The following is a 72,089-nucleotide window of genomic DNA, read 5'->3' as shown; positions in this document are numbered from 1 at the left end:
CTATATACGTCAGCTATAATCATCTATAATCTAAAATGGATTATGATAACTGCTGTGATTGAGTTGCAACCCAGAGAGCAGCCAAGGCTTTGCTGCCCCTTGAGATCTAGAGAAGATCGACTTAAATCCCCGTGTTTGTCCTGTAACTCATAACACCTTCAGCCTCCATGTTCTGCTCGGCCACCTTATTTTTTACTGTCTTCTAAGTGTCTTCTTTATTTCTACCATTTTCAAACCAAATGTGCCTCCCCAAAACAAATGAAATAAAATGAAGCCTACATCCACGAGGCTTTTATTTTTTTAAAGATTTTATTTATTTGACAGAGACACAGCGAGAGAGGGAACATAAGCAGGGGGAGTGGGAGAGGGAGAATCAGGTTTCCCGTGGAGCAGGGAGCCCGATGCAGGGCTCGATCCCAGGACCCCGGGATCATGACCTGAGCCACCCAGGCGCCCCTCCATGAGGCTTTTAAATGTGTGGTGTACTTCACTGAAATCTTTAGCAATACATTGTAATGATACAACATCCTAAAATGGAGTATCAAAGTCCCTGTCTTAACCCTTTAGGATACTCTGCCATGTTGCTCAGCCGTTTCCCCCAATCCCACCCCCTACTCTCTGCACTCGCATATTCCTGCTCATGTCTCATGCACAGCTGTTGGGCAACTTATTTTATTGCCAGATCTTTCTCTCTCCTTTTACCCGTTGGGAGGATTATTAAGACCTTATCCTAAACAAAAGCAATTTCTTCCCTAAAAAGAATACTCTTAGGGCACCTGGGTGGCTCAGGCAGTTGAGCATCTGCCTTCGGCTCAGGTCATGATCCCAGGGTCCTAGGATCAAGCCCCATGGGTTCCCTGCTCACAGAGAGCCTGTTTCTCCCTCTTCTCCCTGCTCATGCTCTCTCTCGCTATCTCTCTCTCTCTCAAATAAATAAAATCAAAAAAAAAAAAAAGAATACTGTCAGCTGTTAACAGGATTTTTTAAAATCTCCACAACAGACTATTAATGAAGTACTTTGGAAAAACAAAAAGGAGACAGTCATTTGGAGAAGACTTAAGTGAGGAGGTGACATTTAGTTGGTTTTAAAGGATCAGCAAGTTTCCTCAGGCCAAAAATGATATGAAGGACATCCTACGTTGAGGATATCACATGAGAAAGGACAGACATATGTAAGAATGCACAGTTGGTTCCAGGAGCCTTAGGTGATATCCCGGGTACTCATAAGGAAAACTCCAGGTCAGATTGAAAAGGTGCCTCGTGAGGAAGAGAGAGGATCACAAAAGATGGTCTGTGGAAGTAAGGCTTTATTATAGCTCCCCAAAAGCTTTCTCTCTTCATGACATGAGTAATCTGTGTTTCAAGATACCAGCTCTAGAAATGAGTTTGTACCAGTTCAACAACAGTTATTAGGTACTCGGTATGTGATAGACACATGGCTAAGAATTGGTGATACAAGACGACTAAATGCTTAAATTGCTAACACACTGAGAATTTAGTGCAGAGCTTCCTATGCCGTGTATCAGGACAGACACACCATCTGCATCTGCAGTGCATCAGAACATTGATCTCTTTTTTTAAATTTTAATTCCAGCATAGTTAACATACAGTGTTATATTAGCGTCAGGTGTACAATGTAGTGATTCAACACTTTTATACATTATTCAGTGCGCATCATGATGAGTTCACCTATTTTGCCCGTCTCCCCACCCACCTCCCTTCTGGTAACCATCAGTTTGTTCTCTATAGTTGAGAGTCTATTTTTTGGTTTGTCTTTTTTCCTTTGTTTTTGTTTCTTAAATTCCACATATGAGTGAAATCATATGGTATTCATCTTTTTTTTACTGGCTCATTTCACTTTGCTTTATACTCTCTAGCTCCACCCATATTGTTGCAAATGGCAAGATTTCATTCTTTTTTATGTCTGAGTAATATTCCTCTGTGTGTGTGTGTGTGTGTGTGTGTGTGTGTGTGTGTGTGTATACATCCTCCTTATCCATTCATCTATCGATATTTGCACTACTTCCATAATTTGGCTATTGTAAATAATGTTGCAATAAATATAGGGATGCATGTATCCTTCTGAGTTAGTGTTTTTGTATTCTTTGGATTAACACCCAATAGTATAATTACTGAATCATATAGTAGTTCTATTTTTAATTTTTTTGAGGAACATCTATACTGTTTAATACAGTGGCTGCATCAGTTTGCATTCCCAGCAACAGTACATGAGGGCTCCTTTATTCTCCACATCCTTCCCAACACTTGCTGTTTTCTGTGTTTTTGATTTTAGCCATTCTCACAGGTGTGAGGTGATATCTCATTGTAGTTTTGATTTGCATTTCTCTGATGATGAGTGATGTTGAACATCTTTTCACTTGTCTGTTAGCCATCTGGATGCCTTCTTTGGAGAAATATTTGTTCATATCTTCTGCCCATTTTTTAATTGGATTATTTGGCTTTTTTGGTCTTGAGTTGTATAAGTTCTTTATATATTTTGGATACTAACCCTTTGCTGGATATGTTGTTTGCAAATATCTTCTCCCATTTAGTAGGTTGTCTTTTACTTTTGCTGATTGTTTCCTTTGCTGTGTGGAAGCTTTTTATTTCGATGTAGTCCCAATATTTTATTTTTGCTTTTATTCCCTTTGCCTAGGAGACTTAGCTAGGAAAATGTTGCTATAGTCAATGTCAGAGAAATTACTGCCTGTGCTCTCTTCTAGGAGTTTTATGGTTTCAGGTCTCACATTTAGGTCCTTAATCCATTTTGAGTTTATTTCTGTGTATGGTATAAGAAAGTAGCCCAGTTTATTTCTTTTGCATGTAGCTGTCCTGCTTTCCCAACACCATTTGTTGAAGAGACTGTCTTTTTCCCACTGCATATTCTTTCCTCTTTTGCAAAGATTAATCGACCATATAATTGTGCATTTGTTTCTGGCTCTCTATTCTGATCTATGTGTCTGTTTTTATGCCAGTACCATACTGTTTTGATTACTACAGCTTTGTAGTGTATCTTGAAATCTGGGATCGTGATACCTCCAATTTTGTTCCTTTTCAAGATTGCTTTGGCTATTCAGGGTCTTTTGTGGTTCCATACAAATTTTAGTATTATTCATTCTAGTTCTGTGAAAAATGCTATTGGTATTTGGGTAGGGATTGCATTAAAGCTATAGATAACTCTGGGTAGTATGGAAATTTTTAACAATATTAATTCTTCCAATCCATGAGTTTGGAATATCTTTCCATTTGTGTCATCTTCAATTTCTTTTATCACTGTTTTATAGTTTTCAGAATATAGGTCTTTCACCTTCTTGGTTAAGCTTATTCCTAAGTATTTTATTATTTTTGGTGCAATTGTAAATGGGATTGTTGTCTTAATTTCTCTTTCTGCTACTTCATTATTAGTATATAGAAATGCTACAGATTCCTCTATATTGATTTTGTATCCTGTGACCTTACTGAATTCATTTATCATTTCTAGTAGTTTTTTGGTGGACTCTTTAGGTTTTTTTATATATAGTATCATGTGATCTGCAAATAGTGAAAGTTTTACTTCTTCCTTACCAATTTGGATGCCTTTTATTCCTTTCTTTTGTCTGATTGCTGTGGCTAGGACTTGCAGTACTATGTTGAATAAAAATGGTGGGAGTAGACATCCTTGTCTTGTTCCTGAATTTAGAGGAAAATTTCTCAGTTTTTCCCCATTGAGGATGATGTTAGCTGTGGGTTTTTCATATATGGCCTTTATTATGTTGAGGTATGTTCCCTCTAAACCTACTTTGTTAAAGGTTGTTATGAATGGATGTTGTATTTTGTCAAATGCTTTTTCTGCATCCATTAAAATGATCATATAGTTTTAATCTTTTTTCTTGTAGATGTGATGTATCATCTTGATTAATTTGCAACTATTGTACCGCCCTTGCATCCTGAGAATAAATCCCATTTGATTGTGGTTGAATGGTTTTTTTAATGTATTGTTGGATTCAGTTTTCTAATATTTTGTTGAGGATTTTTACATTTATGTTAGTCAGAGATATTGACCTATAGTTCTCTTTTTTGTAGTGTCCTTCTCTGGGTTTAGTATCAGGGTAATGCTGGCCTCATAGAATAACTTTGGAAGTTTTCCTTCCTCTTCTTTTTTTTGGAATAGTTTGAGAAGAATAGGTTTTACCTCTTCTTTAAATGTTTGGTAGAACATTTGTGAAGCCATCTCATCCTGGATTTTTGTTTATTGGGAGTTTTTTGATTACTGATTCAGTTTCATTGCCATAATTATTCTGTTCAAATCAAAATATTAATCTCTTCAGTCTTGGGAGCAACTAGGAGGAAACTGGGTTAGCCAGAATATCTGTCCAATTGTCTCCAGCCATAAGCAAACTTCTCCCTTAATATTAGTGTTCTGTGGGTCCCGTTCTGTGGCAATGGTGTGAAGTGCTGGCAGCAATAAAACCATGTTGACTTAGGTTGTCTAGTCTTATTGTCATAGATGGTCTGAGTTATCATTCCCAACTTTCTAAACTTTCTTTTACATGTATGTGTCACTAGAATGAAATTTAGCCACTGACTTTTCTAGAATTACCAGAGCCTCCCTATCCATCTACAACAAGAAATCCCTCAGGCAAATCCTGAGTAACCACACCCCCCTCTACCTGGCTGTGGAAGGGGACAGGAATTTTTGCAGCAAGGCAATGGATAGAAATGATGAATGCTTTGGATGTGACTGTGCAGATTGAGAATGCCAAGGAAATTAAAGGCAGCATGTTGTGATGCTTGGTAGATTTAAATGCTAGATTTAGACTGCTGGAGAATGTCATGTAACATAGACTGCAAAGTTCCCAACAGCACCAGAGCCCTCAAAAGTACCTGGAATCCTTTGACATTTTCTTAATAAGCTTTATTTCTCATTTTCCACGAAGGGAATTTCAAGCATTCTCTATTTTCCTCAGACCTCCAAACCTACTATTCCTTTTCACTCTCAGCAGATGACCTGGTTCCTACTTCAAAGATGAGAAAGGACCAAGCAGATTTTGACTCCAGTCTACTTACCGCCATCTTAAATGAAAGCTTACATGTATTTGCATCTATCCTTTACTTCTTCTCTCATATTGAATTGGAGGAGCTAGCATACCTCGTCCTCGGTCTGAAGCTCACTTCTCATTTCCTCAAGTACATTGTTCTATTAATTATTCCCACTCTTCTATATTTTCTCTGTCCCTCTTAATTGGATCCTTCCTTCTTAATACTTTGTCTTCTAGTTTTCTTCCTGCCTATTGGGCTACTTCTTTCCATTTCTTTTTTCAGCCACCTAATTTTCTATTTCTTAAATGGTGGTGATTCTCATGGTTCTAAGAGTGTCTTTTCTTCTTGCTCTCTATACCTTCCTCTCACAACCTTTTCTACATGTATGCTTCCAACTATTATCTAAGACTCTCAGTTTTATGTCACCTGTACATAAAATTTCTCTCTCTCTAGAGGTCTAATCACATAAATTTGAGCATACATTTTCACTTGGCTATTATACTCTCATATGAAACCTAATATGCCCAAGATGGAACTAAAGACTTTTCCCTTGGAATCTGCTCCTCTTCATATCTTTGAGAATGGTGCTGCCATTCAGGTTGCTGCAACCACATTGTACCACGTTGTACCTGCCCTCCTCTTCCCTTACTGCCCACATTCAATCATTCATGAAGTCCTAAATTCCATGGATTTTGCCTTCCAGTATATCCTGTATCATCTACAACTCACCATTTCTCTCCATCTTCCCCTAGTTTAAGCCTCTGTTACATGGTTGTTGCAAGAGCCTTTCTTTATCCATCCTCGTCCTTTCTAATCTATTCCATGCATGGTAGTTCTGTGTATAATTCTTAATATCTCCCTGTTTCTCTTTGGGTAAAGTACAGAAGATATGAAAACAACCTAAGTGTCCATCAATGGATGAATGAAGATGTGGTACACATATACAATTGAATATTATTTAGCCATGAGAAAGAAGGAAATCCTGTAGCTTCCGACAATGTGGATGGACCTTGAGGGCATTTTGCTAAGTGACATAAGACAGAGAAAGAAAAATACTTCATGGTTTCACTTATATGTGGAATCTAAATAAAAAGTCATAGATGGCTCTTCTCTCTGATAAAATCCTCTGACCTTAAAGGAAATCTAGAACAGACTTATTCCCTGAAAGAAGTTACAGTTCTTTCATCCTAAAATAAGTCTTCCGTATTGGTATCTCAACTCAAAGAGCTCTCTGTAGAAAGATCTGGTTGATTTCCCTGATACCAACGTTTAACTCAAGGCATGATCTAGCTTCTGTCTGTTCTCATTTCTGTCTCTGTCATCCCTCGGTAGTTTCTCATCTATTTTTTTTTTCATCCTCCTGGTGTTTGTGTATTTTAATTTTACATTAATAAAAATTAAAAATGGGGCGCCTGGGTGGCTCAGACGGTTAAGCATCTGCCTTCGGCTCAGGTCATGATCCCAGGGTCCTGGGATCGAGTCCCGCATCGGGCTCCCTGCTCCTTGGGAGCCTGCTTCTCCCTCTGCTTCTCTCTCTCTCTCTGTCTCTCATGAATAAATAAATAAAATCAAAAAATAAATAAATAAAATAAATAAAAGTTAAAAATGTATATGGTTTCAGTAGTGAAATAGTTTTACAAAACTTGTTATGAGAAACAATAATCCCCTAGCCTCCCAACCTACGTTCCACTCTCCAGGAGCAAATACTTTCAAAATTTTGGCTTTCTAAATAGCACACTTGTATGGCTGCTTTTTGATATTTTACTTTTAACCATTAAATATTGATTTCTTACCATAGAAAAGGTAAGCACAACTCTTGTGTGCGCACACACACACACCATTGCACACCTGTATACTTCCTTTCCCTCTCTTTCCCAATACTCAGAGTTTACATAAGTTCTTTCCATGACTGAGTAATGTAGTAGGCTCTGATAACTTTTCCTTCCCTGAATATTTTTTGTGTTGGTGGAATTAATAGTTTTCTAGTTTTTATATTTGTTTGGTTTCTTATATATCACGAGTTCAACACCAAACTCTCCATCAGTTATCCAAATCTCCTTTCTATACCTTGCAATAGATATTATTTCAATTTTGTGTATTTGAAGAAATTTCTCTTGGACTTTTCCTACTTGCTCCATCATAGATGGGTTGTACTCTATCTCAGTGTAGAACTTTTGATTCGGAATCCCTTCTTTATCACCATGGGGATTCCCTTCCTGTCTCTTGTTTCTTCTATGTCTACCTTGGGTGTACATAAAAATCATCTGCAGAACTGTAAGAAATCCTGATGCCTGGGTGTTGTCTAAGACCAATTAACTCAGAACTTTAGGAGGTGGGACCCAAAAATCAGTATTTCTTTCTTTTTTGGTTTTTTTTTTAATATTTTATTTATTTATTTCAGACAGACAGAGAGTGAGTGAGAGAGCATGAGCGGGGGGGGCAGGGGCAGAGGGAGAAGCAGACTCCCTGCTGAGCAGGGAGCCCAACATGGGGCCCCGGGATCGTGACCTGAGCGAAGGCAGATGCTTAACTGACTGAGCCACCCAGTCACCCCAAAAAATCAGTATTTCTTAAAGCATTCAGTTGATTCCAATGGGAAGCCAAGAATGAGAACAACTACTCTATCTGTAGTTTTCTTTGTTTGCTTCCTAATTTTGGTGGCACACATCCTCAAGAAACTCTGGAAAAGAGTACTTAAAAGATAAAATTTTGAGACTTTACTTATCTGAACATGCTTATATTCTGCTGTCCATTTGACTTATAACTTGCCTAATGAAGAATTCATACTGAGAAATATTTTTTTCTCCAAATTTTTTAAGGCGCTGTTCCACTATCTTCTAGCTCTCAGTGTTGTTTTTTGAGAAGTCTAAAAGTGTTCTGATTCCTAGTCTTTCATACATGATCTGTATTTTTCCCTCTACATTTTTATGGGGCCTTCCTTTTGCCTTTGGTATTCTAAAATTTGTTGATAATTGTCTTGGTATTGATTTATTTTCATCCATTTTCTTGCTTTTAATCTTGCAACTTGGGTCTTACATTTTTCTTAAATTTCTTCATTAGTGAATTAATCACTTTGCTTTCTCTTCTGTTCTTTTATTCTGGAGCTCATGTTTTTCAAGTATTGGATCTTCTCTCCCAGTTCTCTACCATTCTTTACTTTTCTCTCCAGTTTTCAATTTCTAAGTCTTTTTGGTCTGTGTTATGGGCTGGATTGTGTTTCCCAAATATTCATATGTTGAAGTCCTCCTGGCCAGTACCTCAGAATGTGACTGCATTTGGAGACAGGGTCTTTAAAGAGATAATTAAGTTAAAATGAGTCATTAGGGTGGGCTTTAATCCAATGTGGCTGGTATTTATAAGAAAAGGAAATTTGGATACAGGCACACCTAGCGGGAGAATGCCATGTGAACATGAAGGTGGTTATCTGCAAGCTGAGGAAAGAGGCCGCAATAGAAACCAATTCCGCTGATACCTTGATCTTCAACCTCTGGACTCCAGAAGTGTGAGAAAATAAATTTCTGTTGTTTAAGCCACCCAGACTGTGGTACTTTCTTATGGCAGCCCTAGAAAACAAATAGTCTGCTTTATAGGAGCTTTTCTCTACTTTATAGCATTAATCTTAAAATTTTCTTATATCTGCTATAGTATTTTTTAATTTCTTTTTTTTAAGATTTTATTTATTTATTTGTCAGAGAGAGGGAGCACAAGCAGGGGGAATGGCAGGCAGAAGGAGAAACAGGCTCCTTGCTGAGCAGGGAGCGCGATGCAGGACTCAATCCCAGAACCCTGGGATCAAGATCTGAGCCAAAGGCAGCAGCTTAACTGACTGAGCCACCCAGGTGTCCCAGTATTTTTTAATTTCTAAGAGTTGGGCTTTTTAATGTTCCATTTATAATAGCATCTTGCTCATGCTTCAAAGATGCAATAACTTTTCTTATCTCTCTAAGTCTAGTAATGGTAGTTTTCCTTTCTCTGTTCTCATGTTTATGCATGATTTTGGTTTCCTCAAGTTGTCTATTTTTTGTGTGTTTTCTAGCCTTTGTCTTTTATGCTAAGTTTCCTCAGATACCTGATTATCTGTTCGTCTTTTAAGAAAAAGGCAATAAAAAAGCTGAGTTGAAGCTCTGAGTGGTGGATGGGATTTGTTGACTGTGGGCTCATGCCCTTTGATCTTTAACCCAAAGATTGAAAACTAGCAATCCTCAGGCTGAATCTGAAACAAATGTGCCTGTGTTTTGTTTTGTCTTTCAATTAGATTTGCATCCTTCAACTGGCAATGCAACTTTTAACTACTTGCAAATCCCACTACTCCTTGTTGAGTGAAGCTACTTTTAAGCTTGAAATTCCTACCTACTACTCTCTACTTGTCAAAATCTTGCTTATCCTTTAACACCAACTCAGATGTCTCTTCCTCTGTGACATTTCTAAAAACCTCAGGCCAACTTAAACTTTGCCCACTCTGGGTTCTACCAAGTTTCATTTCTCCATCGGAGATTTTGCCACGGTCCTCTTTCATATGATAGATATTTGATGTGTGTGCAGGATACTCCAGGTTACTGTACATCTGTGGAGGTAGGAACTCCATTTCAGGCATGTTGTTATCTCATCTAGTAGCTTTGGTACAGGTATGAGGAAAGGTTACTTGAAAACCTTTATTCTCAATGGAGCAGGGGTGGATGGGAAGGAAAGAGAACAGGAGAGCATAGTTTGATCTTCCGCCTGAAAGATCAAATTTGATACTCATCCCTGAGTATTTGATTAAGATCATGAACTATAATACCCTCTCACACCCCCCAAAGTAAGGAACGTGCCATGCAAAGCTGCAATGTGGCTTTAATATTCTTTCAGATGATTTCACAGAGCATAATCTGTTTCACATGATAGAATATTTCTCAAGCTGTAACAACAGAAAGAAGGAAAAACAAAACCCCAACATATCCAAATGAAAGAAGGAACTTCTCTGCATTTGAAGAGGTAATTTATCCTCATTTGTGATCATGTGCCCTTTCAGAATTCAAATCAGATAAAGCATAAATCCTGGCACATCTGCAAAGATCCCCATGTATGATAAGTCTTAGTTTTGGCAAATACTTCGAAAACAGTTTTCAGATATCCAAGGCTTTAACATTTCTGCTGCTTTTATTTCACCATGGCCTCAGATGTAAAGTATCCTTGATGTTCTTACATGGCATGGGTTTTTGCCATGCGTCCCATCCATTTCCATTTAAAGCTTTAGGAATACAATCCGTATTCCCGTCCATGTAACATCCCATCCATAACTGAACTAGTCTTTCTCTTTTTTATTCAGCCTCTCAGGCTTGCCCAATTAAAAAACATCAGCTAACTCTTTGTTCCTATTAATCTTTTCTTCCCAGGACAGTTTGAACATTGTGGTTTTAAATTATTGAGAGTGCCCCAGGAGTTACCAAATATAGATTCATTCATGTGAACAGTAAGCAAAGTATGTTTGGATTCATACAAATTTATGGCTCTGCAAGGATCTTGAAGAACCAGATGGGTTTTAAGAATGGTATCTCCAAGTACTCTTAGACTGGACATGTGGTTAAGGGATAGAATGTGGTGCAAACTGCCTGAGTTCCCATCAGACCATTGCTTTGAACAAAGTAGGTGGCCTCAGGAACTTCTTAGCCGCTCTATAAGCCCCAATCCCCATCTGTAGAAATGGGCAAAATAATCACATCTATTTCAGATGTTTATAAACATCAAATGAAATGATGTGCTTGGCACACACTCTGCAAATATTAGTTGCTATATTTCTTATTAACAAGAACACCAAGGCTAAAACATGGTGTCATACAAAGAAATTGCAAGAACGGCTATCCATAGTTTTAGAAACTGATTAGACCTCTATACCTGCCAAGTGCAAAGCTGGAATAAACTGGCTGAATAAAGCCAAAAACATTCAGAAGTTAATGTTTGAACAAATCATTTTTAATATAGCATTTGGAACAAGGATTATAAAGGAGTTGGAAGCATATGGCTTTTTAAAATTATTTTAAAGAATTTTTTAATTATTATAATTAAATTATTTTAAAGAAAACTTTAGGAGGAAAACAATAAACTGCCAGGTCAAAACTAGTTTTTTGTTTGTTTGTTTTTTAAAGAATCTTGTGCTTTAATTAGAAACCTACATTTGATGGGCCCCCAAATTCAAATCCTCCCTCCTTCCAGTGTACGTCATGCCCCACATGCAGAAACCAGCTCACTTGCAGTAAGGAGGGCCTAGCTGATAATGACAAAGCCACTGGCAACCCAAACTAAACAGAAGAATAAGTCTTTGCCTAAGAGAGAATTAGCTTAACCACTTTTATTTGCCTTTCTGAGTCAAAACACACCAAAAAACCCACAATGTTTTTAAAGGCAGGAGCATTTAATAAAGCGTGCTTTGCTTTGCTTTCCATGTGTTTATTTTTTTTTCTGGCATAAGTTTATAGTAAGCTGACATACAATATGCAGTAGCTAATGTGTTTCCTAAATATTTGGATAAATTGGTTGATTTAAAATTAATCTAAGTTAGCATTTCCCTAACCATCATGCACAGAACATTGTTCCTGGAATGTTGATAAACATGCTAGGAGAAAAGTGTCCTGGCACAAATAAGTTTGAAATAGAGGCATTCATTATACATATTTAGCACCATGTCAAGTGAAAATTAGCATATAAAAAACTCTAAGATGTCCTGTGGTGGATAAATCTGTTTTTTCTGTAATCTACATTTTCCCCAAATTATTTGAGCCTGGAATCCATTTTTCCCAGCTTTTCTTTTGGATCCTACAGAACACAGTTTGCAGAATTCCAGTTTGGGGATGCACTGATTGCATTTGGGCAGGGCTTATCTTGCAATTCATCTAAAGGCTAACACATGGAAAATTCATGATAATTCTAATAGGTGCCACTTACTGATCACTTACTAAATCTTAGAGAAAGTGCTCCTTCCCTATTCTTTACCTTTTTTCCTTGAAGAGGATTTCCCCTCAATATCCCAGGCTTCTTGTCCCACCCTTGGCTCTTCTTGGAGGTGGCGTACTCTCATTAGCTGACAGCCATTGGTCAATGTTTCTCAGTTAGATAGATCTAATACACCAGACGTGGGATCCAACAAAGACACCAAGCCTCTTTTTCCTCTGCATCTGGACCAAGGGCAGTTAGTACCCTGGGTTAAGTGTCTGTTCCTCTGAAAGCAAAATTTCTCTCTGGTAGATTGTTTCAAGGCCAACGGTGCGAGGTAGGTAGTTAGCAAGCTCATTTCATTGGTCAAGGTAACGTGACTTGCAACTTAGCCCTTACCATTGATAATGGTAATATTTAAGTCTCCATGGAATAACTTTATGATATTTCAACTGGTTCAGATCTCAAGCAATGAAGAGGGGTGTTGTTTTGGACCCCCCTCATGACCTCTTATATCATTAATTCTGCAAGTTATTTTATATGCATTATCTCATTTCGTCCTCACAACAACTTATTGAAGTCAATACTAATATATCCCCATTTGACATATGAGGAAATTGAAACAGAAGTTAAGTTACTTACCAGAGGTGATATAGTGTCAACATCCATGACCAGGCCACTAAGTGAACGTTAGGGGTCTTGATGTGAACCAGCCATGCTGTAGGAGTGGCAGCTCTTCAGAAGGGATTCATTCATGAGGGTGCTCATTTCAGCCCTTGAGCAAAACTGTTCATGTTGCCTCTGCACTCAGCGAGGAGACTGCTTGGGATTCTCTCTCTCCCTCTCCCTCTGGCCCTCCCCCCGACCCCGTGCACGCTCTCTCTCTCTCTCTCAATAAATAAATAAATCTTTTTTTAAAAAAAATGCCCACTTTGCGCCCTGGAGAGACTTCAGGGAGAGAGGATAGCAGCTGGGCCGGTGGGTGTGAGTTTACCACACACTCAGGTCTGCCGGTATCGGCTTTAGGTATGAGACGTCTCTGTAGATGTTATTAAATTATAGGTTTCTTTCGTTCTAAAAACATTGTAAAACCATTGCCTCTCAGCCCCCTATATTCTCATCCCCAACACAGATCCTTCTTTTTGTATCAGTGTCTTTTATATAGTAATTGCTCAATAAACATTTGTAAAATGAGTAAATGAATAGACTATGTGAATTCTAGGATGGATGATTGTCCTTCCCATAAGAAATGTATTTTTGAGTGAGGGAAGAATATCCACCTCAAGAAAGACTACTTTCCACCCTTTCGTTAATCTCTGTCACTGATCTAACTTCTACTCCTCCATCACCAGGATGAGCGAGGCTATTCCTTTTTTTTTTTTTTAATGTATTATCAGTACTATTTTTTTAATTTTTATTTAAATTCTAGTTAGTTAACATCCAGTGCAATATTGGTTTCAAGAGTAGAATTCAGTGATTCATCGCTTATATATAACACCCAGTCCTCATCACAAGTGCCCTCCTTAATGCCCATCCCCTATCCAGCTCATCCCCCATCCAGATCATCCCCCACCCACCTCCCTCCATCACCCCTGTTTGTTCTCTGTCATTAAGAGCCCTGTATGGTTTGTTTCCTTCTCTCCTTTTCCCCCCTCCCATATGTTCATCTGTTTTGTTTCTTAAATTCCACATGATAGCAAAATCATACGATATTTGTCTTCGCTAACTGACTTATTTCATTTAACATAATACACTTTAGCTCCATCCATGTCATTGCAAATGGTAAGATTTCATTCTTTTTGATGACTGAGTAATATTCCATTGTATCTCCATACCACATCTTCTTTATTCATCAATCGATGGACATTTGGGCTCTTTCCATATTTTGGCTACTGTTGAGCAAGGCTATTTTCCAGCAAGGTTAGGTATTACCTCCTCCAGGGAAATCTACATTCAAGGGATTCTCTAATGATGACATTAAAAGAATCTCTCCCCTCTTGAAAAAATATTGAGCATCAGGTGGAGTAAATATTTGGGGGGCGATGGGCACATCTACCCACTGCTTCTGTAAATGATGCTGCTCAATATGATCCCAGAGTAGATTATTAGATCCCCAGGCTGATTTCCAGGGATTAAAGGAGGATGGAATAAGAGATTGCTTTGAATTTCCTAGGCCTCTACCATTTAGGAACTGCCCACCTGTTTTCTGCAGCTATGAAAGTATTGTGTCCTTTATTATTTTTATTTTTTTATTTTTTTTAAAAGATTTTATTTATTTATTTGACAGATAGAGACACAGCGAGAGAGGGAACACAAGCAGGGGGAGTGGGAGAGGGAGAAGCAGGCTTCCCGCTGAGCAGGGAGCCCGATGCGGGGCTCGATCCCAGGACCCTGAGATCATGACCTGAGCCGAAGGCAGACGCTTAACGACTGAGCCACCCAGGCACCCCGAAAGTATTGTGTCCTTTAAAATAACACTGTTCAACCCCTATGCTCATGTTAATTGTTATTATGATATTTTTAACTTTAAAAATGGCTATTAGCAAGCACTTCAATAACCTTGGAGAAAATCTACTCACTGGATATTCTAATGGTCCGAGTGGCCCTTTCTTAACCCCCTGACCATAAGCCTGTCTGGCTTGAGTTACTTCAGTCCCTTTTGGGAGCTTAGAAGGCAGTTCTCATCACTTGACTATTAAAGATTTGCATATGACCTTTCAGCCCAATCAAATAATTAGTGTAAATAATTTTGTGACATTATTAAGTCTCCAGACCCATGTCAGAGGACCACTTCCTCCCGATTATGGCACTGTGAAAGGTTTTTTTTTTGTTATTTGCTGCCAAAATATACAGTTGAGGACTAATAACACCTTTTCTTCGTAGTTTTTAGTTTATTTAAAATAACATTTTACTGGATGGATTTCTCTCTTCCATGGGAAAAAAAAAAAAATCTTTAAACACACACGGTTCATGGCTAGTCCACTCTCACTCTGGAAAAATTATCCGAAGGCTCCTGCAGGCTGTTTTTTACACCATGTTCTCAGGGAGTTTTCCTCTTGTGGTTGGTGTGGCATAGTCTATAGTTTCCTTCACTTTTTTCTGACCAAAATGTTATTTTTATTTAAAACACTAATTATCGGGACGCCTGGGTGGCTCGGTTGGTTAAGCGTCTGCCTTTGGCTCTGGTCATGATCCCAGGGTCCTGGGATAGAGTCCTGCATCGGGCTCCCAGTTCAGCGGGGAACCTGCTTCTCCCTCTGCCTCTGCCACTCCCCCTGCTTGTGTTCTCTCTCTCTCTGTCAAATAAATAAAATCTTTAAAAATAAAATAAAATAAAACACTAATTATCCACATGAGATCTGCTGATTCTTGCTTTTCCACAGAGGCTTTTTTTTTTTTTAAGATTTATTTATTTATCTGAGACAGAGAGAGCACATAGGGGGTGGGGAGAGCAGAGGGAGAGGGAAAGAGAGTCTCAAGCAGACTCTGCACTGAGCATGGAGCCTGACATGGAGCTCCACTTGGGGCTCAATCTCTGACCCTGAGATCACGACCTGAGCCAAAACCAAGAGCCAGGCACTTAACTGACTGTGCCACCCAAGCGTCCCAACCACAGAAGCCTTTAAATTTTATATCTTAGATAGGTGATACAGTCTTCTGGTGTGTAAAACCAAACAGTATATAAAGGAATACAATGAAATATCTCCTGCCTCATTGGCAAGACCTATGTTAAAAATTATTTTCAGACATTTTTCTTTCAAATAAAATTATTGGCCACATGGTGATTGCAAAACAAAACAAAAAAAGTGCCCACTTGTCCTTGAATCCAACTTGCTTCCCTCACCCTCAACTATCTTATTAGTTTATTTATAACAAAGATTTTTAAATCAAATACAAAATAATATAGATATGCACTCTTCTCCTGCCCTTCTTACACAGAAGTTAGCCTAACAGGTTGCTCTCGGCCTTGCTTTCTTTGTGGAACCACGTTATCTTGGAGGCTTTCCATATCTGTGAATGGTATCCCCATGTTTACAGTGGCGAAGTAGTCCACTGTTTGACTGTACATGAGATATTTAGCTAATCCTCCCTCGTTGGACACTTGGACTATTTTGACAAACAAAGCTGGAACAAAAAAACCTCAAACACACATCATCATGCACAAGGAAAGGGATATCTGCAGGAGGAATACCCAGAAGGGGGTTTGCCCCCTCAATGCGTAAGTGCTGTTGTAACTCTGATAGTAAGTGTCAAATTGCTCACTATAGGACTTGTACTGATTTACATTCCCACTAGCGAGAGATGAATGTGTCCGAAGGTAAAGTTAGATTTTACCTATCCACTAGGTGAGAAATGGTATCTCAATATAGCTTTAACTTTTTCATTATGAGGAATTTTGAACATGGCTTCATAAATTTTAGGGACCATTTACATTTCTCTTTTCTGTATCTGTCCCTATGCCTTGCCAATTTTTAAATATTATACATACTTTTTATTTAAAGGAGTTCTATATGTATGAGGGATATTAATTCTCATTTATAATATGAGCTGAAGCTTTTTTCCCCCAGTTTATTGTTCGTATTTTAACATATTTCTGGTGGGGCCTTTTTTTTTTGCCTTGCAGGATTTTCGGTTTTTACCTAATCTTTTATGGCATCTAAATTTGAGTCATAGAAAGAGCTTCCTTACTCGAATACTATAAATAAATAAATTTATCCATGTATCCTTTTAGTAATTGCATTTTTTTTTTTTACATTTAAGTATTTGATCCATTTGGAATTTATACCGGTGTACAGTGTGAGGTAGAGATCCAATTTTTTTTTCAGTTATTCATCCAATTGTACCAATGGCAGTTACTGAAAAGTTCGTTTCTTTAAGATCTTTTAATATGAACTTTAGATATCTGGCTAAATGTAGTGGTTTTATTATTTTCTATGCAAAAATTCATAGAAGAAAGGGGTTTAGGAAAGTACCCACTGGTTTGTACACAATCCACCTGAAGATGGAAGTGAAAATTTAATTTTGTTTTTGAGATTCTGTCTTTGAATCAATAGTAACTAGATTGAAGTGGATGTATAAAGTTATGTAAGGAAAATATTAGGTTATCTTAAGGAAATATTGCTGTAGCTTTTTATTATTATTATTTTTTACAAATTTAAGGCAAATGATTAGCAAAGATTATACATGAGACTCAAAGGAGAATAACCATTTTCATTCTATTGAATGAACAACCTAAAATGGAATTTGATACAATTCTGTCTCAATGACATTTCCAGACCCCACTCCTGATATGCTAAATCAAAATCTCTAGAGTTGGGGGTAAAAAAAAGAAAAAGTCTAGAGCTGGGATGCGGGGATCTATTTTTATAACAAGTTCTCAGATGATTGTAAAGCACCCAGGCCCGCACAAGTCTGTGAACTCGCATCTAGGAAACTTTGACTTCTAGCCTGAAAAAGAAAGGGCAGAAGCCAAGATCAGAACCACAGAGCTAGAAAAAATGTGAAGGAATGATTGCATCCAACCCATTGTCTTCATTCTAATTAAAGGATACACATGTGTTTCATCTCTCCAAATGTCTCAGTAATCCACAAACTCCATCAGAAGGTCAATTTCAAAGTCATCACCCCAACAATCAAGAATTCCTGTCTTTCCACAAATGATCTATCTGGCTTTAGTTTGGATCACTTTCTTTTTGTTAAATCCTACTCCAAGAAAAGAGAAAGGAATGAATAATCCTGGAGCTTTGAAAGTGTGGCACTTCCCAAAACTTAACCTTTCACTTGGCTTTCCACAAACCTTGTGAAGTGGATATTATAGATCGAATGTTTACTGTTAAGAAAACTGAGGCTTGGAGATATTGTATAGCTAGTTTAAGGGTACTCAGGAAGTATATTCAGGAGCTGTTTTGTGAAATCTTTCTAGAGAGAAGAAAATGATTGATCAGCATCTCTTTCTATGACCCTCGGACAAAACCCATGATGATTTGAAGATAGAGTAACCAAGCAAATTTTAAGCTTTATATATTTAATTTACATTCTTTAGGTATTAGTTTGGACCCAAGAAGCCTATTTTAAAAAGCATCCGTCTTACCTCATCCCTCTCTGTCTCTTCACCTGCTTGGTCTTTCCTCAACAAACTCCTCGGGACCTGACAGTATATGCTCTCATCTACATACGTTTTGCCTGCCCTGTGCTGCCAGAACAAGAGCTTCCCCAGGGCAGGGACTTGGTCCGTCTTGTTCTCCACTATATCCTCAATGCGAGGAACACTGGAAGTAGCCAATATTTGTTGAAGAAATAACCAAAAGTGAATTCTTTGTTCATACTGGCTTCTTTTCTTTATAACTGCCCAGGTTTGAGGTTTTGTTTTGTTTTCAAATTCTGAGCAGATAGCTGGGTGTTTGGTTTACTAGCTGGCTTAATAACCCACTAACGATAGTATCTCCTTGCTATCAATGGTATCTCTGCTCCTTGGGAAGATGAAGTTTTGCAGAAAGCAGAGCTTTGAAAATCATCATAACATCAGAGCCTTCTCTTCTCTGTGCCAACTTGTGGCCCTCCACTCTTTTTTCTTTTCCGTATAATTCCCCTTTTTCTCCACCATGCACAATCTACACCACTGTCATTTACTGAGGGCTCCTTATGTGTCAGGCAGTGTAATTTGTGTTTTATGAGGTACTTCATTAAATCATCCCCGAAACTCAATGAGATGTCTTACCTCCATTTTTTACATAAGGAATATGAAGTTCGAGGAGATTAAGTCACCCTGTCTGAGGAGAAGGAGCTATTCAAACCCAGATTTACAACTACTTAAATCTCAAGCTTTCCTCACAATATCTTCAGTGTGTGAGGGAAACCTGGGTGGCTATAATGTCTCTATGGGTTCTTATGCTACTATTTTCCAAAGACCTGTTACTAAAAGATCTGCTTCATGAAACAAAGGTAGGGGAAACATATTTCTTGACTTTGGTAAATCATGTTAAATATGGTTCATTTCAAAACTTGCTAATGACCCATAGCTTCGGTCATTTTGTTGAACATATCGGTCAGGAAATGCCTTCAGCCGAATGTAACTGAGATTTAAGGTGGCTTAAAGAAATGACAGTTATTCCATCAAGCGAAAGAAATCTGGAAGTAAGGACTCCAGACATAGTATCTCCACAAAACCATCTAATTCTTAGGATCCTTCCAATTTTCTGCTTGGCCATCTTTAGTGCATGGTTTTCATACACAAATTGTCTCATGGTCCTAGACGACTGCTAGAGTACTCCTGACATCTGCTAGATGGGCAGGAAGGAGCAAAGGTGAAGAAACATGTCCTGTTAAAAAACTTTCCCAAAGGTCCAACCTGTTGGACTCCACCATCTGTGCCTAACGTGGCCATGGAAACCCTCTCCATGGCTCCCGCTGACTGGCACTTGGTGCTCAGTTTCCTAGTAACCATGCGGTATCCTCCAGTATGAGGTTCTACCACTTACAGGATGCATTAAAGAAAAGTACATCATGCAGACTGAACAAGATGAACAAGATGAACCACGGAACTCAGCTGCCATGTTACGCACCGTCGATCACTTATTCCCAATCTTAGGCAATCTACCTGTTTCAAGCATTTTCTCCAGCATAAAATAACCCCAAAGCTTAATAGCTTAAAATACAACCAGATATTGCCCGTGATTTTTCAATTTGGGCAGACCTCGATGGGAAAGTTTCATCTTTGCTCCAAGTGGTATTGGCTGGGAACATTTGTACAATTGCTTTCTTTTTTTTTTTTTTTAAGATTTTATTTATTTATTCGAGAGAGAGAGAGCACGAGTGGAGGGAGGAGCAGAGGGAGAGGGGGAAGCAGAGTCCCCACTGAGCAGGGAGCCCGATGCGGGACTCGATCCCAGAACCCTGGTATCAGGACCTGAAGGAAGGCAGATGCTTAACCGACTGAGCCACCCAGGCGCCCCAGGCAATTGCTTTCATCTGTGAGCACTACTGGCACTAGGAAGTCCAAATTGGTCCTCTCTCTTCCTCCAGAGTCTTTCCATGCGGCCCCTTATCACTTAGTGGTCTAGTCCATGCTTATTCCATGGAGTCTGTATCCTAAGAGGCAGTATTTCAAGGAATAAGGGGAAGCAGGCCTCTAGGGAGCTGGCGCTGACACTGGCAAGACATCACTTCCTCCATATTCTGTTGGTCGAAACAAGCCATAAGGCCAGCCCAGTGTCAAGGGGAGGGAAAGAACCCTCACTTCCTGAAGGAATGTGGCCAGTATAATCCACCATTCTATGCCTTCCCTTTGAGGTTGGACCACTCTTTCTTTAAACATCAGCTTCTATAACTACATCCTCTCAGGACAAGCCAATGATAATTTCTTAATGGACCTAATCTTTCAGAACAAACATTTCCAGGCCTGAAAGATAACAAGTTGCTAACACAATCCACCTGCCTCCCCCTAGACAAGGGAGCCTATAAGAATTGGCTTCGTCTGAAAGAGAAACGTTCTTTTCTCTCCTGTTAGAAACGAGAAAACAGTGGCAAAAAGTCAAGAAATTTATTATTTCAATAACTTACCAGCTGCAGTCACCTTCATATTTTCTAATATAGTTGGCTTCTAATTCTCTGTTGTAGCTTGATAGAGTATAGACATAAGAAAACAAAACCTAATGATGTTTATAAAGATTTATTTTGACAGCTTCAACCTCATTTATATTCAAACACAGTTATCATACCCCTGAAAAAGAACAGAAAAATAATTGAGTTGGCTCTCACCTCCTTTTCCTTCTCATTGTTTAAGAAAAATATAAAGTCGTTAGTATAGAAATTCAGCGCAAAGCAAAAAGAGAACTTATTGGTTCCCAAGCCTGGGAAATCATGGGTAGGTCTGGTTTCAAGTGTAGCTGGATACAGGTGCTCAAGTATTATCATCACTGCCCTTTGCTTCCATGTTCTTGGCTATAATTCTCAATCACTTGGCTTCATTCCCTCCTGCAGATGAGCTTCACCCAGTAACTGGAAAGAGAGTTTCCAGCAGCTCCACCATAATTTCCTTCAAGATTAGCCACTCCCAGGAAAAATAACTTCTCCTCCCATCCTAATAATAATCCCAGGGTAAGATTTAATTTTCCTGTTTAGGTTACATGTCTACTTTTGGATGGATTACTTTCCCAGAAGAATGGTATGGTATACAAAACAATGCCCCCTCCCCAAAGATGTCCACATTCAAAGCTCTGTAGCCTGTGAATATGTTACTTTATGAGGCAAAAGAGATGTTGCAAATGTGACTCAATTAAGGACCTTGCCATAGGGGGGAGGGGGTTACCCTGGATTATCCAGGAGGGCCCAATATCATCACAAGGATCTTCAGAAGAAGGAGGCAGAAAGAATCAGAGTCAGAGAGAAGATGCTCTGATTCTGGAAGCAGAGATTGGATCAATGTGCAGATGGAAGCAGCCATGAGACAAGGAATACAGGTGGTCTACAGAAGCTGGAAAAGGCAAGAAGCAGATTCTCCCCGAGCGTCTCCAGATGGAGCCAGCTGTGCCAATGCCAATTTTGGGCTCTGGTCTCTAGAACTGTGAGAGAATAAATTTTTGTTGTTTTAAGCCACTAGATTTATGCTAATTTGTTACAGCAGCGAAAGAAACGAACATAAGTGTTTTCCTGATTTGGCTTCGTTTACTTTACATGTTTCGATCTATGGTCAAGAAAGGGGGTGGGACTTGAGAGAGGGTGGCAGGGTTAGAGCACATGCCTGATGGTACAGCCAAGACCACATAAAATCAGGCAGAACTCCCCCAAAAGGAAAATTCCTTTGCTATATGAGGAAATAGATAGAAAAGAAGGCTTGATAAATATACTTAACAAGCAAACAACACCATAAACAGTAGCTACTACATCTAGTACTACTCAAAAGCAGAAGTGCTGAGAGGCAGGGAGGAAGAAGGACCTAACAGAGGCCAGGATGTGTAGGACTCAACGCTGGGCCTGGATGATCAAGACTCCACAGCAGCAACAGTTAAGGTTTTCCTGCTCCAATGTCCTGAGAGACAGAGAATGATGGAGAATAAAACATGTCTTACAATCCGTAGAACCTAAGCTCAAGTCCTCCACTAAGAGCGGACACTCTCATCTTGATTTTCCACAGTAATGTGAGAGAGCTCATGCTTGCACAACTCCTCCAGAAAGAATGCCAAATGTTACAGGAGAGGAAACCAAACGTGCACACTGAGAACTTCACAAGGGACCCCACGCAAGTGAACATTTCCTTGAGTGTTGTTCTCCTTATTTAAAATTCAGGTTATTGGCTTTAATTTAAAACTGTATTTTAGGGCACCTGGGTGGCTCTGTTGGTTAAGCGTCTGCCTTTGGCTCAGATCATGGTCTCAGGGGCCTGGGATTGAGTCCAGCATTGGGCTCTCCACTCAGCAGGGAGTCTGCTTCTCCCTCTCCTTATCCCTCTGTGCGCTCTCTCTCTCTCTCTCTCTCTCAAATAAATAAATAAAATCTTTTTTAAAAACATGATATTTTAAAAGTCCTGTGAATTATTTTTTCTTCTGAAGTGTTTGAGTTCATTGATGCTCCAGGAGGTTTTACCGTTTTTACTCTGGCTTCAAAGAGTCCACAATTTCAGTGATTTACGTAACATGTGTAGCCCACGTATGACTAGGCCCAGGGCCCTTCCAGACCTCCGGTTCTAAGACAATCACCATAGCTCTGCTGTCCTCATCGTCTGCCACCTGACACCTGAGCTAGGAGGAAGGCATCGTCAGACGTACCAAGAATTTAACTATGGCGATGAAGAGGCGGCTGCCAGTTTCCTTCAGAAGATACCTCAGAGCTACACAAAGGAAGAGCTGAAGTTGCAGTGGTTTTAAAGCACGTCTGCAAATTCTTTGATAGTTCTCCCATCAAGAGGTGGATTCTTGTGTCCTGTTGAAACAAGTCAGGCCTTTGTGACTGTCCTGCCTTGGCTAAGAATGCAGCAGAGGTGAAACCATGGGACCTCTGAGGCAAAGTAAGAAAAGGCAAAAAGGCTCCTACCTGCTCTCTCCCTCTCAGGATGTCTGACCTTAGTACCCAGCTCCACGGTGTGAAGACGCCCAAGCCAAATGGAGAAGTAGCCTGTAGGTGTTCTGGCCAACAGCCTCCGTGGAGACTCCTGCCACAGCCACCGTCAATTAAGTGAGACAGGCTTTGGGATGTCTACACCTCGGTCATCGTTGGGAAAGCCTCTGAGATAATTCTTAAAAAAAACTGAAATCCGGAGTGAACATTTTTAACTAAAAACCAGGAGACTCAGATTTTAAAAATATGAAAAACACTAAGGATCTCTTCACACACTTCCTTGTGGGGGCACCAGATGGTGAGGGCAAGTAAAACTGGCTGGTGAAATAATTTGTTGTTTCAGGGCACTCCTTGATTTTAGTGTGTGGGAGAGGACTTCCCATAGAATTGTGCCAAAATGTTTGCTTGCTGAAGAGAGTCAGAAAGCCAGGAGAAATTAAAAGTCCTTTGGAAGGAGTCATTAAGGAGGAAGAAAACATAGAGAGAGAGAACTCCTGACGCACTCACTGTCTGACTGCAAGAGCAGAGCCCTTGAGTAACTTTGTCCAGTTGGCTCCTGGAACCAAGAGACGTAACAATAAGTTATGGTTATTGTTTTACACTGTTATGTACCAATAGGGGCGCCTGGCTGGCTCATTCAGGGGAGCAAGTGACTCTTGATCTCGGGGTTGCAGGTGCAAACCCCACGTTGGGTGTAGAGATTACTTAAAAATAAAATCTTTAGGGGCGCCTGGGTGGTTCAGTTGGTTAAGCGACTGCCTTCGGCTCAGGTCATGATCCTGGAGTCCCTGGATCGAGTCCCGCATCGGGCTCCCTGCTCAGCGGGGAGTCTGCTTCTCCCTCTGACCCTCCCCCCTCTCATGTGCTCTCTCTCATTCTCTCTCTCTCAAATAAAAATAAATAAAATCTTTAAAAAAAAAATAAAATCTTTAAAAAAAAGTTTATGTAAATAGATAGACCAAACAAGGGTAACATCTGTAGGAATCTGTGAAAAGGGAAAAAAGATGGAATATGTGACTCAGACGCACACCTTCCCACGTCCAGGACCCCAGATTCCACTCCTGTACCTCTGATTTCACTTCCTATGTCGGGTTATAAGGTGTCTCTTTACTTTTCCACCTCCCTGTCTAGAAGACAGTTGGTACTTCATAAATGTATGGGGGAAAGAGAGTGAGGAGACACCGAGGCTGCGAAATGAACCCAAATGAGGAGAGCTACAACCTCAGGACCCCACTGAAATCGTTCATGGGTTGAATTTGGCAAATGGCTCCAAGTAGAACAATGCTGCCTGAAGATGCAATGTCACCAACCCCGTCACCTACCACATTACTTTATATCCTAGGGCACATTTCTCATACAAGAGTGCAGGAAACCACAGAAAACCAACAGGCAGTAGCTACCAGAAGTAGCAATTGTATTCTCATCATTCATTTTACAAATATTTATTGAATATCTGTTATAGCCTAAGCACAAAGGTAAGCAACTAAAAACAAAATTTTATATTAAGGTAAGTACAAATGTATTATGGGGAGGAATGCAAAATTAGCATGGATTTTTAAGGAAAAAAAGAATGATACCTCAAAGAATATTCGCCCTGGCACTGACATCGCACTATTATCCCCAGAGCCTCAGAGGCAGGTGTAGGTGTTCCCTCTTCTCAGTTGGTAGGAGCATGGAGTGGAATTTTAGAAAATCCCATTTCAGGCATTAATAAAAATGTTTATATGTAATGTCTTCCTGTCCCATAGGTCAAAAACTGATAGCTCATAGCTAATCTGCATTGGTCTTATTTGAACCGCAAGGCAATTTGTTTTCATTTTTTTACAACTGATGTAAGTGGCTGATAGGTGAACCTCAGGGGTGTCCTTTACTAAGTTGGATCTCTTGTTTCTCCTACAAGAGACTGAACGAGCTGGCAACTTTAAGCCCATCTCTTCATGTGGCCAACAGGCAGCGAGTGCTGAGCTTCAGCTTCCCCCTTTCCTTTCGACAAGACCTGGTACCCGTGGCTTGCCACGGTCCTTGCCACTTCCTGTCCACCCCACCAGCCAGGCTGTGGCCTGCTTCTGGTGTCTGTGGTAACTGCCTGGGCCTGGGAAGTATTTGAACTTACATCTCCGGTTCCAGACTGACATTGAACCATCTGTGTCATTTTCTAACATGTGACACTGACTTCCAAATTTTTTAAATGTTCAGGATACTAGTCTTAGATCCAGAAATTGGGTCTTTATCCAGCCAAGTCCTGAGTCAGAGAATCACAGAGCTGGAATGGCCCCGCTTTTCTGATGATGGCCATCGTATGCTGAAGGTGGCCACACAACCCCGGGGATCAGAAAGGGCGCCAAGATGGACTGACTTGCTCTCTAGGAAAGAATCAGACTCAAGATGTGTATCTTCCCCAAACATAGAGTCCCAGGAGAACTGAGCAAAGAGGAGATAAAAGCAAGTTAAAACAGGTCCTTTTAGAGCATGTGCTTTCCTTCCAAGGCACACGATCTTTTTCACAGTGTTGGGAGGGAGGGAGGAGTTCCCAAAATGTCTTTGGATCCTGTCAAGAACAGTTGGGGGTAGCGTCCGTACCAGTACCTGGACAGCCAGTTAACTGAGTCCAAGTTCCCGTGGCCCAGTGTGTGTGTGTGTGTGTGTGTGTGTGTGTGTGTGTGAGAGTGACCGTATCCACCTCAGGGGCCATGAGTGTTCATCATGAGTCATAGTTTTGTTTTCTGGGCTCAGTAGCCTGTGGTCTGGCAGGAATCAAGGTCTGGGATTTTGCAACAGCTGTTCATGTCACCTGGGGAGGCAACTGAGCATGCACTGGGATCATTTTTATCAGCTCATGAGCACTGGCTTTGCCTGCCAAAAGGCCGTGTTTCTCAACTTAGAAAAATAATATTCCTCTTTGGAACCAGCGTGGAATCTTAAATGCTGGGGTCGAAATTCTTATCTTATGCCACAAAGTCTTAAATCAGTCTCATAGTCTCTACTTTTAATTCAAGGTGACTAACTCCTAAAGAGAGCAGCGACAACATCTCAGATGTTACCGTAACTCAGAGAGGATCATCAGCAAATACAGTGGAGATGAAGACTCATTCTGTCTCCCTAACTCATCTTAAAATGACTTCCCTGTGTTTTCAAGATCCAGCTGCCCTGTTCTCTATTCAGGAATTTGACACATTTAATTCTCTCTACCTGGCAACCATTACAGGCTCTTTCCGATCACCTTGTAGCCCTGGTCTTTCTAGACCTCCTATTTAGCCCACCTTCTAGGAAAATCTCCCTAATCCCTGATCTTGCGTTTGCCTCTCCCTGGACCCCTTCCAGCCTCTCTGGGGAGAAAGGCACAGTGTCCTTTGGATTGCAGCCATGTGAGAAACACTGATTATGTGATGAACACAGGCACTGCCTGCTCCCTGAGAACAGCATACAGCAATGACAGAGGGATGCCACGGGGGGCTGCATCCCCCGGCTTGTGGGAACCTGTATTAACATGTTTGGGATAATGAAACCGCTAACTTGGCCAGATGTAACATAAAATGTTATCAGACATACTTAGCCAACAAGGCAAAGGTCTGAGCCATAAGTAAGTCTTGGAAGACAGTTAAGAGTCTGAAAAGTCACAACAGGTCTAGCAATACCACTGATTCGGAACTCCTCAAAACTCTCATCTAAATGCCCTCAATTGGTGCCTGGGTGGCTCAGTCGGTTAAGCATCTGCCTTCGACTCTGGTCATGATCTCAGTGTCCTGGGTTCAAGCCCTGAGTCCAGCTCCCTGCTCAGTGGGGAGTCTGCTTCTGCCTTTCCCTCGGCCCCCACCATCACCCACTCACCGCCCCCCATGCTCTCTCTCTCAAATAAATAAATAAAATCTTTAAATGCCCTCAAAATAAGATGCTTATTTTGAAGGCAGTCTGGTATTAACAAAGGGAATTTTCAAAGCAAGAAGTGTTTGCCTGTATGTAATATCAGAGAATAAGAAAGTGGAAATTTTTATTTAGGTCATTACTTAATAAAATTATTTGCCCTCTATTTCCAAATCAGAAAGCAGTATTGACAGATAATTCTAGATAAAATTTATTGCAGCAGATTTGGGTGATTGTCACTTCAATATGTAATGATTTACTTTTAATAGTGATCTATTATCTCATCAAATCTGGGCCTCTTATCACAAATACTGACACCTCACTAATCTTTCTACTGTACCCCTTTTTCTCTGCTTCTGCACAGTTCTTAAGGCTTTTGATTTTCAGTTCTGTAGCAATGCAAATAATACTGAGAGGAAACATCCCTTTTGTTATTATCAGGAGATATCAGAGAGCAAAAATAAAACCTTAGAAAGGATTGATTGTAGAGAACAGACAATTCAGGAGAGACCATGGAGAAGAAAAAAGAGAGAGCAAAGGATGGAGTGTTTGTACATGTGTGTGTGTATATGTGCGTGTGTGTGTCTTAAAATTTGGAGGAAGCGGCAGGAGGAAATTCTAGAAAGGAATTGTAAACCTTCCCCCATTCAACTACTTAACAGTTTTGCCACAAATTAGCTTTGTCTCCAGGCTCTCTTGCAGCTTGTTTCCACACCTACCTTATTCCTTCCTATTCAATGTATAAACTTAGAAGAAGGCCCAAGAGAGCTGTTTCTCACACAAATCATGGAAGGTCTATTGAGAGCAGTAAACAAGGAAACTACAAATGGCTGAGCATTACATAGGGACAAAAAATAATGGATTGGTTCCAAGAAACACCATGCCACTCAGATCAGGACACGCTTGGGGGTCATTACTCCCAGGAAGGGAATCATTGCATTCAATCCTATGAAAAGCCAAGCATGCCTTCCTGATGAAATAGCAAGCCAGCATGCCAGCAGATTAGGATATTGTTCTGGGACAAAGGGGAACACACGTAGGCTATTCTGAGAACACTAGGAAGTTATGATTACCCCACAAATTGGCCCAGACAATTTAATCAGTGTGTGGGCAATGCAGGAAGAAAGCATTTTATTAATATAGGTTTCCTTTTTTTTCAATACAACTGGCAATTCTCTTCCAATTATCATGAGTTGACCCAACAAAGAACAGAAGAAATTTTTCTTTTTGATTATATGTACTGTTGTTTTCCTTAGGGGATGGGTGGGGGTGAATATTTAAAAAAAAAAAAAAGAAAGGAACCAGATCTATAAACTAGACCATATTCTTGGCTCTCACTTAGAAGGAGGCAGAATGTTTGGATCAATATCACAGTCATCTGCTAAATATCCATGCTCCTTGGTCTACCACAAACTGGTACTCTTCAAATCATAAATATATACATGTTTTTCCAAAAGAGGTGAATCAATACCATCGTTTTATTCATATCATTTTTCTTTTTCTTTTTTTTTTTTTAAAGATTTTATTTATTTTTCAACAGAGAGAGAGACAGTGAGAGAGGGAACACAAGCAGGGGGAGTGGGAGAGGGAGAAGCAGGCTTCCTGCCGAGCAGGGAGCCCGATGTGGGACTCGATCCCGGGACCCTGGGATCATGACCTGAGCCGAAGGCAGACGCTTAACGACTGAGCCACCCAGGCGCCCCATATCATTTTTCTTAAAAATGTTAAGTTTCACCAGACATACAATATTTTGGAGAAGCATTCTCAACTCTTGCCTATTCTTTTTTTAAAAAGTTGAGGTTTTTGTTATAAGATTCTTCTGAGCTTTATTTTTGAGGCAATTTCTGAAAATAAACGAAAACATTATGTTTTGTGGACAATTTTCCTCTCAACTAAAACAGCTCATCCATTTTGGTTGATATTGGCAAGACAATATCCGTCTGTTTCATTTAGATAAGTTATTTCCATAAACTATGAAGACCGGAGAGTACCTCAAAGATACTTATGTCCCAGGAAATAGTTAAGCAAAAGGGAGAAATGTACAAAAAGAATGCCATCTTGTGGCTGCACCAATAGAAGAACAACAGAACAAACATCACCCCAGAAGGTAACTGTCATGCTATGAAGGAGTACACATGAGTTCTGTCTTTCCACAATGTCAGCTGTATTCAATCATAAAGCGAAGTTAATCACAATTATAAAGCAGGTTCCGGATTCCAAACCCAATGACATTTCACCATGTGATTAAACTTGGCTTCTTACACAGCACACAGAACAGGACAGAAAACAAACCACACAACAAACAAGATCACAGAAGGGTGTCCGAAGTGAACGAACCAGATGCGAAGTCAGTCTGTGGGCGCACAGTTGAGATAAGGCCTCCGTCTGGCCTGGGTCAGCTCTGGGCACTTATGGCTTATTGTTAGGAGTTAGTTGCACAGTTAGGTAGTCACAGTCAGGGTCCCCAACAAGGAAACATGGATCAGGACAGCCAAGCCAAAATAGCACTGACAACCTGTTTTGAGCTTAGACAGGATCGCACTAGCATTCTGCTCTGCAGCCTTTGCGGAAATGACTCTTGCAAAACATCCTAAAATAAGGCAATTAACCACCAAGCATTTGTCAATATCACAGGCAAGGGGCAATTAAGACATAAGCCCCCAGATGTCCCCAAAAAGACCATCAGCATGTTGACATTAACCTAATAGGTAGACAGATACGTGACCAAAGCTCTGACTGGCACCACTCAGCACACCCTCATTGCTTAAGACAGTTCCGCAAAAGAGCTCATAAAAACCCCTAAACTTAGAAACTCCGGGGGCAACCCTCTCGACCCCTCTCCCTCCCTGGGAGCTTTGTAGTATTGCTCAATAAACTTTGCTGCCCACCTCTCTTCGTCTGGTCTATCTCTTCATTCTTCAAAGCAGCGTGACCAAGACCCGCGACACTAAAGGCAGAGAATTACTGCAACATTATTATGTTCAAGCAGTGGAGGATCTCGGTTCCGTTCGGAGATCAATCAGGCAGAGCCTTGGATGGCAGTTGCCTATTTCAAGTGGTCAGAGAGGGGTCATATCTGAAGAGTCTGACAGTTTGCTGTAAAAATCCTCCCCATTTTAAAGGGATTTAATAGGTCTTGGGCCCCTGCACACCTCCTCTGGTTCTGCTTGTTATCCGTTCTGGGGTGTGAGCTGATGCTGATCCCCGCGGTATCTTGTAGCTGCAGTACCTTTAACTACTGTGGCTCCTGCTTGACATGAGAGACTCCATTTTGCTCTCTTCAGTAATGCTATGGTGTCCAAACAGGGAGCTCTACATTGTCATGTGAGCCACCGAGATAGTGGTCCATACTGCCTAAACCTACATGAATCCAGATTCCATCCTATCTCGCACCCCAAAGGGAATGACATTGTTTGGTCTGTACCCTAGAACCAGATATTCCTGGGAAGGTAAATTATTTGGACACACCTACCAAAGATATTAGTCTACTTTGGGAAATGCCTCTGGGTGTGCTAATGAGTGCTCTAGGGGGCCAAAGAGAACTGATTTCAAGATAACTAAGGGAAGGCCCCCGAGGCCTCAGGTGTTGGAATTCAGAAGAAAGCTGCTTTGTGGCGTAGCAAAAAACAAAGTGGACTTCTTGACACAGGCTTACCCCAAACACTGGAAATAACTAGGAAATACCAGTTAAGTATTTGAATTGTTTTGAGCCAAGTAGTGGAAGAAGTCAGCTCAGTAAGCATTTGTTATTTTAAAATGCTGACTCACAGCTAAAAGAAGGGTTTAGGTAAATACATGGTTTGTAGATCCATGAGGTATCATCAAGAAAAGCTGATGATATTTAGTATATTTTTTGTGGTTGACATCTACAAGGTTAATGATATCTTTCCATAAAATGGAGACTTAATTCTTGAGCTTCAAAAGACCTGAAAGGTCATCTAGTTCACTCTCTTAATTTAACAGAGGAAGAAAATAAGGTCCAGAGAGGCTAGGTGACTCAAATAAAATCACACAGCCAACTAATGATTCAACTACATGCCAGATGTGGGGTACACAACTTTCTTCAGGGGCTATTTTTAATAAAAGCATATTATATTTTATATAATATATACTATATATAAAATGTATATATTTCTGTGTATTGTATATATTTGTATGTATATATTTATCCATATAAAATATTTTAAAATATACACACATATTTATATCTACGTATGTAAAGATATGTATACATTATATATCCCTTCCATAGAGATGCAAAATGTACATTATCATATAAAAAATTCTGAGTAGTCTTTCGGTAAAGAAATCTATTCCACTTTACTAAGCTCAGCTTTTCCCAAACTTATATGACCATGAAGCCTTTTTTTCTGCCATGCAACAATCACTAACATCTATGAAACTAAATCATGAAAATTCTACATAAGAACCTCATTTGGATCTAATTATTCTATTTCATCTACTAGTTCATTTTTTTATTGTAGTTAATTCAATCTAGACATATAGGCAACAAATAAAAATAGGTGCCTAAATACCCCCCCCGCCCCCGCCCCACACAGAGTCACTCACTCAACCAGCTCATTAAAGTAAAGGTGAAATCCCAAGGTTACCTCTCTGCAGATGGGCTGCATGACACAGAACCAGCCTTCATCTCTGTATTTTCATACATTTGCAAACGAATACAGCACTGGGCAACTTTTTCCAAAGGTGGATAGCCATAGCATTACACATATACCAACTTATTTGAAGAGAATTGTTTTCAGCATTTACTTATAGACATTTTTGGGTATAAAACAAAAAGTGCGTATCCCACACAACAAAGCTATGTCTGTAGACCTTATTAATGTATCATTAAGAGTACATTTAGCTTGAGCCATGAATCTTTGTCTTTCAGTTAAACAAAAAGGAGAGGCAGCTTAACACTGGAGAGAGATTTATAAAAAGCTTCCTTCTGTTTTAGAACCTCCTCATCCATTCCTGTGGCATTGTCATTTCACTGTTGTGAAATGACTGGAAGTAGTAGGCTGTCAGATGGTATGAAAAGTCTTCCATTCTTAAGTGTTTGTATAATCTTCTGTCTCAAGAAAAAAAAAAAGACCTGGACGGGCAGCATTCACTTTTGCCAAACGTGGCCCTTCTGTTAGGCACAGACACTGCCCATTTCATCCCTCGTGGCAGAAATAATTTCTAGTAGAATCATGTATACACCAGTCAATATTAAGGAATCATCTGAGTTCCCTTAGGATGAGCATGTTTCACACACACGCACGTGCGCACACATGCACACACCCCAAACTCACCAATGCCTGGAAGGCATTTGACATCGCCTTGGGCTTAAAATATACCCAGCAACCAGTATCTGAATTAGTAATTTTAGGAGCTTAAATGCCAGTCGAGGCAAGATTCTGCCCCAGCTTCATCTGTTAGCCATCTGTATTTATGTTGATTTTCCATCGTCCATGCCTCTTGAGATAGCTGCTAAACTAAATAGAAACGTACCTACATAAACTCACACAATTGTCATAATCTAATACCACTAAATTGCAATCCATGGGTAATTTAAGAGGAAATTACATTTACATCTCCAATCAATGGACCAATGTTATGACTCCTTTTGTAATCTGCAATTCTTTTGACTTTGCTGATCTCCACCCTGGAATGGGTTTTTTTAGACTGAAGTGGAAAGGAGTATTTGTTGTAATCTCACCCTAAATACTGTTTTGTGTATCTTTCCATACACATAATTGGCACTGTGAGAATTGGAGGGTAATAAGATTGTTAATTAGGACTAATATCTCTACAGTCCTGGAGAAAATGTGCTGAGTTTCAAAGAATTTATAGAACTTGAAGCAACTGTCTTTGAAGAGTGGTTTCTCTCTAACTATCTGCCTCATACAATAGCCAAAATCAACTTTGATTGCTTTGTAGGTCTAATAAATTGAGGAACTGGCTGCCTCATATTTTAGTTCTTCTAAGACTGTGCAACCCAGAAAGTTGAACAAAACAACGAGATGATGTGTGATACTAAGACCAGGTCAAAGTCTTGTGCTTCCACAATAATTCATGCTTTTGGTGCTAGTGGATTAGAATAAATCTCAGTAGAGCGAGGAGTCTAGCTATTTGGATAAATAATGAATACAAGTTTGGAGACATTTTCACTCAATTTTCTTCTGTAGGAGGCAAGTACAGAAGTACTGATTTCTGTTGAGATTGAGAAAAATAGTTTATTTGATGTAATAATTTTAAGATGATATCCCTATATTTTTAATACCTAGTATTCTTCCTACTGGTATTCGGTATCCATTTTAAAATTACATATCCATCATAAAACCATCTTTCCAAGTCAGAGCTATTCTGGTTTATCCTATTACCAAGGCAGCTAAAATCTACCTTTTTATTTTATTTTTATTTTATTTGTTTGCCATTTACTTTTTTTAATTTTATTTTACTATGTTGTTAATCATCATACATCATTAGTTTTTGATGGAGTGTTCCATGATACATTGTTTGCGTATAACACCCAGTGCTCCATTCAGTACATGTCCTCTTTAATACCCATCACCAGGCTAACCCATCCCCCCACCCCCCTCCCCTCTAGAACCCTCAGTTTGTTTCTCAGAGTCCATAGGCTCTCACGGTTCGTCTCCCCCTCCGATTTCCCATGGTGAGCACTGTGAACTGTGTAAGACATGAATCACAGACCTGTACCTCTGAAACAAATAATACATTATATGTTGAAAAAAAAAGAAGATAGTAGGAAGGTAAAATCTACCTTTTTAAACTTACCGTTTCCTTCATTTTACTCTTCTTTTCAATCTTTTACTGTTGGAAATGCCAGGACTCAGTCCTTTTCTCTATCTACACTCACTTCTTTGGTGATCTCATCCATGCATGAAATGCAATCTATATGCTGATAGCTCCAAAATTTGTATCTCCTGCTCAAACCTTCCTCCAAAATTCTAAACTCTTACATCACTAAGTTTGCAGTAATTTGTTACAGCAGCATAGGAAACTTAGGTTAGTAACATACATCTATTTCCTAACTCCGTCTGCATTCCAGTAGTAATGGGTCCATCTAGTGCCCAGATCCTGGCTTCTAAATGTCATTCTCCAACGTAAGGTACCAGGGCTCCTTGGGGAAATGGCTGATTCTAGGACTGGGATAGAGAAAATGCAAGATAAGTTTGGAGCAAATTGTGGCACCAGAAAGTAAGGAAGCACTGTAGAAAATGGGGATACTTCAAACAGGAACAAGACTGAAAGACTTTCTAATGGCCAAAGTTGGAACAGTTTGAGCAACAATATAATAGTGGTATTGGACTATAACTCAAAGGGGGAAAATCTGTGAATCCATAGTAATATAAATACCTAATAAAATATATAAATACATTGGTGAGAAGAGACAAATCCTCCTCACAAAAATTCCAATTAATAAATGTGGAAGGAATGAGGGAAACAGAAAATCACCATTAGAACGCCACAGCAATAATTTCTGCAGCAAGATTCACTGACTAATGCTAAATTTAGAACAGAAAAATAGAATATTTGCATAACCTCAAAGTACCTCCCCCCAAATACTTATTAATTACTATAGTGATATAAAATTCTTTGATATTCCTCCCTCTAGAGGGGAAGCTTAATTCCCACCCCTTGAGTGTAGGCTGGACCTAGTGACTAACTTCAAAGAAACCTGGAAGATACCCCCCTTGACCAAGTGATCACAGTCATATCACTGGTAATAAGGCATGTTGAGATCACATACCCCCTGGTAGGATGAAACAAGAAAGGCCCATCATCTCTGTGATGGTCATCTCCCAAATCTAGAATCTTAGCACAGTTACAGGAAAATAGATAAACTCAAATTGAGACAGAGTCTGCAAAATACCTGACCATTCTTCCTCAAAAGTGGTAAGGTCATGAAAGACAAGGCACAGATTGGAGAAGACTAAGGAGATGTGACAGCTGGTTTCAATGTGGTATCCTGGATTGGATCCTGGAGCAGAAGAAAGATACTAGTAGAAAAACCCATAAAATCCAAATAGTCTGTTTCTCCCTATCACAATGTAAATTGTCCTCCACGACAATAGGAATCTTAAAGTAAAAGAAGATATTTTATCCACTGATATATCCCAAGCACCTAGAACAGTATCTGGCACATAGTGGAGGTACAATAAATCGCTGTTAAATTGGGGCACCTGGGTAGCTCAGTCATTAAGCATCTGCCTGTGGCTCAGGTCATGATCCTAGGGTCCTGGGATTGAGCCCCGCATTGGCCCCCACATCAGGCTCCCTGCTCAGGGGGAAGCCCGCTTCTTCCTCTCCCACTCCCCCTGCTTGTGTTCTCTCGCTGTGTCTCTCTGTCAAATAAATAAGATCTTTAAAAAAAAAAAAAAAGAAATTTGCTGTTAAATTGAATTTAACCTGACACATTCAGATCCCTAGAGAATGGATCAATCTGCAAATGGTATCAGAATCTCCAGAAGCTTTCATATAAATTCTTTCTGTTCAAGTCACTGTATATATATTATATAAAGCTTTATTATTTAGGTTTAATAATTATTTTCAAAATTCATGATATGTTACCATATTAAATTGCCATTTTTGTAGGTCAAAAGAGGTGAACATTTCAACTTCATGTAATTCAAGTTAATAATTCTATGATTTTTATCAGTTGCTTCTACTAATAATTATAATTCAATTCTAATGATTTTTAAATGTCTTTTTTGAGGTATGGTTGAATACAAAAAGCTATGTATATTTAACATATACAATTTGATGAGTTTAGTGATAAGTATATATCCATAAAACCTTTACCGCAATCTATGCCATAAACATATCCATCAGTTCTTTTGCCCTCTTTGTTTATTATTATTATTGGGTGATAAAAACATTCAACGTAACAATACAGTTTTGTTAACTCTAGGACCTATGTGGTACAGTATATCTGTAGGATTTATTCATCTTGCATAACTGAAACTTTGTACCCTTTGACTAATTAATACCTCCCTGTTTCCCCCTTCCCTCAGCCCCTGGCAACTATCATCCTACTCTTTGCTTCTTTGAGTTTCTTTATTTTAGATTCCTCATCTAAGTTTTATATGTAGCATTTGTCTTATGTCTGACTTATTTATCTCAGCATAATGTCCTTCTGTTCATTCATGCTGTCATGAGTGGCTGGATTTCCTTCTTTTTTAAGACTGAATAATAAGGGGCGCCTGGGTGGCTCAGTCGGTTAAGCGTCTGCCTTCGGCTCAGATCATGGTCCCAGGGTCCTGGGATCGAGCCCCGCATCGGGCTCTCTGCTCAGCGGGAAGCCTGCTTCTCCCTCTCCCACTCCCTCTGCTTGTGTTCCTTCTCTCGCTGTGTCTCTCTCTGTCAAATAAAAAAAGAAAAAAAAAAGACTGAGTAATAACACTTCATTGTACATATATACTACATCTTCTTTATCCATTCATCTGTCCTTGGATATATAGGTTGCTTCTATGTCTGGGCTATCGTGATAATAGCCATGGGAGTGCAGATACCTCTTAGAGATAGTGACTTCATTTCCTTTGGATATATACCCACAAGTGGGATTGCCGGATCATATGGTAGTTCTAGTTCTAATTTTTTGAGGGAGCTCCATACCCTTTTCTGTAGTGGTTGTACCAGTCTGTATTTCCATTAATAGTGTACAAGAGTTCCAATTTCTCCACATCCTTGCCAACACTTATCTTCTTTTTCTTTTTAAAATAAAAGCCATCCTAACGGATGTAAGGTGATATCCTATTGTGGTTTTGATTTGCATTTCCCTGATGACTAGTGATGTCGAGCACTTTTTCATATTCCTCTTCAGCATTTGTATTTCTTTGGAGAAATGTCTACTCAGTTCCTTTGCCCTTTTTAAATTTGGGTTATTTGGGGGTTTTGCTAGAGTTATGGGAGTTCCCTATATATTCTGAATATCAACTCTTTATCAGATAGAGGGTTTGCCAATATTTCTTCCCATTCCATAGATATCCAAACTGGGATAGTTGGTCACCTTTCTAATGCCCATATGAAAATGTACTGAAGATTTAAAGCTGTAAGAGTTCAGTCTCTGCAAGGGATACCACACCAGCCAGGTCTTCTGCACAAGAGCCATCTGCCAGTGGGCATCTAAGACTCCAGAAAACAAGATGTCTCTGGAATTCTGTATCATGGACCAATACTTCAGAGAAAGGCCCCATCCTGCACCCATCATCTGTGTAGCCGCCAGAGAAAGGAGTGATTAAGTGCTGGCTCTAAGGACTAACCACAGAGCACTGTGCCTCACCCAAATACTCATTTTTAAAAATTAATGAGATTTCACATTTTAAAAAATCGGTATTTTTAGCTTGTCATGAAAAAATGGGAAGATCTGGTAATTTCTTAAGTTCTTACGTGCCAAAAACCTGTTCTAGCTGAGAGGCAGCTTTGTACTTTTGTGCTTCAGATGGGGCATATATTTCCAAATCAGCATAGTCTTCACCCGACTCTTGCCTTCACCTACTCCCTGCAGGCATTCCAGTTCACGACCCAGGCTTTAGCTGAAAGGGGGAACAGCAGAAGGAAGACATGCTTCAGAAATGAATGATTCAGATTTCAGCTCTACAAGTGGCCAATTTCTTAGGTAAACTTTCAGAATTTTATCTACTTCATATTTGAAATACCAGGATATAAAGAATTTCACTGTCATCAGAAAACATAAACATGAGTTTTAAAAAAAAGAACATAAACATGAGTTTTAAAACACAAAGATGATCTTGTTTGAAGGAAGACAATAAAAGAAAGCCTGTATTTAAATTTTATTTCATTTTATAATTTCCAGAAGCCAAACAAAACAAATATGTTCATTATGCTAAAAGGAAATAAATATCTATTTTTCAAGTTTTGAGGTGAAGTACATGCTAACTAGAAACCTAATGTCTTCTCTTGGAAGGGGAAAAAAACAGAAATGTCATTTCCTTTTCTAAACCTTCATGAGATGAAAGGAAATCCATAACACTTGCTTTACTTACAGTAACTTTTTATCCAAAAGCCCGAGAGTCCTGTATAGTAGTGATCTTAGATCAAAAAAGTGTATTTTATTGTTAGTTTCTCTGCCTCTCCATGCTTTGATTTTTTTCAAGTGGCAGCTGTCTTGAATTTGCTCTTGCATATATTTCTTAACTTAATGCTAAGTGAAATCAGATGAGCAAATAAAATCAAGTCACTGTAAAAAGATCTCAAAGTCTGCACAAGTCCTTAAACCTAGTTGTAGACCCTACTTTGATTTCCTAAAGTCTAACACAAAGCAAAGAATCTTACTGTACTATACATTTTTATTTTCTTTTATTTACTCTGGGGTTCATACAGATCTAAATATACATAATTCCAATGGTAATTGGAATGAAAGCCACTATTTATAAACCTTTTCTTGACAATATACTTAAAATAGATTTTTTAAGTCTTACTGACTACAATGTTGTCTGTTTTACCATATAAAATTCTTTTAAATATGAATTTCAATTATGTGAACAGAAGGAGTAAACGCTCCATTTGTTCACACAGTTGTCACTATTCTCTATTTTGCATTAGTTTTGTGTCTATCACCTAAGCTACCTTGCTGTCCCCAAAAGCATGTGAGTTTCTGACCTTTGAATTATCAATGAATGGACTAATGTAATGTTCGCTACAAGTAAACTAGAGCTGGATCCAGAAAGAGCAAAAACTGTTCTATAACCTTTACTTACTTTTTTTTTTAAGAAGGCTCCATGCCCAACGTGAGGCTTGAACTCACGACCCTAAGATTGAAAGTCACATGCTCTACCGTCTGAGCCAGCCAGGTGTCCCTATAATCTTTACTTTAATAAGAAATTCATGGATCTCAAGAGAAAGACTGTGTCAGGTTGTTACTGATACACGCCCATGCTGAGATGATGTTTTAGGAGAAGTTAGAGAGATGGCTTGGAAGCAGAGTTCCCCAGCATGAGCGGGTATGTGTCAGAATCATCTAGAGAACCTGTTAAAACACCATGGCTGGACCCCACCCCCAAAGTTTCTGATCGAATAACCCTAGAGTCCAAGTATGTGCATTTCTAACGGGTTTCCAGGTGATGCTATTTGTCCAGCGACCAAATTTTGAGAACTACTGGACTAAGAAATACCCAGAGATTTGAAATAGTTTTAAGAGGAAGGAAGCTTCTCTATCAAATTTATTTTTCAAGCTACACACACACCTATACCCACATGGACTTTATTTTCTTTACTAAATGGTTAAAATTCCTTCAGATAGAACTTAGTGGGATCAATAACAATAGCAGTGAATTACTGGAAAGCAATAAATAAGATCTGGAAGGATGTAGGAAGACGGGTTGGAAAGCTAGTTTGAGGGGGTGGGCTTTATAAATACAGAGTGCATTGACTTGAGAGAAACCAATCTCTATCTCGACGACACCAAAAAACAATGTGGTTTTGGATGCTCATTTGCAAAGATGACTCATACCACACAGGTCTTTGGCCTGGTTGTTAAAAAAACATCTTTATCAATTTGCTAGAAAAGAAGCCAAATCTCTGTTATGATCTTTTATCAAACACTGGATGGGCCAGACATTTAAAAAAAAGTGCAACACATCAAGTAGTCTTGTCAGAAATCAGTCTAATTAACTGCAACATGATTGATGATTACTGAGCCTTTAACTTCTCATTGTTCAAGTCCTTCTACAGATAGTCACCAACGCATGCACCATTGATCTCAAGGGCAGAGGAATTCCAACAGTCTTTCCAGGGCAGAATATTGAGTTAGACTTCTCGTCACTATTTTCTTTCTTTTTAAAGATTTTATTTATTTATTTGAGAGAGAGACTGAGAGAGAGAGAGCATGAGAGGGGGGAGGGTCGGGAGGGTCAGAGGGAGAAGCAGACTCCCTGCCGAGCAGGGAGCCCGATGCGGGACTCGATCCAGGGACTCCAGGATCATGACCTGAGCCGAAGGCAGTCGCTCAACCAACTGAGCCACCCAGGCGCCCTCGTCACTATTTTCTTAGGCTAAGATGAGTAATCAGAAGGGCACAATGCTTTCACTACCTGGGATAGGGCCTTCTCCTAAAAAAAGAAATTCCTGTTGATAACTGTTAGGCAAAATGATTCCAGGCAATGAATTTCAAATGCTTCTGGGTAGCTCAATTTCTTAATGTGACATCAAAGAGAAGTCAGATATGATTTGAAAATGTAACACTGCGCTCTGCCCTACACTTGACCCTGGTCTGCTTTCTTCGAGATAATGCGTCACAAAGCCTTGCTCTCTGCTTGGACTCTAGTTGGCTTCTCTTACCTGACATGCTGACACACCACACCACTTTCCTTCTCAAAAGTTTTCCTTGTCACCATCTGTAGATAAGTTACTAAGAATAATGAGCTGTTGTTGCTGCTATTGTCTTTAAACCTCTGGATTCCTGGGTGGGAGTCATCACTAAAATGTCATTGATTTATTTTTTCTCTTTTCTCTAAATTGAATTTATGTAGATGTGGATTTTTAAAAAAGCCTTCTAAAGGATTACTTTATTAAGTTTTTAAATTTTAATTCCAGTATAATTAGCAGAGTTATGTTAGTTTCAGTTATACAGTATAGTGATTCAGTACTTCCATACATCACCTGGTGCTCATCACAAGTGCCCTCCTTAATTCCATTCACCTGTTTAACCCATCCCCCCCCCCCACCCATCTCCCCTCTGGTAACCATCTGTTTGTTCTCTAGAGTTAAGAGTCTGGTTAAGAGTCTGTTTCTTGGTTTATCTCTTTTTTTCTTTGTTCATTTGTTTTGTTTCTTAAATTCCACATATGAGTGAAATCATATGGTATTTGTCTTTCTCTGACTGACTTATTTTGCTTAGCTACATACTCTCTAGCTCCACCCATGTCGTTGCAAATGGCAAGATTTCATGCTTTTTTATGACTGAATAATATTCCGTTTTCCTCTTCTTCATCCATTCATCTATCAAAGGACACAGGCTACTTCCATATCTTGGCTATTGTAAATAATGCTGCAGTAAACACACAAGTGCATGTATCCCTTTGAATTAGTGTTTTGGTATTCTTTGGGTAAATGCCCAGTAGTGTGATTGCTGGATCATCTGTTAGTTTTATTTTTAATTTTTTGAGGAAACTCCATACTGTTTTCCAGAGTGGCTACACCAGTTTCTTTCCTCATTGTTTCAGAGTCCATCTCTTTCACCTCTTTCATTTATTCCTCGGTATTTTATTATTTTTTTGGTGCATAAAGGATTATTTTTGTGGGTGTTCTGCATCATATGTAAGTCCCAGAACTGTGAAGCGAAGTCTCTAAACTTGAAAAATTGTAAAGCATCACATTCTAGAGACATGCACCAGACAACCAGACAATCAGACTTTCAGAGCTCCCACATGATCTTCACTGTATATCACCTTCAGTGTATACCACTATCCAGGTTGGTAGGAAAATGAATACATCAACTTCAGCCTTAGTGAAGAAGAAGGGGGAGATGGGGAGACTCTTGAGCATCTCACAACAAGCACAGCTGTTCAGTGCTTTAACTACATGAAGATAGAGGCTAATGGGATATAAAAATATAAGCAATATAGATACATGTCACACCATAAATAAGACCAAGTCATTTACTGTAGTAGGTCAATGCTCTCTCCCTTTCTATCAATCTTAAATACACACACTGTGAGTTGGCATCTGTTACCAGCAGAAAGACTATACAACAGCCCTGGGTCAAGTTCTGCTTGAGCTGGTGACCAGCTGTGAGACTTTGAGCAAATTTGCCTTCATAAAGCTCATTTCACACATCTGGATACACCTACCTTTCATGAGAATTAAGTGAAAAAATGTATAAGAAAGCACTTTTACAACCATAATGTGTAAACTATTTTGTAAACACATTGAAATGATTTGAGATTAATACCCGCTAAATTGCTGATAGCGGTTCCCTCTGAGGAAGTGAGCAGCACTGAAGGTAGGAGAAGGGAATCTGAGCTTTTTACTTTCTTCTGTATTGTTTGAGGTTTTCAGGGAGAAGAGGTCATTTATCACAGATGTCTCTTTTAATGATAGTCTTCTTCATGTGTTACTGTTATTAGAACTATGCAAGCATCTAAAAACCCTTGACATCTAGGAATTACAGGTTTAGTTGCAAGCACCCGTGTGATTATTGCTACAGCATGTATAACATGAAAACTCCCAACTCACTCTCTCCATCTGCAGATATAGAGAAAGCTTTAAAGTTCCCTGTCCCTTTGCTTCTTGGTGGAGGCTCACATTGAGCCAAAATTTAAAGTCTAGAAGGAGGCAGTTACATAAATTTAGGTGTTGGGAAAGGGGGTGGAGCATGCTAGGGCCAAGAGTAGTTCTTTTCCAGAACAGAATGTGCAAAGTTGGCTTAGAGCTAGAAATGAAAGTAGGCAGCTCAGATATATCTGGTTAAGGACCTTAAGTTCTATGGTACAAAGATCCCTTTATGTCAAGGGACTGACAACAGAAACCTAAGAACCTGACCTAATAGAAAACTGACCTAATAGAAAACTGAAGGAGATGACAGAGGTCAGGCCATGGGACTTAAATGTGAAGACCAAAAGGCATGAAAATAAAATGTTGCCTAGAAGAAACAAATGTAGCTGTCAAGTCTTTAAATACAGGTTGGAGATTTCCTTCCTCTGAAATTTGGTGCATCTTATAGTATAGTTCAAAAAGAATCCTGTAATTTGGTGATCATAAAGTATAGTTGAAAATAATTTGTAATTTGAAATCAGAAGATAGAGGTTCAAGTATTGGCTGTAGTGGTCACTAGCTATATAATCATGAATGAGTCTCAACATCTCTGTACTCCAGTTTGCTTATCTTCAGCATGGAGTTGATGATAATTTCTACTTCACAGAGCTGTGGAGTGGAATAAATAAGAATGTATGTAAGCTGTAATGAGGAAAAGTGTGATATTAATAATGACAAAAAAATCTCTTATGTTACTGAGCATGTAGTAAGTGCTAGACACTGTGCTAAGAGCTTCACACTCTTGATATATCTCATGAGGCTGTTTGGTTAAAGGTAACATTCAGGCATTCATTCATTTCTTCATTTATTTGCTTGATATACATCCATTGGACATCCTCCTGTCCTGTCTAGTGAATCCTACACTGTGACACATCCTACGTTGAAAGTTCATTACACTTTTCATGGCGAACATTTTGTAATCAATATAAATGTTGAATCGCTATGTTGCACACCTGAACCTAATATGATATTATATGACAACTATACATCAATTTTAAAAAGAGAGCTTACCTCTTAGTGGGGGATACAAAGGGGAAAAGGCCTCAATTAGGAAGAACAAAGAACCCTATTTGCGTGCGTGTGTGTGTGTGTGTGTGTGTTTGTGTGTTTGAAGGTATGGGTAGTCAGATAAACTCTTACCGAGATGGTAATGTCTAAAAACACTGAATGCTAAAGTAGTGCTCTTTAAACAGTTGACCAATCCACTAGTTTTAAAATCTTTTTGGTGTGTTGAGACCAGTATTTTGTTTTAAATTATCACTGAGCCTACTTATTTGTGGCAGAAGACTCTGAGAATCCAGATATGTTGCTTGAGGGGCAGTGAAATCCAAACGGCTCTCAGCATGGTTTGGCATCCTGACGTGGCAGATAAATTAGAGTCTGTTTGCATAACCTGAGGAGACCCCTGGGTGAACTCCTCTTTGTTGAAGAAGAAGCCAGGCTTGAGGAACTTGGCACAGTGATTGTGAGTTCAGGAAGGCAGGTGCCACTGGAGTCTATCTGGCCCTGCCTTAGATCAGTGCCTGGGTCCTAGTGAGCGAGAGGATAGGCTGAAAATAAAAACTAAAAGAACTAGTTAATTAAGCTCTGGGGCGTGTTGTGACGTAGGCATCCCTGCTCTTAGAACTCCACAAACAGCACCTTGCCCACAGACCAGCACATACAGATCCAGTGAGGGCTGCCATGGGAGAGATTGGTCATGTGGGGAGCCCATAGTGCCTGCAAGAGACTGCTGGTCCTGCAGAGGAGAGGTGGTGACTAGAGCAGCAGACATATGCATAAGCCCAGGTGAGACCCTCCTCGTGTCCTCACCGGGAGGGCGCAAGAGCCAAGGAAGTTGGAATTACTGATGGCAAGGTGATCTCATTACTCCGCGCAGGCTCCTGAGACCAGAAAGAAAGTGCTGATTACATACAGCAGGAGAATAGGAAGCGAGGGAGAAAGAATATCAAATAAAAAGACAAGAGCAGAAAGCAAAGGGAAAAACAAAATCGGATGAATCTGACCAGATGCTTGAGGAGGTGATCGTACTCTGATTCCAAAGCAATCTCTCCACCTATTGTCAACAAGATCCAAAGCAAGTTTCTAGCTTTAGCAAGATAAATAAAGACTATGCCCAATGTCTATAACATCTTGATGAGATCGCCGTGTGTACTAGACGAAGGGATTGCATTTTCTAAATCTGAACGCATCCTATCTTGAGTAGACCTTCACATGACAGAGATGGGAGAAAACAAATAAGGCACCAGTTGAGAGGCCTTGAGTGCATCAATATGCAAACCACTTAAAAGTCTGTTTCCATTTACTCTCCGCTTCTGGACCAGTTTTACAGAGCAGGTAACCTATAACTCAAAACAATTTCTCCACGACCCTGTTTCATTCAGCATCAAGATTCTAATCAATATCCTATTTCCTTTAACATTCATGGGCATAAGCTCTAAAAATAACTGTTATCAGATATATATTTGTGTCATTTGGAATTGTGAATTTATAAGGGCATGTATGCCCAGCCCAAGGAAATTACTGAAAACGGCCTTAAATCTCAGATAATGGCCAGACTCTAAAGCCCTGGAATATTTCTATCCTTCTCAAAAAAGCCATCACTCTGTACCCACTTATGATTCATTCAGATGATTTATAAGAAATTGCATACCCATCTCACTTTGCAAAACAAGAAATCGCTTTCAAAGAAGAATGGAACAAAGGTAAAACATTCAGCTATCTCATTCTCTGGGACATTACCAACTCAAAATATTATTCTTCTGCTTTTGGTGTTCTTTTCTTTCCTCTAAAGGAATCTTAGGCTAATGTATATTTATGTTTTAAGTGGACCTACTCTGCTTGTCCAAAAAAGAAGAGAAAAGAAAGAAAAAGGGGAAGGGGGTGTCTGAGAAACTGCAATTGGCAAAAATGAAGGATAGTAAATAAAACAAATAAGAAATAAATATAATAAATAGTAAAACTAGGAAATAATTTCCTCAGGAAAAAGGAGAGATTAAGGTTTATTTTATTACAAGATCGATAGATGGATATTACTTCAAAATGTTATATCTGTGCACAGGGATCTCTCCTCCAGGATTTATCCTTGGAATATTCTCAGCTCTACCAGGCTTCGTAGAGGAGTTTCCTCAGACATTTTAAAACTCTATGGAGGGCGCCTGGGTGGCTCAGTTGGTTAAGCGACTGCCTTCGGCTCAGGTCATGATCCTGGAGTCCCGGGATTGAGTCCCGCATCGGGCTCCTTGCTCAGCAAGGAGTCTGCTTCTCCCTCTGACCCTCCCCCCTCTCATGCTCTCTCTCTCTATCTCATTCTCTCTCTCAAATAAATAAATAAAATCTTAAAAAAAAAAAAAAACTCTATGGAATTTATCACTTTTCCCAGGCACAGAGGGTAGTAAACAGCTTTCTTTAAAGGTTTTTATATTTTATGTCCTAATAGGTATTAGGAAAGCAGTATTTCTCAGCTTTGACATCAGTATAGGTCTTGGGGCCGAGGGGAGGCATAGAGTGTGGGTGCAGTGATTGATGTAAGGCTGAGCATTCATGCCATCAACAGTATTAAGGAACACTTAACTCATTATGCTCTTCTTCTCAAATAATTATATCTGTACCATGATACACTGTAAACTGAAGACTTTGGAAATTTAAAAACATTTAAGATTCCATACCTTGTAAAATTTATATGCAATCACCTACTTGAACCTATTATAGATCACTAGTAACTTTTTTGAGAATTCTAATCCAGCTCAAATTGCTTCAATAACATCTTTAAAGTTCAAACTTAGAACATCAACACTGTGTATTCATGAATATTGTAGGGGGAAATAATTACCCATTTGATGCATATTTATTAGTTGTCCATTTTGAACTATAGTCTATAAGTCAGAAAGATAAGAAATGGATTTACCCATAAAGGACTTAAATTTAATACAGAAAATAAAATTCACATATATGAAAATATTAGTGGAAAAATAATATGTCTCATAATTCAAGTAATTAAAAAATATAATGTAAAATTATATGATAAAGTGCTAATTTTTTGCTGCAGCAATAAACAGAAAACTTACCAATATAAGCTATCATAGATCAATGGCTATAGGTTATCAGGGAGTAATGCCTACATACACACGTATGTTATAGGTGTGTTTTCCAAACTTCCATGATAATACAAATCACCTGGAGAATTGATTTTTTTAATAGGCCTTCTCCAGACCTACCGAAATGAGCTCTTAGAGAAGAAGCTTAAAGAAACAAGACAGAGGATCATAGGGGAAGGGAGGGCAAAATGCAAGACAAAACGAGAGAGGGAGACAAACCATAAGAGACTCAATCTCAGGAAACAAACTGAGGGTTGCTGGAGTGGTGGGGGGTGGGAGGGATGGGGTGGCTGGGTGATGGACACTGGGGAGGGTATGTGCTATGGTGAGCACTGTGAATTGTGTAAGACTGATGAATTACAGACCCATACCCCTGAAATAAATAATACATTATGTGTTAATAAAAAAAAAAGAATCTGTATTTTTAACAAATGACTCCAACTACTCAGATCAGGTTGCTTTAGAAAACACTGCAGTCCTCACAACAATCCCATGAGAATATTATTATCCCTCTCTATAGTTGAGAAAACTAAGGTTAGAGAGATTAATTAACTATTCAAAGGACTCCCAAGTTAGAATAAAACAATCTGACTTCCAAAACTTTTGTTCTCTTTACTGCACTAAACTTTCTTTGTTCTCTGAGAAAATGATCAGGTTGGATGTGGAAACACGGAAATAAAATACTTATAATTATAGAAAAATTCATTTAAATTGCTGCTTAAAAACATTACCTTCTGTGTTAAAGTGCTGGAGAAAAGAATATGGAACCCTTGAAAATAAGAAAGCTCATACTGATCTAGCCCCTCCATTTTACACAAAGGCAGCATGCCTAGCTCGGTACCTGGCTTTTTTCACTTAACACCCTGACCTGGAGATGACATCACATCAGTATATAGAGAGCCCCTTCATTCCTTTTCACAGCGGCCCAAGTAGCACATTACGTAGGGGGAACTCAGTTTATCCAGTCAGTCTCCTATTAATGGGCACTTGGCTTGTTTCCAGGCTTTTGCTATAATACATTATGCCTTAATGAATAGGCCTGTGAATGTGCCATTTTGCACTTTTACCAGTGTTTATCTGTGGAAATGGCAATATTCTGAGAAGAGGGATAGCTGGGTCAGAAGTTAAATACATATTTAATTCTGATAGATACTGACTGTCAAACACCCCTAAAGATGCTGCACCATTTTTAATTTCTAAAGACGGTATATGAGCATGCTTTATTCCCCACAGCCTTATCAACATATATATTATCAAACATCTTTCTTTTTTCCCAGCTGAGAGGTGAGCAATTGTTCTCCAGTGCAGCTTTAGTTACAGTTCTTTTATTATGAGCAAGAGGTGGAGGGCAAGTTTATATTTACATCTTGTTTTCTGTGAACTCTCTCTTCTCTAACTAGTTTTTTTCTATAGTTTTTTTTGGGGGGGGCAGATAGCCTAAAAAAATTTTAATGTAATTTAATTTACCAAACTTCTCCCTATTGGTTATGCATTTTTAGTCATAGTTTGGAACTTTTTCCTACCCCCATGTTTCTTACAGTTTTTATTTGTAGATGGAATCTTTAAAAGTTCTGGAAGAGATTCTTATGCACACCAAAATACCAGTTTACAAATCCAAGTTTATAAAGTGATGTCAAACATTGCAGTTATTTACATGAGAAACATTTAATCATCTGTCATGTTGGTGCTTTTCTTAATTCTTCTAAATGATGTCACTCTGAAGTCTCCTTGTCTGCATGATAAAACGTTCTGTTAATAAAACAGAAAAGATTATTTCTGGAGTAATGTAGGGTCTTTCTGAATAAACATATTCAATTATTGAAAACTTTACCTTTCTAAGAGAAGACAACATAAACCATTATGATACAGCCCACAATCCAGCCAATCAAGAGAAGAATAGGGACCAGAAGGCGGGATGATGCAGACTCTGCTTAAAAATAAAAGAAAGCAGATTAGGTAGGTCATTTTGGCATCGTATCTTCTGAATCAAGAGAATAAAAGGAATCTGATAATATCAAGAGAAAAAAATACACTCTCACGTCATTCCGAGACATGATTATTATCTTCTGTTCTACAAAGGGTACATGGGAATCAGCTGGCTATTTGAAACAGAAGACCTGTGTTCAAACCATAGGTCCTCCTTTTACAGTTATGTGACCTTGAGCCATTCTGAGCTTGGACTTCCCTATTTGTAGAGATAATGAAACTTGTGATCTTACCTCCCTGAGTTGTGGTGAGGATCACATATTATTGTGTTTGTGTGTGCTTAGTGTATACAAAACACATTCCTGCATTTGTTCAACAACACAGACAGCAGCTGTCTACACAGAAACAATTGAAAATGACTCTTGAGGCCATTCCTCCTAAACTAAATAATCATAACATAGGGAAAGGTGTTGAAAATTGTTCTTAGTCTTGATAGCTGACTTTAATCATCAGTATCATAGGAAAAGAAAAGCATATACCTTATATGATCATTCTCAACTAGAGAAAAGAGATTCTTTTTTGTTAACATGCTCAATAGAGCAACTAACCCTGATCCCAACACACATAGAAGACATGAGGACAACGACCCCTCCTGTGTCTTCTATTTGTACCCTTACCTGAAAAAGAGCAATTTATAAAATTATCATTTTTTTTAATATTCATTGCACACACACACATCACACAAAAAGAGTAAAGAAGAGCACAGATAGACATCATATAGAATTAATGTCTCCATGTTAAGGACTCAGGTATATTCTTAACTGAAAAGCACAATTAGGTTGTATGCCATCAGCTAACCAAGAGAATGCATATTCTTAGCAATTGTGTGCCTATTACAACTTCCATCGCTTTAAAATGTAAAGTTTTTGGGCGCCTGGGTGGCTCAGATGGTTAAGCGTCTGCCTTCAGCTCAGGTCATGATCTCAGGGTCCTGGGATCGAGTCCCGCATCGGGCTCCCTGCTCCTTGGGAGCCTGCTTCTCCCTCTGCCTTTCTCTCTTGCTCTGTCTCTCATGAATAAATTTAAAAAAAAAATCAAAAAATAAAATAAAATAAAATGTGAAGTGTTACTTTTTTTTTTAAAGATTTTATTTATTTATTTGAGACAGAGAGAATGAGAGACAGAGAGCATGAGAGGGAGGAGGGTCAGAGGGAGAAGCAGACTCCCTGCCGAGCAGGGAGCCCGATGCGGGACTCGATCCCGGGACTCCAGGATCATGACCTGAGCCGAAGGCAGTCGCTTAACCAACTGAGCCACCCAGGCGCCCAAAATGTGAAGTTTTTTTTTAAGTGCTATTAAAACAAAACCATCAGGAAAAGAGACACCTCTAAAATTAGGAGGCACTCTTATAAAAGCAAACTTTGGGCAGTTAAAATGAATTTTAATAGTTTAAATCTATGCTTCCAAAATGGTGGAATCTCTCTTAACTCTTGTAAATTCAACGGGTTTTCCTTGCTTCTCCATCTCGCTGTGACCTTGAACAAAGCATTAACCACTAAATGGAAAAATCTTTCTCTACCTGCCATGTGGTATTGCTCTAAGGATAAAATGAACATTATGATATGCCCTTTACTCGCATTTGGATGAAAGACTTTTTATGGATTAAGGTGTCATTATAATGGAAGTATGTAGCCGTAATTTTTTGAACTGTTCATATATATGATTTAGTATTTTTCCCAATTTCAAAGAACTTAAAAATTAATACCAACATTTTAATGGAGCATTTATAAATGTCTTATACATGCATATTTTAATACAATTCTAAAATTTACATATAATAAAGCCCTAAAAGTATATATCTCATTATTTATTACTCTTTGTAACACAATACAAATGACTGTGCATTTTTTTCTTTTTTTCTTTTTTTTTTTTAGAGAGAGAGAGAGCGGGGAGGGAGCAGAGGGAGAAGGAGAGAAAGAATCCTAAGCAGGGTCCAAGCCCAGTGCTGAGTGGATATAGGGCTCAAGTAGAGGCTCCACAGGGGGCTCCACCTGGGGCTCCACCCGGGGTTCAATCTCACCACCCTGAGATCATGACCTGAGCGGACACCAAGAGTCTGACGCTTAACCAACTGAGCCACCCAGGTGCCCCAATAGACCGTGCATTTTAACACTCAAAGTATACCTGCATTTGTGTTCTTTTAACACGAATATTTTAAGTTTTATCATAATCTGTAGCATCATTTTGAAATAGGAATATATGGGGCCCCTGAGTGGTTCAATTGGTTAAGTGTCCAAATCTTGGTGTCCGCTCAGGTCAGGATCTCAGGGTTGTGAGATTGAGCCCCACTTTGGGCTCCACACCCAGCGTGGAGTCTGCTTGAGAGTCTTTCCCCTCCCTCTCCTGGCCCCTCTATTCCTTCCCCTGCTTTCTTTCTCTCTCTCTCTCTCCCTCAAATAAATAAATAAAATCTTAAAAAAGAAACAGGAACATATAAGAACACAACATACTTTGCATAGGTCACTTACATTACAGTGCAAACAAACACAAAGGCTCTTTTTAAATATGAAGAGTTATTTCAAAATGCTTCTCTCTGTTCAATCCTGAGCATGCCCAGATGGTTATACCTGGAAGTATCCTTAAGGGCAACCGTGTTCTGAAACAAAACTGTATGTGTTCAGAACCTGGACCCTCATTTAAAATGAGGATAGTGCCCAGTAGAGGCGTCATAGAATGTCCACTTTCTAGAATGTGATCACAGGCAAGTGACTATACTTGACTATGCTTCAGTTTCCTTATCTGTAAAATGGAAATGATGATAATACTGTATATCTCCTGGGATTATTGTCTAAATTAAAAGCAACAGTTCCTGGAGGTATTTAAAAAGTGTTTCTTGGATACACTATATATTCAGCTCCTTTTGTCATATTAGACTCAATCATTTTTCTTAAATATAATACACATTTTAAAAGAAGAAAAAAAGAAATTTAGATATGAAGCATATTAGCAATGACTAACCCCTTTTTATTTATTTCATTTTAGAGGCAGAAAACAAGTCCAGAGAGGTAGAGGGACTTTCCCTAACTCACATGGCTATTTAGTAGCAGACCTGACAAAGAAATCAGATGTCCTTCATTCTGGTCCAGCATACCACAATACCTCCAGTGTAGAATAACCCTGGAGGATAATGGACTTCTAACTCATATTTTGAAAAAAACATGAACAAATTAAGCTTTTTTGTTTGGTCCTTTTAAAAGCATATATAACATATAGACATGGTCCATAAATTGTATATCCGATGCATTTTTTTTAGCCATGCTAACTTATATGGTTAATGCCCCATTAGCAGTGAGACCACGTTCTTCAGAATAACTGAGAAATATGAAATACTGAGGAATGTAAAATAAACCAGGGAGCTTGGACCTTTATTTTGCCAAGAGGGTCTGATGCCTTAAATCTTACCTTTTTCAGCCATTCTTCCTGTTGCTGGGTGGGTTGGTCAGGGCCACGCTCACCTCTTTGTTGGTGTCATCCAGTGTCTCTTTGAACTTTAAATAGATATCTGAAGAGTGTGGCAGCTGCCCCTCTCCTGACTGCCAGTTGTCTGCAGAGTGATGTAAGATGTTGGAGAACAGCGCTCCTCTGGCTCTTCTTTATCCTCTTATTACGGAAGAAACTAGGGGCTACGTGCGCTAAACAATTCAATAAGCTGAGCTATCCTGAACCAGAGATGGGTAGATTTTTAGTTCAGCCAATGCCTGCAGACGACATGGAGAAAATGTTTAAGGAATGGGGTGTACAGAAGAAAAAATGGCATTGCAATTAGACAAGTTCTATCAAAGAGGGAGGGTGATCTATTGGGGGAAAAACACTCTGGAGTTGGAGAGACCTGGCTTCAAATTCCAACTCTATTTCTGTAATGAAGGCCAAGTTGCTTAACCTGGGCATTAGCCTCTTTAATTTTAAAATGAGGATAGTGCCCAGTAGAGGCGTCATAAAGATGAAATGAAAAAGCTGCGTGAAATACAGATGTTTATACATTATAGGATGCAAAAGATAAAATAAATTAAGTGGTGCCCCTTGTTCTGACCCATTCCAAAAACAGAACATTTTAATACAAATGTACTAGAAACTAAAACAATAAAAGGCTGGGGTATTGCCTAAAGTTTTCAGAGAGCAGTCATAAGCTTGTTTTTATTAGTAATGTATGAAAATAGGACATTCCATTTTTCAAAGTCCAACCTAATTTATATAACATGACCTAGACTGTGCTCTAGATTCTCACTGAAATAACTTTAATTTTTGGGTCTGGATGGAAAAGTTTTGCAAAATGACCCTGTGACCAACTGCCCAAAAAGTCCACCGCGAGATGAAGGGTGCCCTCCTCTAAAAGACAAGACTTGCCTGATCAAATCCATCTCCACAGAGCTCCAAGAGGGATGTTTCCCGGCAAATGGCCATATCTCATCCACTGATCAGAATCCACTAATGGTTCTCCATCTCCTAGAAAATAAAAATCTGAACTCCTCATTAAGATACCTAAAACACCTCATCTTCCTACTTTCCCATTTGCAGTGATGCCTCAGCCACATATCCCTTGTGGTATATGAATTCAGGATGCTACTACCCACATAGGCAAGGAGAACATTTGATTTTCTACCTCAAGTCATATACCTATAAATTAGACTGTGCAGCCAATAATCTGGTAAGTTTATTGTATGATTACACACTATGTTCATGTTATGTCATTTACTTTTTAAAAATATTTATTTGAGCGAGCGAGAGAGAGAGTGTGTGCATGTGCGCACAAGCAGGGGGAGCGTCAGGCAGGGCGAGCGTCAGGCAGAGGGAGAGGAAGCCAGGACCCTGGGATTATGACCTGAACCGAAGGCAGACACAACCGACTGGGCCACCCAGGTGCCCCTATTATGTCATTTAAACCAAGTTGCCATCTCTCTCTTTTTCTATATACAATTTAATATTTTTTTAAAAATGTCTGGCTCTACCAGATAAGAAGAGAGACTATGTTCTATGTAACAAAATCTCTGCTGAAGTCCCGTATTGTTTTCCAATACTAAATAATTATACATTTAAAAAAGGTTAATTGGGGCAATATAAACAGAGTGGAGAAAAATGGTGATTGATTGATCTCACTTAAACACTGAATTTTTTAACTAAATAGATTCAAATGAATACCCTATCTTAAGATACACACACAAAAAAGATATTAAGAAGAAGTAGTGAGTTACCATCCAAAGAACAAATATATATCTATACTAGTGTAAAACGATTTGTCTAGAGTGGCTGAAAATAGAATGTATGAAAATGTTTCTACATTACAATTATCTTAAGCTTTCTTTTTTGATATAAAATTGACTATTATTAACATTATTGTTACCAATTTGAATTTTGAGGAGGAATTACTTTATAACTCATTTATTTTCTTTGTTTTCTATAGAAAGTGAGAGAGAGAAAGGGAAAAAAAGAAGAAAAACTAATTCAATGAACATGAATTGCCCAGATCTCAGGAAAGGGTCCAATCTAGAATCTCATCTCTTTGGTATCCCTTTAGTAAACTAAATATATATATATATAATACTTATTCAGGAAAAATGTTTTATTCATTAATAGACTGAATTCACTTTGAACTCACAAATGCAAGGGCCTATATTTGAACATTTTCTAATCTTCCTCTTAGGGCATACCATTTAGGAACATTTTATACTTCTACTTTGCATACTTTCTTCAAGAGTTAGTTCTCAAATCCCTTATTACCAAAGTGACATTAGATTCTTCTAGGATACTTAAGCTAAAAGAGTCAAATATTTGGCTCTTTATTCAAGATCGATCAGAATTCTTCATTTTTCTCATGTTTTTTTAACTGTTACTGTTTGAAATTATAGTAGATAAATCTGCACATGATAGATTAAATGGACAAATTCCTCTTAAGACATAAACTTACCCAAACTGACTCAAAAAGAAATAGAAAATTTGAATAGACTTATCATAAGCGAAAGCAGTTGAAGTCATAATCAAAAAATGTTTCAGGGGCACCTGGGTGGCTCAGTCAGTTAAGCATCTGCCTTCAGCTCAGGTCATGATCCTGGAGTCCTGGGATCGAGCCCTGCATTGGGTTCCCTGCTCTGCGGGGAGGCTGCTTCTCCCTCTCCCTCTCCCTCTGCCTGCTGCTCCCCCTGCTTGTGCTCACACTCTCTCTCCATCAAATAAATAAATAAAATCTTTAAAAAAAAAAGTTTCACGGGCGCCTGAGTGGCTCAGTTGGTTAAGCGACTGCCTTCGGCTCAGGTCATGATCCTGGAGTCCCTGGATCGAGTCCCGCATTGGGCTCCCTGCTCGGCAGGGAGTCTGCTTCTCCCTCTCCCACTCCCCCTGCTTGTGTTCCCTCTCTCGCTGTGTCTTTCTCTGTCAAATAAATAAATAAAATCTTTAAAAAAAAAAAAGTTTCACAAAGGAAAGCTTTGGAACAGGAAGCCTCACTGGTGAATTCTACCAAACATTTAGAGTTAACACCAGTACTTCAAATACTCTTTCCAAAAATAGAAGAGGAGGGAAGACTTCCCAACTCATTCTATGAGGCCAGTATTACCTCAAAACCAAAACCAAAGATACCAAAAAAAAAAAAAAGACCAATCTTTCTAATGAATATAGGTGCAAAAATTCTCAACAATAAACTAACAAACCAAATCCAGCAACATACAAAAAGAATTATATACCATGGCCAAGTGGGATTTAACCCAGGAATGAAAAGTCAGCACAACATTCAAATGCCAATTAATGTAACACACCATACTGATAAAATTTTAAAAAACCAAAAACCACATGACCATCTCAGTAGATGCAGAAAAAGCGTTTGACAGAATCCAACACTGATTCAAGACAAAACACTCAACAAATTGGGAATAAAAGGGAACTTCCTCAACCTCATAAAGGGAATCTACAGAAAACTCACAGCTAGCATCATATTTAGTGGCAAAAGAGTAGATGCTTCCCCTCTAACATCATGAACAAAACAAGAATGTTTACTCCTACACGTTGACTCAATATTGTACTGGAGGTTGTAGCTAGGAGAATCAGGCAAGAAGATAACATAAAAGTCATCCATATTAGAAAAGAAGAATTAAGCTATCTTTATTTGCAATGTGACATGATCTCATATATATAAAAAAATCCTAAAGAACCCCCACCGCACACACACACAAAAAAACCCTACTAGAACAAATAATCTAATTTAGCCATGTTGCAAGATACAAGATCAACATGCAAAAATCAGTTGTATTTCTACACAGTAGCAATGAACATTTTTAAAAATAAATTAAGAAAAAATGACATTTACAATAGCATCAAAAAGAAGAAAATACTTAGGAATAAATTTAATCAAAGATGTACAAGCCTTGTAACTAAAGACTAACAAAACATTGCTGAAGGAAATTAAAGATGGTCTAAATAAATGGAAAGACATTCTGTGTTCACAAATTGAAACACTTAATATTGTTAAAGAGGGCAATACTACTCAAAACAATCTACATATTCAGTGTATTCCTATCAAAATACTAATGGCCTTTGCAGAAATGGAAAATCTAATCTTAAAATTCATATGGACTTGTAAGGGACCCTGAAAAATCAGAACAATCTTGAAGAGGAAATACAAGGGATTTACACTTACTGATTTCAAAACATACTACAAACTACAATAATTAAGAATGTGTGGTAAAAGCATAAGGACAGACATACGATGAAAGGGATAGAATTGGGCATCCAGAAATAAATCCATACACTTACAGTCAATTGATTTTCAACAGGGGTGCCAAAGAATAGTCTTTTCAACAAATGGTGCTGGGACAACTGGTTTTCCACATGCAAAAGAATGAAAGTGAACCCCTACCTCACACCATATACAAAAATTAAGTCAAAATGAATCAAAGACTAAATGTAAGAGCTAAAACTATAAATCAAAAGAAATCATAGGGGTAAATCAGGCAACCGTTTCATAGATATAACACATAAAATACAAGCATTCAAAAAAATAGATGAAGTGGCCTTCTTCAAAATTTAAAACTTTTGTACATCAAAGAATACCATCAAGAAAGGAAAAAGATAATCTATGGAACGGGAAAAAATATTTGCAAATCATATATCTGACAACGGTTTAGTATCCAGAACATATTTTAACAAAACCTCTTACAACTCAACAATCAAAAGACAAATAACCCAATTTAAAGATGGGCAAAGGATTTGAATAGATTTTTATCCAAAGGAGATGTACAAGTGGCCAACAAGCACATGAAAATATACTCAAATCATTAGTCATTAGGGAAATGCAAATCAAAACCACAATGAGATACCACTTCACCCCGAATAAGATGACTAAAATAAAAAAAGATAGACAATAATAAGTGTTAACAAAGAAGTGGAGAAATTAGAACCCTCATACAGTGCTGGTAGGAATGTAAAATTGTTCAGCCACTTTGAAAAATAGTTTTGTAATTCCTCAAAATGTTAAATATAGAACTACCTTATGACCCAGCAATTCCATTCTTAGGTATATACCCAAGAGAATTGAAAACAGGTGTTAAAACAAAAACTGTATACAAATGTTCATAGCAGCCTTATTCATAAGAGTCAAAAAGTAGAAACAAACCAAATGCCCATCAACAGATGAAAAGATCAGTGGAATGTGGTATAGCCACACAAAGTAAAATTATTCAACCATTTAAAAAATGTTGTGGTACATCCTACATGGTTGAACCTTGAAAATATCATGTTATGTAAAAGAAGTCATATTGTATGATTCTATTTATATGAAATGTCCACAACAGGCAAAACCATAGAGATGAAAGTAGATTAGTGGTTGCTCGGGGCTGGGGGTGGGGGTTGGGGGGGTGAGGGGAATGAGGATTGACTGCTAAAGGGTATGGAGTCTCTTGTCCTAATTCTAGGACTAAGGCTGACTAAGGTTAATAATTAGTAGTACTGTTCGCACAATTTTGTGACTATGTTCAAACCACTGAATCATACACTTTTAAAAGAGTGAATTTTATGGTATGTGAATTATACCTCGGTTTTTTCAAAGTTCAAATTAGTTCTTGAAACAAGAAAGTTTTAGAAAAGAACCCAAGCCCCAAAACAAAAAAGGGGAAAGAAGTGAAACAGAATTGGGAGAGATGCCTGGCAAAATAGTAACAAAATTGAAAATTTTCATTTTTAAAAGAAGTGTTTACTGAGCCCCTACTATGTGCTAGACATCATTCTAGGCACTTGGGATACATCAGTGAACAAAGATCCCTGCCCTACCAGAGTTACATTCAGAAAGGTGGTAAGTGCTATGAAAAAAGAAAAAGTAAGGCTGACTAAGGTTAATAAATAGGTCGATCCTAAGGCTGGCTTTTCCTGGCAGGACTGAAGGACTGCAAGAAATTAGAGTGTCTTCAGCACATGGAGCAAGGGGGACAGCAGTAAGGGAAGAGTTCAGACAGGTAGTAAAGGAGGTTTATCGGCTATCGTTAGATAGTTGTTTTTTTCCTCTGAGTGAAATAGGGAGCCAATGGAAGGTTTTGAAGAGAGCAATAACATGATCTGACTTATATTTCTGAGGTATCATTCTGGCTGCTGTGATCGGGAGTAAGGGTAGAAGCAGAGAGACTTGTTAAGGGCTATTATAATGATACAGACAAGAAATGTTGGAGACTCAGATCAAGGTGGTGGTTAATTACTCACCAAGAAAGGGGACTATCAATGAGGGCAGAGAGTAGTGTGGTGCATTTACAATGGGTCTGACTAATATGGTTTTGATAGGTTGGGTGGCATGTTCCCATATTATGAACTTTTGTTGACCAGGTGGCTGTGTGGAGAAATTTGTGTGTTCAAAGTCCAATGAAAAGGTTCAGCAAATTGCAATAGAATGTATTAAGCAAGATTTATCCAATCCGAGGTACCCAAAATATGAAATGTAATTGAGATTAATGAATAAGAGGCAACAAAGGATTACAGACTAGCTGATCTTCTTCCCTGGGACTCCTTGTGTGTCGTAGAAAAGGCACTATGAGAATGGAGGAGGGACTTGGGATCCTGTTTGAACACCAGCTCTGGCATTCGCTGTGTGAACTTCAAGTTACATGTACTATGAGTTTATTTCTTCATTTGGAAAATGAGAGAAATATCATGCAAGGTTGTTGCAGAATTAGAGATAAATGGATATTATGTGCTCAGCACCAGCCTAACACATAGTAGGTTCCCAGTACATGGTATTTGTTATCTTTAAACCATGATAAGCAGAGATGAAGAGAAGTGAGAAGCAACATGTACCAAGAACTAGATGTCCCCTGTATATGGACCCACATGTAGCCATAGTCATTCCTGAGGGTTGTCTTAGAGGAGCCGTATCTCTTACTCCTCAGGCCGCAGCATCAGGGGGGTTGAAAGGAGATCATTTTTCAACTTCCTTTCATTCCACAGTGCACTTCTGATTTAGCTTCTGTCTGCATTTTTCCATTAAAACAACTGGTTCCCAAGATCTAATATCATGTGACTTTCATGTTGCTAAAGTCAACAGAAATTTTTCAGTCCTGCTCTTACTTGCTGATGACCTCTTGGTGTCACTTGACTCCAACTGGTGACTTTATCCTTCTTGAAATTCTTTCTTCTCTTGGCTTCCGTGGCATCACACTCTTCTGACTTTTCCCATTTTTAAAAAAAAAAAATTTTTTTTTGAAGTAGGCTCCATGCACGGCCTGGAGCTTGAACTCCCCACCCTGAGATCAAGACCTCAGCTAAGATCAAGAGTGGGTGGCTTAACCCACGGAGCCATCCAGGCACCCCTGACTTTTCCCATTTTTAACTGTTTATTCTTAGTCTTGTGGGTTTATCCTCATCTTCCTAAACATTAAATATGTGTTCCTTGATAAATCTATCAGAACAGAGCTTTCATGATATGAGAAGATGATGTGGAGAGAGCAAGCAAGTGAAATCACTAAGTCGTGTGCATTTCCAGAGCCCTGAGAGTTCCTTCCAGGGCCAGCTTCTTGGCGGGCAACCTGTACAGTCATTTAGGACTCCATGCTAAGAAGGCCCCCGTGCTTGGTTTAATGCTCTGATGTCAGTGTCTTGAAATTCTTAACAATGTCATCTTTGAATTTGGGTTTCATCAGAGTCGACAGGACAACGGAGCATGCGCACGAGCAGAGGCGAGACCCAGGAGACAGTATGTGTGCGCTGTAGTTGTCCCGGCTCCTGGCGCTGCAACAGCATCCACATAGCAGCGGACCCTGCGGGCAGGCAGCAGCCTGGGACAGTCCAGAGCCTCGGGGAGCGGGGAGCCCGGCCAGGCTGTGACCTGGGCAGAATGGAGGTTGTGACGGCAGCAGGCATGCATCGAAAAGTAAAGTGACTTTTCTAACTTCAGAGTCAGCCTCTTGACTCCCAACCTCTCACCTCCCTGCTGCTTTCCTGGTCTCCATGACCTCATCCTGGTGACCTGACATGTTCAGTGATTTTATATGACTCGTGACATGGTGTGTTCAGTGGTCATATGTGAAAGCCCCTTATTAACCTACTTTAAAGTGTAAAAGAAGTTAAGGAAAAAGGTTGATGGAAGGATATCCAAATAATGAGCATTTATGAATCCAATTTTTACCCCAAGACATATTCCCTAAACTTCAAGCCATTGCCACCAGTACCCCGACCTTGCAAAGCAGTCTATGGAATATGCTTTCAGCCTGAATCTTTCTATTTCTTGAATGTTTTAATCTAGATAAAGACAGAGGTAAAAATAAAGTGCCATGTCAGGGTCATTCTTAGTATAGTACTCCTGTTCTTGGAGTCGGTCCTCAGCAGACTCCACTAACACAGAAACAAAAGGTTCTATTACTTCGGATTGATGTTACTGGCCAAGTTGGATGGTTTCAGCATCCAGAGAATCTTCATGTTTCAGAGATGTATTGGCTGTAAGAGGGAATTATCTGCACAGATCTGATGGAGTCCAACATTCTTAAAAAAAAAAAAAAACTAATTGTTGAGTCATAACAAGGGGTTGAATACACAGATGGTGCAGTCATAGTGATAGAGATTTGAATCTCTGCTCTGCGAATATTTGTGGGACCTGGGGCAGGTGACTGTCAGAAAAATTCTCCAGACTTGGAAGTAAGGCAGACAGGTGGGGACAGATCCTTTCAGTATCATATAGGGACAAAGGTCATTCAGGGGTTGTTAAGCCCTGTGCTTTGTTCATTTCATTTTTACTATTGGTTAAAGCTCCCATCCTTAGGGAATTTACTTGCCAACTTGTAAATTTTTGTCCAGTAGAGATGCAAATGATTTCTGTCCAAAGGAGCAGATAACCCCATATCTCAACGGCCTGCTGAACATTAACCAGTTTTATATCTAGCTGAGCAATCTCATCCCAGCATTTGTTAAGTTACCGATAAACACACTCTTAATGCTCTTTGAAATGATCAAAACATCTTTTCCCCTCCTTAGTGAATAAATCAATAAAATATTTGATACAGGTCCTTTTTATATTTGTCTGAGGGTCCTGATTTTATCTTTTTGAAAATTATGCTTTAAGCCAACTTTATTCTCTTGGCCTCAGTTTCTTTATCCATAAAACAGAGATAATAAGACCTACTGTATAGGGTTATCATGAGAATTAAGTAGCAAGGTACATAAGGCACTCAGCACAGACTGGAGCTTTGAATGTGAGTTTGTGAAGAGAGTATAAAGCAGCCACAATTAGGGAAGTGGTCCAGCTCATCCCTGGTCAGTTCTGCTCCTTTCCCAAACACCCGTATTTTACATTCCTGCCTGAAATGATTTTCTGCTTCTATAATCACATTCTTGAAAATCTTATTTGCTGACCCTTTGCTAATTATATACTTCATACCTCATGGAAATGATGTCCAGTGGGAACTATGTGTGAGAGCTGGGTGACCTTCATCACTGAAAACTTTCCAGTGCTTGTTTCCAGCAGCGCTCTGGCAGGTGTGGGGTTTTAAAAGCCCAGATATTGTCAGTGAAGTCTGTTTAAACCAAAAGACAAAGAAGGTTTTTCTCAGAAACTATGCATTGGCATTTCCATATTTCAAATGGTAATTTTCCAAGGCAAAAAAGGGTGACATCAAAGATGGTATTTTCATTGAAGGATATGCTAAGGAGGGGCGCCTGGGTGGCTCAGTTAAGTGTCTGCCTTCGGCTCAGGTCATGATCTCTGGGTCCTGGGCTCAAGCCCCACATCAAGCTCCCAGCTCAGCAGGGAGTCTGCTTCTCCCTCTCCCTCTCCCTCTGCCGCTCCCCCTGCTCATGCTCTCGCACTCTCTCTTGCTCTCTGTCTCTCCCTCTCTCTCTATCTGTCTCAAATGAATAAATAAAACTTTTTTTTTAATAAAAGAATATGCTGAGGAAACATATTCAGTTGTAAACATATTCTGTAAACTGTTTCTTTAACACTTTCCCCTCCCTGAGGACTCTCAAAACTGTGGAATCCAATTTCTGATATTTCCCTTTTACCACCAAAATGTATGCACCCTCTCCCACCCCCACACCCCAAATAAATGGAGCCCCAAATGTACGGATCAGAGTCAAAAGGCATCTTTAAGGTCAAAGAAGCCTGGCTGGTTCTCTCCACGTGGTGGCAAAGTTACTCCTGTTGGGGACTGGACTGTATACAAAACAACAGAATAATGCTCCTCTCCCAACACCCAACCCACACCACCTGTGAGAACTGTAAATAGAGGACTGAGTAGCACAAAACCACAAGAGGCAAATAATTGCACTTTATGAACTACTCCGAACTCCTGAATAAACTGTTATCCTAAGGCTTTTAGCTATAAAACAGCAACTTAACACAAAACTCAAAGGAGTAAATAGTCACCATGCTTGAAGGACAGAGCCGCCCTTGGCCTGCGCATTCACTCTGGTACAGTGACTGTATTTTCCTCCTAGCTCTCTGAATGTGTGCTGTCCCTGAGGACCTGTTCTCCCGTTGGGAAGTGCGGCCAACTTCCACACAGCCTCCCAAGGCAGAACACCAGGGGACACAACAGAATCTGTGAGAGTCACCCCAGCAGTAATTCTGTTTCCTAGACCCAGCCCTTCTCACCAACCAGCATCCGGTTCCTAAAACTACTTAATAAGAGACAAAATCTTTCATCCTACAATTAAAGTTATAACCAAAAGATCTGCAATTCCATCTTTATTGTATTCTAAATCTCTATACATTTAAACCTATTTTCTAACACTTTATTATGACACTTTCAGGCATATGGCAATTGCTTGAGATAGTTTTACATAATTATAAAATTTCCCATATATGCAACCCTCTGTCATCAAGCCATCTGATTTTCTCATTTTTTTTTCAAAATAAATTGCAGACAGCAGCACACTTCCCTCCAAATACTTGGACAAGAGTCCGATACATCTTCATAGATTTTTATTTCAAAATAAGCTTACTATACAATGAAATGCACAAATCTTAACTCTACATTCACTAGATTTTGACAAATGCATACACTTTTGTAAACCAAACTCTTATCAAGAGAGAGAACTGAATCTATTTCTTGACCTACTAGCTTTTATCAATGATCTGTGTATTCACATACGAGTAAAAATCTGTTTTAAATATCCTAGCTTTAAAATATGTTTTGAAATCTGCATGTCTTGTCTCCCTTCGTTGCTCCTATTTTCAGAACTATTTATACTATTCTGGCAGATTTAATTTTTCTCTTGAATTTTCAAATCACTTTACTGAGTTTCCCCCAAAAAAGAAAAAAAAAGAAAATGAAAGCAAAAACTCCTGTTGTTATTTTTAATTGACTTGCATTAAGTTTAAGATTAATTTGGGGATATGTGAAACTTTGTAATATTCCATCTACCCTTCCAAGAACACGAGATGCTTTTCTATTTAGTCAAGCCTTCTTCCATGTATTAGAATTCTTTTCATAAAATTCTAGCGCATTTCTTAAGTTTATTTATGGGTTGTTATCGTAAATGTGTTTTTCCCATTATACTTTTTTATATGAATTTTGTATACAAACAACTTACCAAATTTGCCTGTGGTCAATAGGAATTTTCAGTAGATTTTCTTAGGTTTTGATATATAAATCATATTCTACAAACAATAATTTGCCTCCTCTTTCCCATCTCATTTCTTATTTTGTATAATTATGATTTTCTCCTTTTCACTAGTTTTTCAAAGAACCAGCTCTTCATTTTTCAGGTTCATGGCTTCCCTGTTTTATATTCATTAATTTTCACTTTTAATTTATGAGTTATTTCCTTCAACTTTTCTTAGGTTTATCTCCTTGGCTTTTGTCTAAGTTTTAAAACGTGATGCTTAATTCATTTATTCTTGTTCATCTATAAAAATATTTAAGGTTGGATATTTTTCCTCTGAGCACAGTTTTAGCTGTATCCCATGAGTTCTGACACGTCATGTTTTAATTAAGAATATTTTTATTACTTTTGATTTTCTCTTTGACCAAGGAATTACTATATAACCCAGGTCATAAGATGCAGGGCATTTGCCATCCATCTCCCATACTTGAGGTGCTGAGGAGAATCAAAATCGCAAATGACTAAGGAAAATATGAAAAAGCATGGAAACAGCAGAAAAATTTGAGAGTTTTATAGTGATTTGTGTGAAGTGCATTTATTCTTATTTTTTAAAAATCAGGAAAACTTATATGATAGCATGGAAAGGAAATAAAATAAATCGGTAGGGTCAGTAATAACAGAGTAAATTTTTTTTTTTTTTTTAGTAAAGAAAAGAAAGATAGTCCAACCAAGTCTCTTCCCTTTACAGACTTCCAGAATGATAATAGGCATCTCTAGAAAGCATTGGAGAGAGAGAGAACAAGAGTACAAGCAGGGGGAGCGGCACGCAGAGGGAGAAGCGGGCTCCTGATGAGCAAGGAGCCCGATGCGGGACTCGATCTCAGGCCCCTGGGATCATGACCTGAGCTGAGGGCAGACATTCAACTGACTGAGCCACCCAGGCATCCCTGGCTAACCCAATTTTTAACCACAGTTTCAAAAATAAAATAATTTAACAAAATCAAAGCATATATATTACTTGATGTTTATTACTTGATTACTTAGACTTTTCAAGCTTTTATTATCTATATTAGCTAATATAACATATGTTTATTTTCTAAATAATTTTTTAAGTTTTCTTATTTGTGAAGTTTTGAATTGCTTGAATTTTAAAAGAAAAGCATGCAACACACACATAATAAAATCATTATTCTTAAAAAAATTAATGTAAAATCATGTAGCTTTCTCTACATAGCATTTTTTTTTAAAGATTTTATTTATTTGAGAGAGAGTGCGTGCTCACACGCAAGAGAGCACAAGCAGGCTCATATGTGATCTTCTTGGTCCTTGTCTTTTTGAGAATAGTAATGGCAGAAATTGTCATGGTGGGAGTTTCTTTTAGAGAATTTCAATCAAAAGATGACATAAAAAATTCACCGAACAAAAATCTGTAGTTAAATCAAGCAGGGGGAGAGAGAGGGGCAAAGGGAGAGGGAGAAGCAGACTCTCTACTGAGCAGGGAGCCCCTGTGGGGCTCGATCCCTGGATCCTGAGATCATGCCCTGAGCCGAAGGCAGATGCTTAACCAACCGAGCCACCCAGGCACACCATCTACATAGCATTCTAAGAAGGAAGAGAGACAAAACAGCAATGCTGATCAACAGCATAAGGTTTTAATGTTTAATTTGATCTCTGACAGCTTTAAAGAGATATTTTTAAAGCAGTTACTTCCATATGCTTCTTTCTTAGGGAAAAAAAAGGCTAAGTTGAATATGATGAGTCTTGCACCATGTCGCAAATGCTGGCACTTTGGAATTTTCTAGGCCCAAGCGAATGTTTGTTTCTATAAGAAAGAAAAATAAATGATTAATACCATTAGCAGGTCAATTAAATTATCAGGCAGCTATCTTCCCTACTGCCTGCCTACGCCGGCATTGTTGTGAAATTAACTAGTAGACTTAGTTTAGCAATTGATAGCATATTGCTCGAAAATAACCAGTTTCAACAACTTTTCTATTTTGCCCTTCATTCCTTTTTGAATGCCAAAGTTCCTCTCACTAATGGATTGCTTATGATATGCCAAGGAGTTCATCACCAGAATAGAGTAAGGGTAGAGAGAGAATGTGGTCATGATGAAATTTTGTTGTATTCCATTGCAGAGGTGATAAAAATGCAGGGTGTCTCATAAATATTTCTGACCCATTTGCTTACGGAGATGGGAGTATTTATGGTTTGGAAATCCCTGGCTATAAAAAGCATTCCAGTTTATTCTATGCTATCAAGTAGCCTTTTGTTGAAGTAGAGGTTTATGGGTGAGTTATTGCTGGGAAATCTGCCTTTAGAACATTAGTAATGCAATAAATTCCATCCAGCCCATCTAGGTTATTTTGAGCAGAACTATGTCTAAATGAGCCAACTGCATTTCACCAAAGATATTATATTCTATTCAGAGGCTCATATGTGATCTTCTTGGTCCTTGTCTTTTTGAGAATAGTAATGGCAGAAATTGTCATGGTGGGAGTTTCTTTTAGAGAATTTCAATCGAAAGATGACATAAAAAATTCACCAAACAAAAATCTGTAGTTAAATCAAGTAATTGATCTTTCTTAGCTATTGAATCATATTGCAGCTCATGAAAATTGCATGTGAGATCCATGAAAATATTTTTCTATCTTGAATGCGAAGGTCATAGCATGTTCTTTCAAATTTGTATGGATGCTATGAAATCATAGTTCTATAGCTGTACCATGTATATCTGTTTTGTTTTCAAATTAGACTAAAAACATATTGATATAAGGGTTGGTATACTTAGAAGAAGCAGTTCAGCTTTGAGGTCAGATGTCCTGTGTTTCAGGGATGGCTCTGACACTTAGCTGTGTGACCTTGGACAAATCACATAGCAATCCTGTGCCTCACTGTGTCTCACAGAGGAAGACAATAAAAATATCTACTTTTTGAGAATCAAATAAGTGTTTTCTCCTCCATTATTATTTTCCTTCTGTATGTTCTCACACACAGCATCCTGCAGAATACTGGGACCAGTATATACTCATTGAATAAATTGGCATAAGTAGATTTTATATGGTTATAGAGGTATGTAATAGTAGCCCAGTGTTGAGTAGGGGTAGATAGGGATTGGGAGTTAGGAAGAACTGAAAACTCTGCTTATTTAAAATATAAACTTTGCTGAGTAATTGTCTTAATTTTCTCACTGGTAAAATGGTACCAAGAATATTATCTTAAAAGACAATTGGAATCAGAAACAATATGCGGTGAGCATTGGCAAAATATCTAACACTCAATAAATGATAGCTGTTACTAGTTAGCACTATGATCTGTTTCTACTCACAGAATACTTTTGACCCTAAATGTGTGTGTGTGGGGGGTTGGTTTCCCACACCACCAACCAGTTCTCCAACCCTTGTGTCCTACGATTCAATGCTGACACTACCTGAAATTAGTGTACACCCACAAGTTAAGAGTTTAGTCCCACAAAACTGCCCCTACTTCACACACCAATTTCAAGTCCAGGCTTCCTGTACGTCTGACCTGTTGGCTATAAATGGAGGGTTCTCATGACCCCCTCCTCAGGTTTGATAATTACTTAGAATGGCTCAAAAAATTCAGGAAAATAGTTTACTCACTGTGACTGGTTTCTTCTAAAGCATATAATTCAGGAACAGCCAGATGTAAGAAATGCACAGGGCAAGGTAAGGGGGAGGGGAGGAGCACAGAGCTTCCATGCCTCTCTGGATGCCCCATTCTCTCAGCATATTGATGAATTCACCATCCCAGAAGCAGTCTGAACTCCATCTTTTAGGATTTTTATGGAGGCTTCATTACTTCATTATGCAGGAACGATTGATCAAAGCATTGGCCATTGGTGATTAACTCAATCTTCATCCCCTCTCCCTTCCCTGAGATCAGAGGGTTGAGCTGAAAGTTCCAAATCTCTAATCACTGGGTTGGTCCCTCTGGCAACCAGCCCCCTTCCTCCAATAGTCACCTCATTAGCATGAACTCTGGCAGAATCGAAAGAGGCTTGTTATGAGCAACAGAAGATGCTCCCCTCATCCCATGCCAGGGATTTTAGGAGCCCTGTGCCGGGAACCAGAGAAGACCAAATATACGTTTCTCATTCTATCACAATATCACACGAACATGTGCAGGATGCTGCTTTAAAGAACGACAACACTGGTCTGCAGACATGATCTCACCACATTGTGTGAATGTCTACCTTGTGCAACACTGTGCTGGTAACTTGGAGTGCGAGGGATGGAAAACACATGACTTCTGTTGCTTGTAGTCTGTTGAGAAGTAGGATTTTTTTTTTTAAGATTTTATTTATTTATTTGACAGAGAGAGAGATAGTGAGAGCAGGAACACAAGCAGGTGGAGTGGCAGGCAGAGGGAGAAGCAGACTCCCCGCCGAGCAGGGAGCCTGATGTGGGACTCGATCCCAGGATACTGGGATCCTGACCTGAGCCGAAGGCAGACGCTTAACGACTGAGCCACCCAGGCGCCCCGAGAAGTAGGATTTTAAAAAGATGGTGAGATACATAATTTTTGCAAAGCAAGGTCAAATGACAAAACTAAAACAACTTAGTAACGAGTTTGATGTCCTTTTTGCGAGGAAAAACAATCCATGGATTGGGGGAGTGCAATATCTCACTAACAGTGGAAGCGTCTTCCTTGGGGATTTTGGGCAAGAGGGAACTTTATAGAGCATTAGAAGTGGCGATGGGCAACGGGGCACGATTTGCTGGTGCTGCATCTCTGACGTCATTTAGAAAGATCAAGGAATGAGGAAATCAGTATCTGGGGATTGGCCGACTGGATACATTTTGTTTCTGGTGAAGTGGGACATTTACAGAAATACAAAAGATCCGTTTGCGGACATAGCACCCTGAGCAGGAGTGGCTCCATCTAATGTGTATTTCAACTGCCTGGATTTTCAAAACTTACCCAAAAGTGAGTAAAAAAACACAAATATAGATCAATAACCATATTGTAGTAAACCATGGCCAAGCCTGTTTTATTAAAACCTTGAGTACGCACAATAGCACAGTAAGAAATTAAAAACTAGGTTATGTATAAAATGCTTTGTAAATGTTAGGTACCTCAGTGGTGTGAAGTGGTACTAATTTTTTTTTTTTAATCTGGAACCCAGAAGATGGGTTTGAGTAATATAGTTTAAATAAAATAAAATGCATTTTTTTTTTTTTTTAGTATAGGTCCCTGAGAACTGATAGACACCCACCTACACTCCCCCAGCATAAGAGGTGATAACAGGCAGTCAGCTGCCAGGCTTGGCTCTCCAACCTCACAGACCCCTGTCTTTACATGCATTGCTGAGGTCACTGAAGTTCAGCATGTCTTCATGAGGAACAAGGGTGGTTCCAGAAAGTCCAATTTAGTCACACCATCATTAATCTTTGATCTCCTCACATCCCTTGAATTGCTCATTTGCCGGTTAGGAAGTCCAACACAGAAAAAGTTACGTTGCTTAAGAAAGTTGTATTGCTCAGAAACGAATTCTCATGGATCTTCACATGTGGAATGATTTTTGTTGTCTGGCCCATCTTACACAAGAAGAAATCAAAAGAGGCACAAATCATTGCGTCTTTGTAGTGACTTTCAAAGCATTAGGGAAGAAAATCTAAAGTTCCCAATTCATTTTACAAAGTTAGAAAAACTGTCTAAACTATGATAATCAAAAACAAAAGGTCAGCATTTCCAAAACTGATCCAGAAATCCCTCTTTCTAACACATACTAATGAATGATGCACACACAAAAAAAGATTTTGCAATCAGATAATTAGCTAAGTCCCATTATGATAACCCTTTCTTGAAGACTCATAGTGCGTTTTCCTGTAAAAGGCTCCAAGAAATGAAGAAATCAACTTAACCGAGAATTTCCCAAATTGATTTGGTTGTAAGCAATCACTATCTTTTTTGTGACCCAAAGCCTTTCCCAAAGCAAAGATGGTAAAAGATGCCAAAACAATGATGACCAACGCAATTTGGAAACATACCAGATTTCATCAGGACGGGAGACATAGGCCACCTACCTTGCTCCAAATATTAATAATGAATTTGTTATACCTCGTAATTCTGATAAATACATGATTCTCCATTTATACGTTTACATATTTAATTCCTATTCAGATCTTTCAAAGTGCATTTCATTCCCTTAAATGTCAGCATCTGTGCAATTTGTTTTTAATATTTGTTTCCCCCCCCCCATTGGTTTTGAGAGACACAAGTGAAATTTGGAAGAGCCAGAAATAGCCCCAGAGAAAAGGGTTGAAGAACCCAGTTAGAGAGTGTAAGAAACAGAAGTTACTTTCTGAAACTTCAACCCAGAGTTCTCTCTGACACCCAAGTAGAGACATGGCTGGAATAGAACAGGCTTCCAAGGCAGGTTATGGAAGTCCAGTGTAATTCTTTTACCAGACTGCTCTCTCAACTCTATAAATAGCATATGTTTTCACATGCTATTTGAACCTTAGGCTCTGTTTCACTATGCCCATAGCCATGATGCCTCTCGGCTATCTCCATGATGGCAGCTTCAGGCTTTAACGGGAAATGCTTTATATAGCCTGCAGAGTGGACGCTAATGATCCAGTGCTTCCCTGCCCCAGCCTGAACAACGCCATGACTTTTGTAATCTCAGTCCATACAGATAGCTGTCATGTGATAAGGGAAAGCATCCTTTATGTGAACTGTATTGGGTTGTGAACACCTTGGGCTTGGAATAAACCAAACTGAAAAATGTCAAATATTGCATTCCATGCACAAAATTTGGGGAGCTTCGGCCTAAAATAAATTTTTAAATGAACCTTGATTTTAGTACTAAGGAGCCAGATTCTGTTTCACAAAAGATATTAAAAAGTTATGAATTCTTCTATTTACTAGAGAAATAGAATTTCTATGCAGCTGATGAATCATTGAACTAATGAACCATTAAAAACTAATGATGTACTATATGTTGGCTAACTGAACATAATAAAGAAAAGGAAATAGAATTTCTATATGTTGTTTATTTATATACTTGATGCATATATCAATTGAAATTTGTAGGTGCCATTTTGATACAGAGTCTACTTTGTTTCATTTGTTAATTTCTAAATCTAGTGAGAGATCATCATAATAAAAGCCCAACATTGTCTTTAACAGCAAATATCAACAATTTCAGTTGAATATCTCATGTGACTTGGTTAAAAAGTGGACAAAAGTTACTAAGTTCGATTATGACCCACCCCCAAAAAAACCCTAACTGTTTATAAAAATGGATGTTGCATACAAAGGACAGGGCATGGACCTATAAATTGGTACAAAATAGCTTAGGCTATTTCTTTGAAATTTTCATTGTTATTTATGTTTGTCATTTGAGTCACAACAGTGAAGAAATAAATAATCATAAGGAAAAAAAACCCCAGTTATACATGTGTTCAGGTCCATTAATTATTTCTTATGAACAATAGCAAGCATTTTAATTTTTCATTCTAATGAAGAGGGAAAAGGCTAGCAGATAAATCATATAAAGACAATATTAAGAGAGGCAATGATTACCATACTGAGCAGTATCTTATAATTTTTTAAAGACCGCTCCAATATATCCAAAGAGGGAATGAGGTTTTAAGAGCATCTGCAATAAGTAAAAGGAGTCATTTTTACTCCTGATTCATAAAATTGAATCCATTTATTTTATTTTATTAAATTTTCTACTCGATGCTAGAGTGAAAATACAAGCACTAAATTTAATGTGTTAAGATTCCAGACAGTCCAGGGCGCCTGGGTGGCTCAGTCGTTAAGCGTCTGCCTTCGGCTCAGGTCATGATCCCAGGGTCCTGGGATCGAGTCCCACATCGGGCTCCTTGCTCGGCAGGAAGCCTGCTTCTCCCTCTCCCACTCCCCCTGCTTGTGTTCCTGCTGTCGCTATCTCTCTCTCTGTCAAATAAATAAATAAAATCTTTAGGGGCGCCTGGGTGGCTCAGTTGGTTAAGCGACTGCCTTCGGCTCAGGTCATGATCCTGGAGTCCCGGGATCGAGTCCCGCATCGGGCTCCCTGCTCGGCAGGGAGTCTGCTTCTCCCTCTGACCCTCCTCCCTCTCATGCTCTCTGTCTCTCATTGTCTCTCTCGCAAATAAATAAAATCGTAAAAAAAAAATAAATAAATAAATAAATAAATAAATAAATAAATAAATAAATAAAATCTTTAAAAAAAAAAAAAAAAGATTCCAGACAGTCCATATTAACTTTTCCAGAAGAGTTTCTCTTACCAGGATTGAGCATGGACACTGAGGAAGTTCCCACCATTAAATGGGAAAACAGTTCCCATTTAGTCTGTTTGCAGGGAAACAGACTGTGAGGTGGAGGTTAGCACGCAAGAGGCTCACTGGGGGACTCTGAGTAATGACTTGATGAGATAGAAAGAGATGTGGGACTGGGCAGAGGGCAAGGTTGAGCTGATGCAGCTGGGACCAACGTCTCAGCCAGCTTCAGCGAATCCCATGGGAAGCCATGGAGCTGGGATGGCCCTTCAGAGCTTCGCAAACTTGAGATGAGGGGGCCAGGGCTTTGTACCTCCACACTGATCGGTTTTTGGATGTGTGCTGCCGTAGGGAGGAGATGGAAGCTGGGGCAAGGTGACCCCCTTCGGCCAAGAGCAATGCCTGGGGAAGGACACAGCTGTGACCTGGCAGCCTTCAATCCTCAGGGCAGCTGGTGGAATGAAAGAGTGTCGGGCCTCACACAAAGCAGCCACTACCCATCCCCAGCGTGTGGACCATTACCAATGGGCGATATTGAGCTGCAAGTATTCCTGACGTTAGTAAAATGCAATGAGAAATTCATTTCATGCTTGTCTACTCAGGTAAAAGACAAAGAAGAAAA

General features: G+C 39.0%; 1 protein-coding gene and 1 non-coding gene across 2 annotated transcripts; both read right to left on the bottom strand.

Annotated features, from left to right (window-relative positions):
- Nucleotides 1–38,595: 38,595 nt before the first annotated feature.
- On the bottom strand, nt 38,596–38,668 carry TRNAE-UUC. The gene has a single exon. It is a non-coding gene; the product is annotated as a tRNA-Glu (tRNA).
- Nucleotides 38,669–48,058: 9,390 nt separating this feature from the next.
- STRIT1 (small transmembrane regulator of ion transport 1) lies at nt 48,059–51,624 on the bottom strand. Its single transcript, XM_021702624.1, has 2 exons — nt 51,612–51,624; nt 48,059–48,153 (listed from the first exon to the last, which is right to left on the bottom strand). Exons 1-2 carry the CDS (start codon nt 51,622–51,624, stop codon nt 48,059–48,061), a joined length of 108 nt encoding a protein of 35 aa, XP_021558299.1.
- Nucleotides 51,625–72,089: the final 20,465 nt, after the last annotated feature.

The sequence above is a fragment of the Neomonachus schauinslandi genome, chromosome 1, assembly GCF_002201575.2.
Source record: "Neomonachus schauinslandi chromosome 1, ASM220157v2, whole genome shotgun sequence".
NCBI classification, from domain to species: Eukaryota; Metazoa; Chordata; class Mammalia; order Carnivora; family Phocidae; genus Neomonachus; species Neomonachus schauinslandi.
Note: the sequence above shows the minus strand (reverse complement) of the source record. Positions and strands in the feature narration are given on the sequence as shown.